This window comes from Mauremys mutica, chromosome 2 (assembly GCF_020497125.1).
Source record: "Mauremys mutica isolate MM-2020 ecotype Southern chromosome 2, ASM2049712v1, whole genome shotgun sequence".
NCBI classification, from domain to species: Eukaryota; Metazoa; Chordata; order Testudines; family Geoemydidae; genus Mauremys; species Mauremys mutica.
In genome coordinates this window covers 168,114,787-168,186,875 of record NC_059073.1, presented here as the reverse complement: position 1 = coordinate 168,186,875, position 72,089 = coordinate 168,114,787, and positions in this window count along the sequence as shown.

Sequence of the window (72,089 nt, the reverse complement as noted above, 5' to 3'; positions counted from 1 at the left end):
ATCACATATTCCCCCTCTGGGCATTTGTAAAACGTATTTAAACCAGTGATTAAATCGCCTCTTAACCTCCAGTCAGTGAATTCAGTTGAGCTTCTTCAGTCTCTCGCTGCAGATATTTCCCTTGTTTTTAAAGGCAAAAATCCTGATCTTTCCAATGGGAGCTGCTGCTTCAATGTTCAGTTTGGGGAGGGATTTGGCTGCACTCAGAGATCTGCCCGCGGGTTACAATCTGCGATCCGAAGGGTCGAACGCAAACAGCGTTTAGATGGGACCGTTAGTGCCGCCCCCCTGTGGCCAAAGATTGGAACTGACCAGCAGAGTTTACAGCTGGAGCCTGGGACGCTCCTGAACAAACTGGGTCCTCCCCGTCTCTCCCAACCCCCACACAGACAGCCCCTACTCCATCACACAGGGTTGCGGGCTCCAGGCCAAGAGAGTGGGGCTGCGGGGCTTCTGCACTTGGGTGGGGGAGCGGGACTGCGGGTTGCTGGGCTCTTGGCGGGGTAGCAGGAGTCTCCGGGCTCCTGCCGGGGGAGCGGGGCTCCATGGTTGCGGGCTCCTGCCAGAAGAGCGGGGGTCTGGGGTTGCCGGCGGGATCGCGATTTTGCGGGGCTCCGGTCCAGCGAGTGGGGCTGCAGGGTTGCGGGGCTGTGAGTGAAGAGAGTGGGGCTGCGGGGTTGCTGCGCTTGGGCGGGAGAGTGGGACCGCGGGCTTCCAGGGCTCCTGCCGGGAGAGCAGGACTGCGGTGTTGCGGGCTCTGTCTGGGGTAGCCGGGCTGAGTCCGGGGTGGCGGGGCTCTGTCCGGGGTGTCGGTGCCCCGGGGCTCCAGCGGCGAGAGTAGGCCTGCGGAGTTGCGGGGCTCCTGCCGGGAGAGCGTGACTGCGGGGCTCTGTTCAGGTGGCCGGTGTCTGTCAGGGGTGGCGAGACGGTGTCGGGGCTCCGGCGGGGAGAGTAGGCTTGCGGAGTTGCGGGGCTCCGGCCGGGAGAGCGGGAACACGGGATGGCGGAGCTCTGGCCTGGGTATAGGGGCCCTGGGGCTCCGGCGGGGAGAGTGGGCCTGCGACGTTTCGTGGTTCAGGCGAGGGAGTGGGACCGCGCGTTACGGAGCTCTGACCGAGAGAGCGTGCCAGCGGGGTTGGGGGCTCTGGCCATGGGAGTGGAACGGCGAGGTTGCTTTGCCCCGCTCGGGGGGAGCAGAGCCGCGGGACTTGCCACACTCGTCTGGGGCAGCGGGATCGCTGACATGCGGGGCACGTGCTGGAAGAGCGAGGCTGCGGGGTTGCCGGGGGGCATCGCGGTTTTGCGGGGCTCCGGTCCGGCCAGTGGGGCTGCAGGGTTGTGGAGCTCTGGCCTGGTCTACACTAGGCGTTTAAATCGGTTTTAGGAGCGTAAAACCGATTTAACGCCACAACCGTCCACACTAGGAGGCACCTTATATCGATTTTAATGGCTCTTTAAATCGGTTTCTGTACTCCTGCCCGACGAGAGGAGTAGCGCTAATATCGGTATTAACATATCGGAATAGGGTTAGTGTGGCCGCAATCGACGGTATTGGCCTCCGGGAGCTATCCCACAGTGCACCACTGACCGCTCTGGACAGCATTCTCAACTCGGATGCACTGGCCAGGTAGACAGGAAAAGCCCCGCGAACTTTTGAAATTCATTTCCTGCTTCGACAGCGTGGAGAGCTCATCATCACAGGTGACCACGCACAGCTCATCAGCACAGTTAACAATGCAGTCTCCTGAGAATCGAAAAAGAGCCCCAGCATGGACCGCTCGGGAGGTAATGGATCTGATCGCTATATGGGGAGAGGATTCAGTGCTAACAGAACTGCGTTCCAAAAGACGAAATGAAAAAGTATTTGAAAGAATTTCTAAGTCTATGACGGATAAAGGCCACAGCAGGGACTCCGTGCAGTGCAGAGTGAAAGTTAAGGAGCTCAGACAAGCCTACCAGAAAACCAAAGAAGCAAACGGAAGGTCCGGGGCAGGTCGAAAAACATGCCGCTTCTATGATGACCTGCATGCAATTTTAGGGGGCTGCGCCACAAGTACCCCACCCCTGACCGTGGATTCCGAGGTGGGGGTTGTAATCTCTGCCATGTCAGACGGGGAAGATGAAGAGGAAGAAGAAGAGGAAGACCTCGCAGAGAGCACACAGCACTCCGTGACCCCCAGCAGCCAGGAGCTTTTTATCACCCTGACGGAATTACCCTGCTCCCAGCCCTCACAAGCAACTATTCCAGAGAATGATGCCATGGAAGGGAGCTCTGGTGAGTGTACCTTTGCAAATAGCAAACAGTGTTTTTTAAGCAAGCCTTTTTTAATGATTGATTTGCCCTGAGGACTTGGGACGCATTCGCAGACAGTATAGTTACTTAGAAAAGTTTGTTAACATGTCCGGGGATTGAGAGGAAATCCTCCAGGGACATCTCGATGAAGCGCTCCTGTAGGTACTCCAGAAGCCTTTGCAGAAGGTTTCTGGGCAAGGCATCCTTGTTCCGCCCACCATGGTAGGACACTTTACCATGCCATGCATGTAGCAAGTAATCAGGTATCATTGCGTGGCAAAGCATAGCGGCGTATGGTCCCGGTGACTGCTGGCATTCAAGAAGCATGCGCTCTTTATCTTGTTCTGTTATCCTCAGCAAAGTGATATCGTTCAGGATAACCTGGTTAGAAATCAGGAATTTAAGTAAGGGGGGGTGGCCATTTTTCTACTGGGTTCGTGGAATGCAGCAGCTTAAAAAAAACACTTTCCTGCACGTAGCGAAGCGGGGGGAGGGGAGGAGTGAAATGCCGATGATCTTTTCTGTTTGGTCACCGGCGAGGCGATCTTCCCCAAGCTACCGGACAAGCAGTGGGTGGTGGGGAGGGGGAAGGTTGTTGATTAGCAGGGAGCTAGCGTGGTATTAGCCATGCGTTGGGGGGGGAGGGGTAAATCACTGAGACAGTGGCTTACCATGGCCGCATGCAAGCTGAATCCTGATGCCTGGACCTGTGTCTGAGATCTGTAACCCAAGAGTTGCAAGCAGGCACTATTAAGATGAAAAATGCGACCTTGTAGGGAAATCACATGTGCTATGTAAGGTGAATAGTGCTTTTCACTGTGAAAGAGTATAACCATTGTTCTGTAAAATGTATCTTTCTAAATATTTATCTCCCTCATGCAGCTGCAAATATTTCAAGCGTCCCTCCTCCATCCCAAAGGCTAGCACAGATAAGGCGGAGGAAAAAGAAGACGCGAGATGAGATGTTCTCGGATATTATGGAAGTTACACGCAATGAAAGAGCTCATCTGAATGAGTGGAAGGACGTGGTTTCAAATTACAGGAAAGAGGCCAGTGAACGTGAGGACAGGAGGGATGAACGTGAGGACAGGAGGGACAACCGAGATGAGAGGTGGCGGCAGGAAGACCGGCAGGAAAATCAGCGGTGGCGGCAGGAAGATCAGCGGTGGCGGGATGCAACTCTGGGGCTGCTGCGTGATCAAACTGACATGCTCCGGCGTCTTGTGGAGCTTCAGGAACGGCAGCAGGATCACAGAGTGCCGCTGCAGCCCCTGTATAACCACCCTCCCCCCTCACCATGTTCCTTAGCCTCCTCACCCAGACGTGTAAGAACGCGTGGGGGGAGGCTCCGTGCACCCGCCCACTCCACCCCCGTGGACAGCCCAACCAGAAGGATGTCGTTACTCTGAATTTTATTTTTTTAATGGCCTTCTCCATCCCTCCTTTCCTCCTCCCAAAGCACACCCTTACTTCTCTCCCTCTTTTTATAATGAATCAATAAAGAATTCATGCTTTTTAAATGAGAGTGACTTTATTTGCATAAGTAAGCTGTACTCGAAGGGGGAGGGGGAGTTGCTTACAGGGACTGAGTCAATCAAGGGGGTTGGGTGTTCATCAACAAACACAGCAGTCACACTGTACCCTGGCCATTGATGAAGCTCGTTTTCAAAGCTTCTCTGATGCGCACCGCTTCCTGGTGTGCTCTTCTAATCTCCCTGGTGTCTGGCTGCGCGTAATCAGCGGCCAGGTGATTTGCCTCAGCCTCCCACCCCGCCATAAAGGTCTCCCCCTTACTCTCACAGAGATTGTGGAGAATACAGCAAGCAGCAATAACATAGGGGACATTGGTTTGGCTGAGGTCTGAGCGAGTCAGTAATGTGCGCCAGCGCGCCTTTAAACGGCCAAATGCACATTCCACCACCATTCTGCACTTGCTCAGCCTGTAATTGAACAGATCCTGACCACTGTCCAGGCTGCCTGTGTATGGCTTCATGAGCCATGGCATCAAGGGGTAGGCTGGGTCCCCCAGGATAACGACAGGCATTTCAACATCCCCAACTGTTATTTTCTGGTCTGGGAAGTAAGTCCCTTGCTGCAGCCGTTTAAACAGAGTAGTGCTTCTGAATACGCGAGCGTCATGAACCCTCCCTGGCCATCCCGCGTGGATGTTTGTGAAACGTCCCTTGTGATCCACCAGTGCTTGCAGCACCATTGAAAAGTACCCCTTCCGGTTTACGTACTGGGTGCCCTGGTGCTGCGGTGCCAAGATAGGGATATGGGTTCCATCTATCGCCCCCCCACAGTTAGGGAATCCCATTGCAGCAAAGCCATCCACTATGGCCTGCACGTTTCCCAGAGTCACAACCTTTCGTAGCAGCAGCTTAGTGATTGCTTTGGCTACTTGCATCACAGCAGCCCCCACAGTAGATTTTCCAACTCCAAATTGATTCCCGACTGACCGGTAGCTGTCTGGCGTTGCAAGCTTCCACAGGGCTATCGCCACTCGCTTCTCTACTGTGAGGGCTGCTCTCATCTTGGTATTATGGCGTTTCAGGGCAGGGGCAAGCAAGTCACAAAGTTCCATGAAAGTGCCCTTACGCATGCGAAAGTTTCGCAGCCACTGGGAATCGTCCCACACCTGCAACACAATGCGGTCCCACCAGTCAGTGCTTGTTTCCCGGGCCCAAAATCGGCGTTCAATGGATAGAATCTGCCCCATTACCATCAGGATCTCCAAAGCGCCGGGGCCCGCGGTTTGAGATAATTCTGTGTCCACGTCCTCATCACTGTCATCGCCGCGCTGCCGTATCCGCCTCTTACTCGCCTCGGTTCGAAGGTCCTGGTTCAGCATATACTGCACGAGAGTGCGCGAGGTGTTTAAAACATCCACGATTGCGGTATGGAGCTGAGCAGGGTCCATGCTTGCTGTGCTATGGCGTCTGCACGGTTCACCAAGCAAAAAAGGCGCGAAACGGTTGTCTGCCGCTGTCAGGGAGGGAGGGAGGGGTGAGTCTGTACCCAGAACCACCCGCGAAAATGATTTTTGCCCCATCAGGCACTGGGATCTCAACCCGGAAATGCCAAGGGGCGGGGGAGGCTGCGGGAACTATGGGATAGCTACGGGATAGCTACCCACAGTGCAACGCTCCAGAAATCGACGCTAGCCTCGGACCATGGACGCACACCACCGATTTAATGTGTTTAGTGTGGCCGCGCACACTCGATTTTATAAAATCTGTTTTACAAAACCGGTTTATGCAAATTCGGAATAGTCCCGTAGTGTAGACGTACCCTCTGAGTGGAGAGAGTGGAGCTGCAGGGTTGCTGCACTTGGTCGGGGGAGTGGGACCGCGGGCTTGCAGGGCTCCTGCCGGAGAGCAGGACCGCGGTGTTGCGGGGCTCTGTCTGGGAGCTCTGAGGTTGCGAGGTTCTGGCCGGGGGAGAGGGCCGCGGGGATGCGGCGCTCCGGCCGGGGGGAGCGGGACCAAGGGGTTGCGGGGCTCTGGACGTGGTGTCTGGGCCCCGGGACTCCGGCGGAGAGATTGGGCCTGCGGGGTTGTGGGTCTCCGGCCGGTGTAGCGGTGCCGCGGGACTTGCCACGCTCGGCTGGCTGAGCGGGACCGCGTGGTTAAAGAGCTCCAGCCGGGGTAGCGGGAGGGCGGGGTTGAGGGGCTCGGCCGGAGCTCAGCGGACACACTGTCCCGGCCAGAGCCCCGCAGCCCCGGTTTCCCATGGTTGACCACGCTCTGCTTAATCAATACCCCAATTCCTTTGTGAACTACTATGTTATACAGATTGCTAATGAATAGTCATTTAATTAGCACCGGAGCATTCAGTTTGAAAGTTGACTATAACGCACAGGGAACATACAAAAAATTAGCAATGACTTTTCAGCTGAAGCCTCGTTTAAAAATGCTATTGCCAACCGTTCTGTCTGAAGTTAGCCGTCTGGCTACATTTGCAGCTCAAATGTTGATACAGCGCTGTCCCATTATTTACGGAACCATTGCTGTAGAAGAATTCATCCTTCTAAAACATAGGAACAAGTTAAGTTTTTGTATGAATGACCTGCATTACTTCATCGAGCTCTGATGCATTCACACAGGAAGGCTCAGCTACAAACGTCTGCTTCTGAATCACAGTGGTGGCTCTTTGGACAGGTTCATGTGGCTGCTCCAGGGCTTTGAAGACAGCAGCTCCGATTATTAAATATACAACTACCGCCAGAAAAATCGTTGAGCCCATCTTCCATTTCATAACAAGAATAGCCCAATCACATTTCTCGCATGACCCGAGCACTGTGGATTTTTCAGAAAATGATAACAGTGGTTCGGAGTTCTGAGTGGCAGATTTGGGATCCAGCAAGTCAGATGCCGCCACTAAGAAGAGAGAAACCTTTTTAACTTCCACGGCGTTGGACAGAAGTTTATTTAGCTGTAGTTCCTCTTGGCCAGAAGGTTGCAGAGATCCTAGTAATTCAAAATAGAGGTCATAGATAGGTGTGGTGTTATAAATGCATTTCACTTGTACGCCATGTTATATTACTACATTGACTGGTTTCAGCTACTGCTAGGACTAATAACAGGCTATTTATATGTACACGCATGCATATACACAGGAGAAAACTTCTTCACCTTAGCCTCTAATAAGGCTATATCGAGAAGCAATGGGCTTAAACTGCAGCAAGGGAGGTTTAGGTTGGACATCAGAAATACCTTCTTAACTGTCCGGGTGGTTAAACAGTAGAATAAACTGCCTAGGGAGGTTGTGGAATCTCCAGCGCTGGAAATATTTAAGAGTAGTTTAGATAAATGTCTATCAGGGATGGTGAAGACAGCATTTGGGCCTGCCACGAGGGCAGGGGACTGGACTGGATGACCTCTGGAAGTCCCTACCAGCCCTAGAATCTATGCAACTATGACTAAATACTCTGCAAGTGTAGTTCTAACATGCAGTGTTTTCCCTAGTTTCTTGTGGTCCTTTGACATGGCACTGCTGCTAGTTCCTGTCGCCTCTCTTTCTCCGGCATCCCAATCTGCTCAGAGCTGTCCACGTTTCTGTGGCACAGCCTCTTCTTCCCAGAGGCCCAGGAGATCCACGATCTCCAGTTTACTCCAAGCTGGAGTGCATGTGGCCAGCATCTTCGGCTAGGCAGTTGCACACAGAAGTGGAGAAATGCTAGGGAGACAGTCGAGAAAAATAGTTGTGGCACTTTAACGAGGCAGGGGGCATTCTGGTCTCTGTGTTCCCTGGACAATGGAGTTTGCATTTTGACTAGAGCTGTCAGTGTCAGGCACTGGGGGACAGCTGCTGGAGGATTGTTAGGGCTGACAAAGGTAATGCAGCAGCTACACTTGTGCTGCATTGACCTGGGTACATTGACCATGGGTCAACGCCGCTTGGGGCGGTGGTGTTACTGTGCTGCTGTAATGGCGTGCTTGCATCAGTGAGAGAGACACTTATGTGTCATCTAGGTCGACAGAAAACAGCTTCATCAGCCTAACTTTTTAGTGTACACCAGACCTAAGTGCTTATTTTAGATGGTAGTAAAACAGCGTCTCACCAAAAAAATTCTACATCTGATTTCCTGGCAATTATTTGCAGTGCTACATAACTAATAGATTTTTTCTCTCTTAATAATCTCAACAATCTGATTACTTTAGTTGACAATACATCAAAATACAGTTCTGCTTGAAGAAACAGGTCATCCTACAACTGCATCAATATATGCAGAAGTTGAATTCATGTTTACATTTGAGTGCTTGCCCCATGCAGACAGAAACAGTGCGCACAAACGCAGCTATTTTGCTTTTCAACAAACTGTAAAACTTGTAAAGAGAAAAAAGCAATGCAGACACCTAAAATGACTTCTTTCCATTGAGTTTAAATAGTTTTCTAAATAGGTGATAAAGATATCAAACACACATGCAATTCTACATCACGATAGGTTGCAAAGTTTAGCCTCCAATCTTGAGGGACATACATTAAATCCGTTCATGTTCTTCTCCCCTTTCTCTCCAGGAGCACTCTCCTTCCCCTTACACCTCCAGAGTACTGGTAGAAACTGTTTGGAACTGTTGGAAGCAAAACTTTCCTTCCCCTTAATTGTTCAGCTCTTCAGCGTTGTGACAATATGGTCAAGGGTGAGGAGACAATACTGTACCTGTCGCCTATGGTGAAGTCTTACTAATGTGGGACAGCCCAAGAAGAGGTTTATTGTGGAGATGCACGAAATAGATGTGGTTCTGAAGAGAGACAACTAAGAGGGTTATGTCACCAAAATAGACTATGGCTGAGAACGTAGCCGGGAAGAGTTCAGAGAGCGCCTGAGGACAAGAAGTCCATGTGTGGCAGTGACTATTTCAATGAGTCGCTATAGTAGTGTTTATAGCCTGCTCTGTTACTTCGGAGAGAATTAGAATGGATCACCTCTTTTGTAAAGTCTTTTCTATGTTCTGGACCCCGCGGACCCACCGAGGGAGCGGGATCCACGCTCCTCCAGCCGGCGCGCTACCGTCCGTACGCGCCCGCTCCGCGGGCAGCTCATTTCATGATGGAGTAGGGGCTCTCTGTGTGGGGTTGGGAGAGCCGGGGAGGACTTTAGGTGAGGGACAGGTATTCAGCCTGTAACCTGAGCTAGGCAGGGGGGAGGGGAGGTCAACACCTTTGCCAGGGGAGCTAGACAAAGAAAAAGAGCCGAGTGGAGAGGGGGAGTCAGTTTCGGTTTGGGGCTGGATGGTGGGAGTTCAGGGAATCCTAGGCAGGGATCCAAGCACCCTGAACCCCAGAAAGGCAAGATTGAGAGGTCCTAGCTCTGAACACGAGCTCTGCTGTAGCCTGTGCTCCTGATGTTCAATAAACCTTGTGTTTTCCTGGCTGTCTGAGAGTCCCTGTGAGTCCCAGGAAGAGGGGTGCAGCCTGGACTGCCCCACACTCCGTGACAGTCTCCAACACCTTCAGTTGGCACCTTTGCAGAGGAGGGGCCCAGGCCATCATTTGCTAGGAGACAGAGTATCAGGTATTTAGATGCACTGGCCTCTTGCTTTGCTAGATACTTAACTGCATAGGGGACATTGAGGCACTAACACAGCATTCACAGACCCAAGTAAGAACAGTCCCCCTTCGTCACATCTCTCCCCCCCTTCGACGGACTCCCCCACACTCCATGACAACTGGTGGTAGTGGTGGGATCTACTGCACCCCGTGGATGGCGCTTCCTGCAGTAAGTGACTGGGGAGCAGTAAAACGAAGGGGCGATTTCAGGAGGCAATTAACCCCTGGGAGCGTGTGACCAGAGCAAAGGACTTTGCAGTAACAGGGTCCCCCGGGGGGATTGCAGGAGGAGTCCCGGGGTGGACGACTCTGCTGCACGACCCTGGAAGAGAGGGGGGGTGACCTGAAGAAGGGCTGGTGCACGAGGGGTCTCCCTGGAACCGGTGGGAAGCTGAGAGCACAGGCCGGCGAGTGGCCCGCAGGAAGATGTATGCTAAGCACCTTAAGAAAGACCTGGTGGAGCTATGCCGGCAGAGGGGGCTGCGCATTGGGAGGTCCACCAAAGACCAGCCAATTGCCCAGCTGGAGGAGAAGGATCGCTTGGGTGAATCGAGCCCTGTCCCAGAGGGAAGCCGCCCAGCAGATGCAGTGTGGGCCCCAGGGCCTGACATGGCTGGGAGGGGCCAGACTGCAGCCGAGGACACCCCGAGACCCTGCCCACCTATACCTAGGGGAGGGGTTGGGGGAAGCCCAGTGAATACTGAGGGCACCCTGAGCCCGGCGGCCAGCAGGGGATCATCCCGGCAGAGCTCCCCGTCCCTGGAACGGATGCGGTTGGAATATGACAGGGAGGCGCTCGAGTTAAGGAGGCAAACACTGAAGGAGCGGGAGAACCAGCGTAAAGACGAGGGGAACCAGCGCCAGCATGAGCTGGAACTGGCCCGGCTGAGGAGCAGCGAGGCCCCGGCTACGGTGAGTGAGGGGGGACCCAAGCCTACAAAAAGCTTTGCTAAGGGCTTCCTGGCCCAACGAGCTGCACAGGGTTGACCCTGCAGACAAGATCCCGTTTCTCACCCCCTTATGGGACTCCACAGCCGTGGACGTGCACAGCCGAATGAAAGGGGCGGTGTCACGGAGTGTGGGGGAGTCCGGCCCTTCACCCCTCTTCCTGGGACTCACAGTGACTCTCAGCCAGCCAGTAAAACAGAGGGTTTATTGGACAACAGGAACACAGGATACAGCGGGGCTCGTGTTCAGAGCCAGGACCCCTCAATCTGGCCTTTCTGGGGGTTCAGGGTGTTTGGATTCCAGCATAAGATCCCCCTGAAATCCCACCCCCCAGCCCCAAACCGAAATCTGACCCAACCCTCTCCACTCAGCTCCTTTTCCTTTGTCTAGCTCCCCAGGCAGCGGTGTTGACCTCCCCTCCCCCCTGCCTAGCTCATGTTACAGGCTGAATACTTGTCCCTCACCTAAAATCCTCCCTGGCTCTCCCATCTCCCACACAGACACCCATCTCCCACACAGACAGCCCCTACTCCATCACAGGCGGAGGCAGGGGACTATGAACTGTTCAAACAGGCCCTGCTGCGCGAGTTTGGGCTGACTCCCGAGATGTACCGGGAGAGGTTCCAGAGTCAGTATAAAACCCCGGAGGTCTGATATCTGCAACTAGCCGTCCGCGGGGCCCAGACGAAGGGAGACGTGATTAAACTGCTGGTACTGGAGCAACTGTATGAGAGGTGCCCATCCGACCTGAGGCTGTGGTTGAGGGACCAAAAGCCAGAGAACCCACGACATGCAGGGCGGCTGGCTGATGACTTTGTGAAGAGCCGGTCGCGGGTGGCAGGGAGGAGTCCCAAAGGAACAGGCTCGCCACGATGCAGCGAGAGAGTCATCCTGGGACCTCCCAAAGGGGGAATAGGGAGAACCCCCTCCCAAGGGGAACGCCCAGCGTCAGGGACAACCACCCGACTCGAGGGGACCAACGGGACATGAGCTGCTATCAATCTGGCCAGAGGGGGCCACATCTGGTCCCAGTGCCCCAGGCTCAAAGACAGACTGAGCAGACCGACCCCACACCGGGTTAACTTGGTAGAGACCGAGTCGGATGAGGGGCAGCGTTCGCAGGAAAGCGGGGGCTGGCCACACGCCACCTGCAAAGGAGGGACGAGGGCCCCAGGTCAGGTCCTCTGAGGGGCTGGATGCTCCAGGCTCCGAGTTTTGGGTTTACAGTGTGGTGTACGGGGCTACCCCTCCGGAAAGAGTACCTTGTTTCCCTGGAGGTAGATGGGAGGAAGGTCACTGGGTACTGGGACACGGGCGCATAGGTGATGCTGGCCCGGCCCGGGGTGGTGGCCCCAGATCGGATGGTGCCCAACACCTACCTGACCGTGAGGGGTGTGAGCGGCACCCCATTCAAGGTGCCTGTGGCAAGGGTACACCTGAAGTGGGGGGCCAAGGAGGGCCCCAAGGACGTGGGGGTACACCCCCATTTGCCCACGGAGGTGTTAATGGGGGGCGACCTCGAGGGCTGTCCAAGCAACGCCCGGGGTGCCCTGGTTCGTGACCCGTAGTCAGAGTCGACGCAGGACACTGCGCTCTGACAACGGGGAAGGTACTCTGCCCGAGGCGCAGGACCCTAACCTGGTAGGGAGGGAACGCCCAGAGACACGGCCCAGAGAGGTTGAGAGAGCAGGTCCCCATCCCTGTCCCAGCTGCTGAGTTCCAGGCCGAGTTGCAGAAAGATCCCTCCTTGCGGAAGCCAGGGGACCTGGCCGACCTCAGTGGGGGACAGACCATGAGGAGAGGTTGCAAGGAGAGGTTCCGGTGGGAGAAGGGGTTTCTGTACCGAGAATGGGCTCCCCCCGGGGAAGTGGAGTCATGGGGGATCAGGAGGCAGCTGGTGGTTCCCCAGAAGTTTTGCCACAAGCTACTGTACCTGGCCCATGACATCCCCCTCGCCGGGCACCAGGGAATCCGGCGTACCAGGCAGAGGCTGCTACAGAACTTTTACTAGCCTGGGTTCTTTACCCATGTTCGACAGTATTGCCAATCCTGTGACCCCTGCCAGCGGGTGGGGAAGGCCCGGGACAAGGGGAAAGCAGCTCTGAGGCCTTTGCCCATCATAGAAGAACCTTTCCAGAAGGTGGCCATGGACCTCTCAGCAAGGCAACCCGGTCAGGGAAGAAATACCTCCTGGTGGTGGTAGATTTCGCCACTCGCTACCCCGAGGCGGTGGCCTTGTCCTCTATTGAAGCAGATACCGTGCCAGAGGCGCTGCTGACCATTTTCAGCCGAGTGGGGTTCCCCAAGGAAGTCTTAACGGACCAGGGCTCCAACTTCATGTAGACCCTGCTCCAGTCCCTGTGGGAGAAATGTGGGGTCCGGCACAACTGGGCCTCAGCGTATCACCCCCAGTCCAATGGGCTGGTGGAAAGGTTCAACGGGACGCTAAAGATGATGCTAAAAACATTTATGAACCAGCACCCACAGGACTGGGACAAGTACCTACCTCACCTGCTGTATGCATACATGGAGGTACCCCAGGAATCTACCGGGTTTTTGCCTTTCGAACTGCTATATGGAAGGCGGGTAAGGAGGCCCCTGGACCTGATGCGAGACGAATGGGAGGGGAAGGCCGCCCCTGACGGGAAAGACTTGCCGAGTTCATGGGCCTGCCCATGGAGAATCTGGTCCGAGCCCAGAGGAAGCAGAAGGTCTGGTACGACCGCACGGCGTGGGCCCGCGCCTTTGCCACTGGGGATCAAGTGATGGTTCTCATCCCCGTGAGGAAAAACAAACTCCAGGCTGCCTGGGAAGGGCCCTTCAAGGTTGTCAAGCAACTAAATGAGGTAAACTATGTGGTGGAGCTGTCTAACCGGGCTCATCACCGCCGGGTGTACCATGTGAATCTGATGAAGCCATACGATGACAGGGGAAATATGGTGTTGGCCGTGTGTGGACATTGGGAGGAGCAGGGAGAGGACCTTTAGTGGATCTGTTCCCGGGGACAAAAGCTGGTTCCCCCCTGGAGGCGATTCCCCTCTCTGATCAGCTGACCCTGGCCCAGCAGGCTGAGATCAGAGGTGTGCTGCATCTGTACCGACAGCTGTTTTCCAACCAGCCTGGATGCACTAATTTGACTGTCCACCGGGTGGAGACCGGGTCACACCCCCCTATAAGATGCCCCCCTTTTCAGGTCACCGGAAAAACTGCCCAGGACCTAGAAAGAGAGGTCAGGGACATGCTGGCCTTGGGCCTTGCCAGTGGTGCTGGTTCCCAAGAAGGACGGGTCGATCCGGTTCTCTGTGGACTATCGAAAGCTCAATGCCATCACTGTATTGGATACCTACCCCATGCCCAGGAGAGCTCGGTACCTCACCACCATGGATCTTACTAAGGGCTACTGGCAAGTGCCGCTGGACGCAGATGCCAGGCTGAAATCGGCCTTTATCACCCCTCTGGGGCTCTACGAGTTTCTGACCCTGCCCTTCGGCCTCAAGGGAGCGCCGGCCACCTTCCAGCACCTGGTGGATCAGCTACTGAGGGGGATGGAAAGTTTTGCCGTGGCATATATTGACGACATCTGCGTCTTCAGCCAGACCCGGGAGGAACACGTGTCCCAGGTTAAACAGGTGCTGGACTGACTCTGAGAGGCTGGGGATGGCAGAAGTATCTTACCTGGGCCATCGGGTGGGGAGCGACTGCCTAGAGCCGGAACCAGCCAAGGTGGAGGTGATCAGAGACTGGCCCGCTCCCCAAACCAAGAAGCAGGTCCAAGCCTTTATCAGGATGGCGGGGTACTATCGAAGGTTCGTGCCCCACTTTAGCGCCATAGCCATCCCCATCACTGAGCTGTGCAAGAAGGGGAAGCCAGACAAGGTGGTCTGGACCGAGGAGTGCCAGCAGGCTCTCCGGGCGCTGAAGGAGGCTCTGGTTAGTGGCCCAATACTGGCAAACCCAGATTTTGACATGCCCTTTATGGTGTTCACTGATGCCTCAGACACGAGACTGGGGGAGGTGTTGATGCAGGAGGAGGAAAAGGGGGAGAGACACCCCTTCGTGTACCTGAGCAAGAAGTTGCTACCCCGGGAGCAGAACTACGCGGCCATCGAGAAGGAATGCCTGGCCATGGTGTGGGCCCTTAAGAAACTGGAGCCATAGCTCTTTGGGCGCCACTTCACCGTGTACACCTACCACTCTCCCCTGACCTGGCCGCACCAGATGAAAGGAGCCAACACCAAGCTCCTGAGGTGGAGCCTGCTCCTGCAGGACTATGACATGGACGTGGTCCATGTGAAGGGAAGTGCCAACCTGATAGCGGACGCGCTGTCCCGGAGAGGGGGCCCTGAACTTCCCCGGGTCACTGGGCAGAGTGACCCCGCTCAGTTCAGTCTCGAAGGGGGGGAGAGATGTGCTGGAGTAGGGGCTGTCTGTGTGGGGGTTGGGAGAGACGGGGAGGACTTTAGGTGAGGGACAGGTATTCGGCCTGTAACCTGAGCTAGGCACGGGTGAGGAGAGGTCAACACCTCTGCCCGGGGAGATAGACAAAGGAGAGAGCCGAGTGGAGAGGGGGAGTCAGTTTCGGTTTGGGGCTGGGTGGTGGGAGTTCAGGGAATCCTACACTGGGATCCAAGCGCCCTGAACCCCAGAAGGGCCAGATTGAGAGGTCCTGGCTCTGAACACTAGCTCTGCTGTAGCCTGTGCTCCTGTTGTTCAATAAACCTTCTGTTTTACAGGCTGGCTGAGAGTCCCTGTGAGTCCCAGGAAGAGGGGTGCAGGGCCGGACTCCCCCACACTCCGTGACAGTCTCCAACACCTTCAGTTGGCACCTTTGCAGAGGAGGGGCCCAGGCCATCAGTTGCTAGGAGACAGAGTGTCAGGCATTTAGGTGCACTGGTCTCTTGCTTTGCTAGATACTTAAGAACTGCATAGGGGACACTGAGGCACCAACACGGCATTCACAGACCCCCAGTAAGAACAGTCCCCCTTCGTCACATCTCTCCCCCCTTCGAGACCGAACTGAGTGGGGTCACTTCAGCCAGTGACCTGGGGAAGTTCGAACCCACCTACATTCCCATGGATGCCCCAGGATCCCCCCAGTTATGGGGGAAGAGTTACCCCAGGCCATTCCAGTTTCCTGCCCCCCTTTAGGTCGGGGGGACTCAAGGGCACTCGCAGTTGGCAGGTGGAAAGGCTTATGCAGCCCAGGGCTTTTCGTCACTCCAATACCCCTGGGGTTCAAGCTGGGCTGGGGTCTTCTCCCCGCGTTCCAGTCTGGGGGGGGCTGTGATTTGGGCTCTCTTGGTTCAGAGCCCTTTCGTAATGCAGAGTTGCACTGTTAAGCCCTTTGTTAGAGCTCCTTCCGTGAAAATAGCAAAACATGACCCTTTTCGCTGCGAGCGAGGAACGTCTAATGGAATCGTCCTCCTTCTGCAATTCTGATACACTGCTGAGTAATTGGCAGTTCTACGTTGTGAAAACAGCGAAACATGAGAAATTCACTGCGGATTATTGGGAAGCACGAATTCCTCCTGCTCCCATCCTAAAATTGCTATTCGGATGCACAGCTAGCAACTTGACCGAGCTACGCTGTGAAAACAGCTATACCTGAGCAATTCATTCGAAATCACTCGTAGGCATGAATTTCTTCTGGAAACACGCTAAAAATGCTATTCGGTTCCACTGCTGGCTATTTGGAAGAGCTCCGTTTGTGAAAATTCCTAAAAAGGAGACGTTCAGTGCAAACCACTGCTAGACAACACTTTCTCCTAGACCCATCTTACAAATGCTATTTAGATGCACTGCTGTCAATTTGACAGATGTACGATCTGTACGAAGGTTTCAAAGCAGCTAAACATGAGAAAGAATTCCACACCACTGGAAAGCAAGTATTCCTCCTGTTCCCATCCTAAACTTGCTATTCGGATGCACAGCAACAACATGACCGAGATACGCTGTGAAAACAGCTACACATGAGCAATTCATTCCAAATCACTCGTAGGCACGAATTGCTCCTGGAACCACCCTAAAAATGCTATTCGATTACACTCCTGCCCATTTGGCAGAGTTCCGTTTGTGAAAATAGCTAAACCTCAGAAATTCAGTCAAAATGTAAGCTAGGCACGTGAAAAGAGCTAATGAAGAATTATTAAGCCAACATCAGTGCTAGACACGACTTTCCCCTTGAACCAACCTCCAATTGCTATTCGAAAACACTGGTGGCTATTTGGCAGGGTTCCTTTCGTGAAAATTGCTAAAAAGGAGACGTTCAGTGCAGAGCACTGCTAGGCAACACTTTCTCCTGGAACCATTTTACAAATGCTATTCGGTTGCATTGCTGGCCATAAGACTAATCTGCGTGTGTGAAAATGGAAAATATGAGAAATTCGAATCATAGTGCAGCTACAGACAAGAGCAATGTCTAGCTACAAGGGGACCCAGTCCATTTGAAATGTACGCTGTTTCAGAAAAGGAAAATAGGAGAATATGAGAAAATATGTGAAATTATGAGAAATTCGTTCAGGATCATTGCTAGGCACCGATTTATCTGAGAATCGTCTTTCACAAGCCAATAGCATCCCCTGCTGGACATTTGGTAGAGATTCCTTTCGTGAACCTTGCTAAACATGAGCCAGTCATTGCAGCTCACTGATAGGTACGAATTTCTCTTTGAAATAGCCACAAAATAGCATTCGGTTGCACTGTTAAGCCCTTTGTTAGAGCTCCTTCCGTGAATATAGCAAAACATGACCCTTTCGAGCCTTATCTCTGCGAGCGAGGAAAGTCTAATGGAATCGTCCTCCTTCTGCAATTCTGATGCACTGCTGAGAATTTGGCAGTGCTACATAACTAATAGATTTTTCTCTCCTAATAATCGTCTGCCTTTTTGAGTTCCCACTTCCTAGCAGAAAACTACGGCTTTCAGGTACTCTCTATACTTGAATTCTTTAAAAACAACCTAATCTGCTAATGTTTACTCTTCAGGGACGTAATCTCAGTCGAGACAGAAGTCTTTGATATAGGTGAGCAAATCTGCTGTGGAAATAAACTGGTAGTCGGCCATTGATTTTAAAGACGCTCGAATCATAGTGCAGCTACAGACAAGAGCAATGTCTAGCTACAAGGGGATCCAGTCCATTTGAAATGTACGCTGTTTCAGAAAAGGAACTAGAAATGGGTTCAAAGCCTACAGCTACCCACAGCTCACAGGTATTTGACTCAGGGGGTTGGTTTTGGGCCGCTCTAGAGACAGCGATTAGCCAACTATCTAAAGTTTAGGGTGTTCAGATGCACGGATCTATCTATCTATCTATCTATCTACCTATCTATCACGAACACTAATAAGCATCTTTAATTTTTCTTGTTTAAGCAATGCCATTGGAACTGCGGCAGTTTTACTGACAACATTACTGAAAAGTTCTACAGTTACCTTATCTATCTACAGATCTAGCTATCCATAAACACTAATGAGCATCTTTAATTTTTCTGGCTTAAGAATTTCCATTTGAACTCCTCCTGGTCTACTTACAACTTTTCTCCACATTGATCTATCTAGCGATCTAGCTAGCTGTCTAGCGACCTAGACAGCTATCTAATCACTAAAACTAATGAGCTTTTATTTTTCTTGTTTACGCATTTCCAGCGGAACTTCCCCTGTTTCACTGACAAGTATCAGAGGGGTAGCCGTGTAAGTCTTAGGTTAATGAGCCTTTTTTATATTTAATAATGTCTTATGTATTCAGGTGCCTGTCTGATCCGATAGCTAGCTAGCTAGATTGCTAGATCGAGTAACTGAATAACGCTTGAGTAAAGCTATCAGGAAAACAGGGACTCTTACAAAGAGAAAAGGTAAAGCTTCTTATCACTGTTCGTGATTAGTTAGCTCCATCGATCGAGCTAGAGCGAGAGACAGACAGTGTAACTGTATAAATCTTGAGAAATGCTGTCAGTGAAACAGGGGAAGTTCCATTTGTAATTGTAAACCGTACACAAGAAAAATAAAAGGTGCTCATTAGTGTTTGTGATTAGATAGATAATTAGATCGCTAGACAGCTAGCTAGATCGCTACGTTGTTAAAAGTGAATAAAGTTGTAAGTAGAACAGAGGGAGCTCAAATGGAAACGCTTAAACAAGAAAAATTAAAGATGCTTATTAGTGTTCGTGATTAGATAGATAGATAGCTATTGCATCTGCACACACTAAACTTTAGGTAGTTGCAGAGGAGCTCTGTCTCCAGAACGGCAAAAACCAAAACCCTGCGCCAATACCTGTGGCTGATGGTATCTGCAGGCCTTGAAACCATTTCTAGGTCCTTTTCTGAAAGAGCGTACATTTCAAATGGTCCCCCGCGTACCTGGACATTGCTCTAGTCTGCAGCTGCCCTATGATTCGAGCGTGGGTGTCTTTCAAATCACTGGCCGACTAACTCTTCATTTCTACAGCAGATTTGCTCAAAGACTCCTGTCCCGACTGAGATTCCATACCTCAAGTTGTTTTTAAAGAATTCGAGAAGCAGAAAGAATGTAATAAGCCGTATTTTGAAACTAGGAAGGGGGAACTCAAAAAGACAGACGACTTTTCCAATAAAGGCATTAAAAAGTCAGGCACGAGAATGAGCCTAGGAAACTTCATTCCAGAGACTAATTCTTTCCAAAGCTCCAAGGGCCTGGATAGAGAGGCTAATATTACAAGCAGCAGCTTAGCCATAGCTAGATTAAAATGGCTCTATAGCTGTGTAGGCATACACATAGATTGCTGTTACAGCTCAAACTCAGACACCTAGGTAGTGGAGACTAAGTGAAATCCTGACTGTTAACCCAATAAACTATACAATTTGGAACTGTATGAAGTAAAATTGGAATGCATGTTTCTCTTAACCTGGGCTAGACAACCTATGGCACATGTGCCGAAGGCTGCACAGAAGCTGATTTTCAGTGGCATTCACACGGCCCGGTCCTCGCCACCAATTCGAGGCAGAGGATTATGGGGAGGGTGGCGCTCTCCATTTTAATTTCAATATAGATGAAGCGTCTTCATCATTTAAGAAACCTTATTTACTATACATACAAACAAAGTTTAGTGTCAGAGGGGTAGCCGTGTTAGTCTGGTTCTGTAAAAGCAGCAAAGAAACCTGTGGCACCTTATAGACTAACAGACATTTTGCAGCATGAGCTTTCGTGGGTGAACACCCACTTCTTCGGATGCAATTAGTTTAGTTATACATTTTAGACCTAAAGAAAGAGACCTTCTGAAAACCTTGATATGTATTTCGGTCACGCGAAACCTCAAAAATAAATGACTAAATGAAGACTAGGCACAGCTCTTCTGAAACGGTGCCGAGCCCTGCTGTAGCCAGTCTTATTGCACGACAGAGAGAGTTTTTCCTAGAAACCAGCAGAGGGTGCTGTTGCCTTGTCAAGGCTCTTTCCTTGAGGCTTTTGAAAAAGCTCCGGTGAAGTAGTTTATTTTTCAAGAGCGCTATGCTAAATGGACTAGAAAAATGCCACGAAATGAGCTGCCCGGGGAGCGGGCGCGTACGGACGGTCGCGCGCCGGCCGGAGGAGCGTGGATCCCGCTCCCTCGGTGGGTCCGCGGGGTCCAGAACATAGAAAAGACTTTACAAAAGAGGTGATCCATTCTAATTCTCTCCGAAGTAACAGAGCAGGCTATATAAACACTACTATAGCGACTCATTGAAATAGTCACTGCCACACATGGACTTCTTGTCCTCAGGCGCTCTCTGAACTCTTCCCGGCTACGTATTCAGCCATACTCTATTTTGGTGACAAAACCCTCTTAGTTGTCTCTCTTCAGAACCACAACTATTTCGTGCATCTCCACAATAAATGTCGCAGGAACCCTCTTCTCGGGCTGTCCCACATTAGTAAGACTTCACCATAGGCGACAGGTACAGTATTGTCTCGCTCTCCGGGACCAAGCTCCGCAACCCCTTTCTCCCTCTCCTCCGGCTGTAGCTCCACATCCCCGCGGCCCTCTCCCCTGGCCAGAACCTCGCAACTTCAGAGCTCCCAGCCGGAGCCCACAACCCCGCGGTCTCCCGCTCCCCCGCCCAAGTACAGAAACGCCGCAGCCACACTCTCTTGTCCCGGAGCCCCGCAACCCTCCACCCCCAGTCGCCGGACCGGAGCCGACAACCCTGCAGCCCCGTTCTCTCCGTCAGAGGCTCGCAACTCCGCACTCTGGCCGGAACCACGGAACCCGGCAGCCCCGCTCTCCCGGCAGGAGCCCCGCAACCTAGCAGACCCGTGCTCCCGGCCGGAGCCCCCAACCCCTTCGTTCCGCATCCCCGGCCGGACCTCCGCATCCCCGCGATCCCGTTGTCCCGGCCAAGCGCGGCAAGTACTGCGGCTCCGTTTCCCCGACCGGAGCACGGCCACCCCTTCGTCCCGCTCCCACCGGCCGGAGCTCCGCGTCCCCGCCAGAACCTCGTAACCGCAGAGCTCCCGGTCAGAGGCTCACAACCCCGCAGCCCCCCCTCTCTGGCTGGAGCCCCGTAACCCCGCAGCCCCGCTCTCCCGACCAGAGCCCCGCAACACCACGTCCCGCTACCCAGGCTGGAGCCCCGCCACCCAGCAGACCCGTTCTCCCGGCCGGATCTCCGCAACCCCTTGGTCCCGCATCTCCGGCCGGACCTCCGCATCCCCGCGATCCCGCTGTCCCGGCCGAGCGCGGCAAGTCCCGCGGCTCCATTTCCCCAGCCCCGCTTTCCTGGGAATGTTGCCCCTCATCTGACTGGGTCTTTACCCTAGCTCCAAGTGCCCTACACATAGGACCCCTAACCCTAGGGTGGGAAGCCCTACCCATAGGAACCCTAACCCTACCTCCAAGTGCCCTACACATAGGAACCCTAACCCTAGCTCCAAGTGCCCTACCCATAGGAACCCTAACCCTAGCTCCAAGTGCCCTACCCATAGGAACCCTAACCCTAGGGCGGGAAGCCCTACACATAGGAAGCCAAACACTAGCTCCATGTGCCCTACCCATAGGAACCCTAACCCTAGCTCCAAGTGCCCTACCCATAGGCACCCTAACCCTAGCTCCAAGTTCCCTACCCATAGGAACCCTAACCCTAGCTCCAAGTGCCCTACCCATAGGCACCCTAACCCTAGGGCGGGAAGCCCTACCAATAGGAACCCTAACCCTAGCTCCAAGTGCCCTACCCATAGGAACCCTAACCCTAGCTCCAAGTGCCCTACCCATAGGAACCCTAACCCTAGCTCCAAGTGCCCTACGCATAGGAACCCTAACCCTAGGGCGGGAAGCCCTACCCATAGGAACCCTAACCCTAGCTCCAAGTGCCCTACCCATAGGAACCCTAACCCTAGGGCGGGAAGCCCTAGCCATAGGAATCCTAACCCTAGCTCCAAGTGCCCTACCCATAGGAACCCTAACCCTAGGGCGGGAAGCCCTACCCATAGGAACCCTAACCCTAGCGCGGGAAACCCTACCCATAGGAACCCTAAACCTAGGGTGGGAAGCCCTACCCATAGGAACCCTAACCCTAGCTCCAAGTGCCCTACCCATAGGAACCCTAACCCTAGAGCGGGAAGCCCTACCCATAGGAACCCTAACCCTAGAGCGGGAAGCCCTACCCATAGGAACCCTAACCCTAGGGCGGGAAGCCCTACCCATAGGAACCCTAACCCTAGCTCCAGGTACCCAGACATAGGAACCCTAACCCTAGGGAGGGAAGCCCTACCCATAGGAACCCTAACCCTAGCTCCAAGTGCCCTACCCATAGGAACCCTAACCCTAGCTCCAAGTGCCATACCCGTAGGAACCCTAACCCTAGCTCCAAGTGCCCTACGCATAGGAACCCTAACCCTAGGGCGGGAAGCCCTACCCATAGGAACCCTAACCCTAGCTCCAAGTGCCCTACCCATAGGAACCCTAACCCTAGCTCCAAGTGCCCTACCCATAGGAACCCTAACCCTAGGGCGGGAAGCCCTACCCATAGGAACCCTAACCCTAGCTCCAAGTGCCCTACCCATAGGAACACTAACCCTAGGGCGGGAAGCCCTACCCATAGGAACCCTAACCCTAGCTCCAAGTGCCCTACACATAGGAACACTAACCCTAGCTCCAAGTGCCCTACACATAGGAACACTAATGCTAAGGCGGGAAGCCCTACCCATAGGAACACTAACCCTAGGACGGGAAGCCCTACCCATAGGAACCCTAACCCTAGGGCGGGAAGCCCTACCCATAGGAACCGTAACCCTAGCTCCAAGTGCCATACCCATAGGAACCCTAACCCTAGGGCGGGAAGCCCTACCCATAGGAACCCTAATCCTAGGGCGGGAAGCCCTACCCATAGGAACCCTAACCCTAGCTCCAAGTGCCCTACCCATAGGAAGCCTAACCCTAGCTCCAAGTGCCCTACACATAGGAACCCTAACCCTAGGGCGGGAAGCCCTACCCATAGGAACCCTAACCCTAGCTCCAATTGCCCTACACATAGGAACCCTAACCCTAGTGCGGGAAGCCCTACCTATAGGAACCCTAACCCTAGCGCGGGAAGCCCTACACATAGGAACCCTAACCCTAGGGCGGGAAGCCCTACCCATAGGAACCCTAACCCTAGCTCCAAGTGCCCTACCCATAGGAACCCTAACCCTAGGGCGGGAAGCCCTACCCATAGGAACCCTAACCCTAGAGCGGGAAGCCCTACCCATAGGAACCCTAACTCTAGCTCCAGGTGCCCTACCCATAGGAACCCTAACCCTAGCTCCAGGTACCCAACACATAGGAACCCTAACCCTAGGGCGGGAAGCCCTACCCATAGGAACCCTAACCCTAGCTCCAAGTGCCCTACACATAGGAACCCTAACCCTAGCTCCAAATGCCATACCCATAGGAACCCTAACCGTAGCTCCAAGTGCCCTACCCATAGGAACCCTAACCCTAGCCTCAAGTGCCCTACCCATAGGAACCCTAACCATAGGGCGGGAAGGCCTACCCATAGGAACCCTAACCCTAGCTCCAAGTGCCCTACCCATAGGAACCCTAACCCTAGGGAGGGAAGCCCTACCCATAGGAACCCTAACCCTAGCTCCAAGTGCCCTACACATAGGAACCCTAACCCTAGGGCGGGAAGCCCTACCCATAGGAACCCTAACCCTAGCTCCAAGTGCCCTACCCATAGGAACCCTAACCCTAGCTCCAAGTGCCCTACACATAGGAACCCTAAACCTAGGGCGGGAAGCCCTACCAATAGGAACCCTAACCCTAGGGCGGGAAGCTCTACCCATAGGAACCCTAACCCTAGCTCCAAGTGCCCTACACATAGGAACCCTAACCCTAGCTCCAAGTGCCCTACCCATAGGAACCCTAACCCTAGCTCCAAGTGCCCTACGCATACGAATCCTAACCCTAGGGCGGGAAGCCCTACCCATAGGAACCCTAACCCTAGGGCGGGAAGCCCTACCCATAGGAACCCTAACCCTAGCTCCAAGTGCCCTACTCATAGGAACCCTAACCCTAGGGCGGGAAGCCCTACCCATAGGAACCCTAACCCTAGCTCCAAGTGCCCTACCCATAGGAACCCTAACCCTAGCTCCAAGTGCCCTACACATAGGAACCCTAACCCTAGGGCGGAAAGCCCTACCCATAGGAACCCTAACACTAGCTCCAAGTGCCCTACCCATAGGAACCCTAACCCTAGGGCGGGAAGCCCTACCCATAGGAATCCGAACCCTAGCTCCAAGTGCCCTACACATAGGAACCCTAACCCTAGGGCGGGAAGCCCTACCCATAGGAACCCTAACCCTAGCTCCAAGTGCCAAACCCATAGGAACCCTAACCCTAGGGCGGGAAGCCCTACCCATAGGAATCCTAACCCTAGCTCCAAGTGCCCTACACATAGGAACTCTAACCCTAGGGCGGGAAACCCTACCCATAGGAACCCTAACCCTAGCTCCAAGTGCCCTACACATAGGAACCCTAACCCTAGCTCCAAGTGCCCTACCCATAGGAACCCTAACCCTAGCTCCAAGTGCCCTACACATAGGAACCCTAACCCTAGGGCGGGAATCCCTATCCATAGGAACCCTAACCCTAGGGCGGGAAGCCCTACTCATAGGAACCCTAACCCTAGCTCCAAGTGCCCTACACATAGGAACCCTAACCCTAGTTCCATGTGCCCTACCCATAGGAACCCTAACCCTAGGGCGGGAAGCCCTACCCAGAGGAACCCTAACCCTTGCTCCAAGTGCCCTACACATAGGACCCCTAACCCTAGGGTGGGAAGCCCTACCCATAGGAACCCTAACCCTAGCTCCAAGTGGCCTACCCATAGGAACCCTAACCCTAGCTCCAAGTGCCCTACACATAGGAACCCTAACCCTAGGGCGGGAAGCCCTACCCATAGGAACCCTAACCCTAAGACGGGAAGCCCTAACCATAGGCACCCTAACCCTAGGGCGGGAAGCCCTACCCATAGGAACCCTAACCCTAGCTCCAAGTGCCATACCCATAGAGAACCTAACCCTAGGGAGGGAAGCCCTACCCATAGGAACCCTAACCCTAGCTCCAAGTGCCCTACACATAGGAACCCTAACCCTAGGGCGGGAAGCCCTACCCATAGGAACCCTAACCCTAGCTCCAAGTGCCCTACCCATAGGAACCCTAACCCTAGCTCCAAGTGCCCTACACATAGGAACCCTAAACCTAGGGCGGGAAGCCCTACCAATAGGAACCCTAACCCTAGGGCGGGAAGCTCTACCCATAGGAACCCTAACCCTAGCTCCAAGTGCCCTACACATAGGAACCCTAACCCTAGCTCCAAGTGCCCTACCCATAGGAACCCTAACCCTAGCTCCAAGTGCCCTACGCATACGAATCCTAACCCTAGGGCGGGAAGCCCTACCCATAGGAACCCTAACCCTAGGGCGGGAAGCCCTACCCATAGGAACCCTAACCCTAGCTCCAAGTGCCCTACTCATAGGAACCCTAACCCTAGGGCGGGAAGCCCTACCCATAGGAACCCTAACCCTAGCTCCAAGTGCCCTACCCATAGGAACCCTAACCCTAGCTCCAAGTGCCCTACACATAGGAACCCTAACCCTAGGGCGGAAAGCCCTACCCATAGGAACCCTAACACTAGCTCCAAGTGCCCTACCCATAGGAACCCTAACCCTAGGGCGGGAAGCCCTACCCATAGGAACCCGAACCCTAGCTCCAAGTGCCCTACACATAGGAACCCTAACCCTAGGGCGGGAAGCCCTACCCATAGGAACCCTAACCCTAGCTCCAAGTGCCAAACCCATAGGAACCCTAACCCTAGGGCGGGAAGCCCTACCCATAGGAATCCTAACCCTAGCTCCAAGTGCCCTACACATAGGAACTCTAACCCTAGGGCGGGAAACCCTACCCATAGGAACCCTAACCCTAGCTCCAAGTGCCCTACACATAGGAACCCTAACCCTAGCTCCAAGTGCCCTACCCATAGGAACCCTAACCCTAGCTCCAAGTGCCCTACACATAGGAACCCTAACCCTAGGGCGGGAATCCCTATCCATAGGAACCCTAACCCTAGGGCGGGAAGCCCTACTCATAGGAACCCTATCCCTAGCTCCAAGTGCCCTACACATAGGAACCCTAACCCTAGTTCCATGTGCCCTACCCATTGGAACCCTAACCCTAGGGCGGGAAGCCCTACCCAGAGGAACCCTAACCCTTGCTCCAAGTGCCCTACACATAGGACCCCTAACCCTAGGGTGGGAAGCCCTACCCATAGGAACCCTAACCCTAGCTCCAAGTGGCCTACCCATAGGAACCCTAACCCTAGCTCCAAGTGCCCTACACATAGGAACCCTAACCCTAGGGCGGGAAGCCCTACCCATAGGAACCCTAACCCTAAGACGGGAAGCCCTAACCATAGGCACCCTAACCCTAGGGCGGGAAGCCCTACCCATAGGAACCCTAACCCTAGCTCCAAGTGCCATACCCATAGAGAACCTAACCCTAGGGCGGGAAGCCCTACCCATAGGAACCCTAACCCTAGCTCCAAGTGCCCTACACATAGGAACCCTAACTCTAGGGCGGGAAGCCCTACCCATAGGAACACTAACCCTAGCTCCAAGTGCCCTACACATAGGAACCCTAACCCTAGGGCGGGAAGCCCTACCCATAGGAACCCTAACCCTAGCGCGGGAAGCCCTACCCATAGGATCCCTAACCCTAGGGCGGGAAGCCCTACCCATAGGAACCCTAACCCTAGCTCCAAGTGCCCTACCCATAGGAACCCTAACCCTACGGCGGGAAGCCCTACCCATAGGAATCCTAACCCTAGAGCGGGAAGCCCTACCCATAGGAACCCTAACCCTAGCTCCAAGTGCCCTACCCATAGGAACCCTAACCCTAGCTCCAGGTACCCTACACATAGGAACCCTAACCCTAGGGCGGGAAGCCCTACCCATAGGAACCCTAACCCTAGCTCCTAGTGCCCTACACATAGGAACCCTAAGCCTAGCTCCAAGTGCCCTACCCATAGGAACCCTAACCCTAACTCCAAGTGCCCTACCCATAGGAACCCTAACCCTAGCCTCAAGTGCCCTACCCATAGGAACCCTAACCCTAGGGCGGGAAGCCCTACCCATAGGAACCCTAACCCTAGCGCGGGAAGCCCTACCCATAGGAACCCTAACCCTAGGGCGGGAAGCCCTACCCATAGGAACCCTAACCCTAGCTCCAAGTGCCCTACCCATAGGAACCCTAACCCTACGGCGGGAAGCCCTACCCATAGGAACCCTAACCCTAGAGCGGGAAGCCCTACCCATAGGAACCCTAACCCTAGCTCCAAGTGCCCTACCCATAGGAACCCTAACCCTAGCTCCAGGTACCCTACACATAGGAACCCTAACCCTAGGGCGGGAAGCCCTACCCATAGGAACCCTAACCCTAGCTCCTAATGCCCTACACATAGCAACCCTAACCCTAGCTCCAATGACCTACCCATAGGAACCCTAACCCTAGCTCCAAGTGCCCTACCCATAGGAACCCTAAACCTAGGGCGGGAAGCCCTACCCATAGGATCCCTAACCCTAGCTCCAAGTGCCCTACGCATAGGAACCCTAACCCTAGGGCGGGAAGCCCTACCCATAGGAACCCTAACCCTAGCTCCAAGTGCCCTACCCATAGGAACCCTAACCCTAGCTCCAAGTGCCCTACGCATACGAATCCTAACCCTAGGGCGGGAAGCCCTACCCATAGGAACCCTAACCCTAGGGCGGGAAGCCCTACCCATAGGAACCCTAACCCTAGCTCCAAGTGCCCTACTCATAGGAACCCTAACCCTAGGGCGGGAAGCCCTACCCATAGGAACCCTAACCCTAGCTCCAAGTGCCCTACCCATAGGAACCCTAACCCTAGCTCCAAGTGCCCTACACATAGGAACCCTAACCCTAGGGCGGAAAGCCCTACCCATAGGAACCCTAACACTAGCTCCAAGTGCCCTACCCATAGGAACCCTAACCCTAGGGCGGGAAGCCCTACCCATAGGAACCCGAACCCTAGCTCCAAGTGCCCTACACATAGGAACCCTAACCCTAGGGCGGGAAGCCCTACCCATAGGAACCCTAACCCTAGCTCCAAGTGCCAAACCCATAGGAACCCTAACCCTAGGGCGGGAAGCCCTACCCATAGGAATCCTAACCCTAGCTCCAAGTGCCCTACACATAGGAACTCTAACCCTAGGGCGGGAAACCCTACCCATAGGAACCCTAACCCTAGCTCCAAGTGCCCTACACATAGGAACCCTAACCCTAGCTCCAAGTGCCCTACCCATAGGAACCCTAACCCTAGCTCCAAGTGCCCTACACATAGGAACCCTAACCCTAGGGCGGGAATCCCTATCCATAGGAACCCTAACCCTAGGGCGGGAAGCCCTACTCATAGGAACCCTAACCCTAGCTCCAAGTGCCCTACACATAGGAACCCTAACCCTAGTTCCAAGTGCCCTACCCATAGGAACCCTAACCCTAGGGCGGGAAGCCCTACCCAGAGGAATCCTAACCCTTGCTCCAAGTGCCCTACACATAGGACCCCTAACCCTAGGGTGGGAAGCCCTTCCCATAGGAACCCTAACCCTAGCTCCAAGTGGCCTACCCATAGGAACCCTAACCGTAGCTCCAAGTGCCCTACACATAGGAACCCTAACCCTAGGGCGGGAAGCCCTACCCATAGGAACCCTAACCCTAAGACGGGAAGCCCTAACCATAGGCACCCTAACCCTAGGGCGGGAAGCCCTACCCATAGGAACCCTAACCCTAGCTCCAAGTGCCATACCCATAGAAAACCTAACCCTAGGGCGGGAAGCCCTACCCATAGGAACCCTAACCCTAGCTCCAAGTGCCCTACACATAGGAACCCTAACTCTAGGGCGGGAAGCCCTACCCATAGGAACACTAACCCTAGCTCCAAGTGCCCTACACATAGGAACCCTAACCCTAGGGCGGGAAGCCCTACCCATAGGAACCCTAACCCTAGCGCGGGAAGCCCTACCCATAGGATCCCTAACCCTAGGGCGGGAAGCCCTACCCATAGGAACCCTAACCCTAGCTCCAAGTGCCCTACCCATAGGAACCCTAACCCTACGGCGGGAAGCCCTACCCATAGGAATCCTAACCCTAGAGCGGGAAGCCCTACCCATAGGAACCCTAACCCTAGCTCCAAGTGCCCTACCCATAGGAACCCTAACCCTAGCTCCAGGTACCCTACACATAGGAACCCTAACCCTAGGGCGGGAAGCCCTACCCATAGGAACCCTAACCCTAGCTCCTAGTGCCCTACACATAGGAACCCTAAGCCTAGCTCCAAGTGCCCTACCCATAGGAACCCTAACCCTAACTCCAAGTGCCCTACCCATAGGAACCCTAACCCTAGCCTCAAGTGCCCTACCCATAGGAACCCTAACCCTAGGGCGGGAAGCCCTACCCATAGGAACCCTAACCCTAGCGCGGGAAGCCCTACCCATAGGAACCCTAACCCTAGCTCCAAGTGCCCTACCCATAGGAACCCTAACCCTACGGCGGGAAGCCCTACCCATAGGAACCCTAACCCTAGAGCGGGAAGCCCTACCCATAGGAACCCTAACCCCAGCTCCAAGTGCCCTACCCATAGGAACCCTAACCCTAGCTCCAGGTACCCTACACATAGGAACCCTAACCTTAGGGCGGGAAGCCCTACCCATAGGAACCCTAACCCTAGCTCCTAATGCCCTACACATAGCAACCCTAACCCTAGCTCCAATGACCTACCCATAGGAACCCTAACCCTAGCTCCAATTGCCCTACCCATAGGAACCCTAAACCTAGGGCGGGAAGCCCTACCCATAGGAACCCTAACCCTAGCTCCAAGTGCCCTACGCATAGGAACCCTAACCCTAGGGCGGGAAGCCCTACCCATAGGAACCCTAACCATAGCTCCAAGTGCCCTACCCATAGGAACCCTAACCCTAGCTCCAAGTGCCCTACCCATAGGAACCCTAACCCTAGGGCGGGAAGCCCTACCCATAGGAACCCTAAACCTAGCTCCAAGTGCCCTACCCATAGGAACCCTAACCCTAGGGCGGGAAGCCCTACCCATAGGAACCCTAACCCTAGCTCCAAGTGCCCTACACATAGGAAACCTAACCCTAGCTCCAAGTGCCCTACACATAGGAACCCTAACCCTAGGGCGGGAAGCCCTACCCATAGGAACCCTAACCCTAGGACGGGAAGCCCTAACCATAGGAACCCTAACCCTAGGGCGGGAAGCCCTACCCATAGGAACCCTAACCCTAGCTCCAAGTGCCCTACCCATAGGAACCCTAACCATAGGGCGGGAAGCCCTACCCATAGGAATCCTAACCCTAGGGTGGGAAGCCCTACCCATAGGAACCCTAACCCTAGCTCCAAGTGCCATACCCATAGGAACCCTAACCCCAGGGCGGGAAGCCCTACCCATAGGAACCCTAACCCTAGGGCGGGAAGCCCTACCCATAGGAACCCTAACCATAGCTCCAAGTGCCCTACCCATAGGAACCCTAACCCTAGGGCGGGAAGCCCTAGCCATAGGAACCCTAACCCTAGCTCCAAGTGCCCTACCCATAGGAACCCTAACCCTAGGGCGGGAAGCCCTACCCATAGGAACCCTAACCCTAGCGCGGGAAGCCCTACCCATAGGAACCCTAAACCTAGGGCGGGAAGCCCTACCCATAGGAACCCTAACCCTAGCTCCAAGTGCCCTACCCATAGGAACCCTAACCCTACAGCGGGAAGCCCTACCCATAGGAACCCTAACCCTAGAGCGGGAAGCCCTACCCATAGGAACCCTAACCCTAGCTGCAAGTGCCCTACCCATAGGAACCCTAACCCTAGCTCCAGGTACCCAGACATAGGAACCCTAACCCTAGGGCGGGAAGCCCTACCCATTGGAACCCTAACCCTAGCTCAAAGTGCCCTACCCATAGGAACCCTAACCCTAGCTCCAAGTGCCCTACCCGTAGGAACCCTAACCCTAGCTCCAAGTGCCCTACGCATAGGAACCCTAACCCTAGGGCGGGAAGCCCTACCCATAGGAACCCTAACCCTAGCTCCAAGTGCCCTACCCATAGGAACCCTAACCCTAGCTCCAAGTGCCCTACCCATAGGAACCCTAACCCTAGGGCGGGAAGCCCTACCCATAGGAAGCCTAACCCTAGCTCCAAGTGCCCTACGCATAGGAACCCTAACCCTAGGGCGGGAAGCCCTACCCATAGGAACCCTAACCATAGCTCCAAGTGCCCTACCCATAGGAACCCTAACCCTAGCTCCAAGTGCCCTACCCATAGGAACCCTAACCCAGGTTGGAAAGCCCTACCCATAGGAACCCTAAACCTAGCTCCAAGTGCCCTACCCATAGGAACCCTAACCCTAGGGCGGGAAGCCCTACCCATAGGAACCCTAACCCTAGCTCCAAGTGCCCTACCCATAGGAACCCTAACCCTAGCTCCAGGTACCCTACACATAGGAACCCTAACCCTAGGGCGGGAAGCCCTACCCATAGGAACCCTAACCCTAGCTCCTAGTGCCCTACACATAGGAACCCTAAGCCTAGCTCCAAGTGCCCTACCCATAGGAACCCTAACCCTAACTCCAAGTGCCCTACCCATAGGAACCCTAACCCTAGCCTCAAGTGCCCTACCCATAGGAACCCTAACCCTAGGGCGGGAAGCCCTACCCATAGGAACCCTAACCCTAGCGCGGGAAGCCCTACCCATAGGAACCCTAACCCTAGGGCGGGAAGCCCTACCCATAGGAACCCTAACCCTAGCTCCAAGTGCCCTACCCATAGGAACCCTAACCCTACGGCGGGAAGCCCTACCCATAGGAACCCTAACCCTAGAGCGGGAAGCCCTACCCATAGGAACCCTAACCCTAGCTCCAAGTGCCCTACCCATAGGAACCCTAACCCTAGCTCCAGGTACCCTACACATAGGAACCCTAACCCTAGGGCGGGAAGCCCTACCCATAGGAACCCTAACCCTAGCTCCTAATGCCCTACACATAGCAACCCTAACCCTAGCTCCAATGACCTACCCATAGGAACCCTAACCCTAGCTCCAAGTGCCCTACCCATAGGAACCCTAAACCTAGGGCGGGAAGCCCTACCCATAGGATCCCTAACCCTAGCTCCAAGTGCCCTACGCATAGGAACCCTAACCCTAGGGCGGGAAGCCCTACCCATAGGAACCCTAACCCTAGCTCCAAGTGCCCTACCCATAGGAACCCTAACCCTAGCTCCAAGTGCCCTACGCATACGAATCCTAACCCTAGGGCGGGAAGCCCTACCCATAGGAACCCTAACCCTAGGGCGGGAAGCCCTACCCATAGGAACCCTAACCCTAGCTCCAAGTGCCCTACTCATAGGAACCCTAACCCTAGGGCGGGAAGCCCTACCCATAGGAACCCTAACCCTAGCTCCAAGTGCCCTACCCATAGGAACCCTAACCCTAGCTCCAAGTGCCCTACACATAGGAACCCTAACCCTAGGGCGGAAAGCCCTACCCATAGGAACCCTAACACTAGCTCCAAGTGCCCTACCCATAGGAACCCTAACCCTAGGGCGGGAAGCCCTACCCATAGGAACCCGAACCCTAGCTCCAAGTGCCCTACACATAGGAACCCTAACCCTAGGGCGGGAAGCCCTACCCATAGGAACCCTAACCCTAGCTCCAAGTGCCAAACCCATAGGAACCCTAACCCTAGGGCGGGAAGCCCTACCCATAGGAATCCTAACCCTAGCTCCAAGTGCCCTACACATAGGAACTCTAACCCTAGGGCGGGAAACCCTACCCATAGGAACCCTAACCCTAGCTCCAAGTGCCCTACACATAGGAACCCTAACCCTAGCTCCAAGTGCCCTACCCATAGGAACCCTAACCCTAGCTCCAAGTGCCCTACACATAGGAACCCTAACCCTAGGGCGGGAATCCCTATCCATAGGAACCCTAACCCTAGGGCGGGAAGCCCTACTCATAGGAACCCTAACCCTAGCTCCAAGTGCCCTACACATAGGAACCCTAACCCTAGTTCCAAGTGCCCTACCCATAGGAACCCTAACCCTAGGGCGGGAAGCCCTACCCAGAGGAACCCTAACCCTTGCTCCAAGTGCCCTACACATAGGACCCCTAACCCTAGGGTGGGAAGCCCTTCCCATAGGAACCCTAACCCTAGCTCCAAGTGGCCTACCCATAGGAACCCTAACCGTAGCTCCAAGTGCCCTACCCATAGGAACCCTAACCCTAGGGCGGGAAGCCCTACCCATAGGAACCCTAACCCTAAGACGGGAAGCCCTAACCATAGGCACCCTAACCCTAGGGCGGGAAGCCCTACCCATAGGAACCCTAACCCTAGCTCCAAGTGCCATACCCATAGAAAACCTAACCCTAGGGCGGGAAGCCCTACCCATAGGAACCCTAACCCTAGCTCCAAGTGCCCTACACATAGGAACCCTAACTCTAGGGCGGGAAGCCCTACCCATAGGAACACTAACCCTAGCTCCAAGTGCCCTACACATAGGAACCCTAACCCTAGGGCGGGAAGCCCTACCCATAGGAACCCTAACCCTAGCGCGGGAAGCCCTACCCATAGGATCCCTAACCCTAGGGCGGGAAGCCCTACCCATAGGAACCCTAACCCTAGCTCCAAGTGCCCTACCCATAGGAACCCTAACCCTACGGCGGGAAGCCCTACCCATAGGAATCCTAACCCTAGAGCGGGAAGCCCTACCCATAGGAACCCTAACCCTAGCTCCAAGTGCCCTACCCATAGGAACCCTAACCCTAGCTCCAGGTACCCTACACATAGGAACCCTAACCCTAGGGCGGGAAGCCCTACCCATAGGAACCCTAACCCTAGCTCCTAGTGCCCTACACATAGGAACCCTAAGCCTAGCTCCAAGTGCCCTACCCATAGGAACCCTAACCCTAACTCCAAGTGCCCTACCCATAGGAACCCTAACCCTAGCCTCAAGTGCCCTACCCATAGGAACCCTAACCCTAGGGCGGGAAGCCCTACCCATAGGAACCCTAACCCTAGCGCGGGAAGCCCTACCCATAGGAACCCTAACCCTAGCTCCAAGTGCCCTACCCATAGGAACCCTAACCCTACGGCGGGAAGCCCTACCCATAGGAACCCTAACCCTAGAGCGGGAAGCCCTACCCATAGGAACCCTAACCCCAGCTCCAAGTGCCCTACCCATAGGAACCCTAACCCTAGCTCCAGGTACCCTACACATAGGAACCCTAACCTTAGGGCGGGAAGCCCTACCCATAGGAACCCTAACCCTAGCTCCTAATGCCCTACACATAGCAACCCTAACCCTAGCTCCAATGACCTACCCATAGGAACCCTAACCCTAGCTCCAATTGCCCTACCCATAGGAACCCTAAACCTAGGGCGGGAAGCCCTACCCATAGGAACCCTAACCCTAGCTCCAAGTGCCCTACGCATAGGAACCCTAACCCTAGGGCGGGAAGCCCTACCCATAGGAACCCTAACCATAGCTCCAAGTGCCCTACCCATAGGAACCCTAACCCTAGCTCCAAGTGCCCTACCCATAGGAACCCTAACCCTAGGGCGGGAAGCCCTACCCATAGGAACCCTAAACCTAGCTCCAAGTGCCCTACCCATAGGAACCCTAACCCTAGGGCGGGAAGCCCTACCCATAGGAACCCTAACCCTAGCTCCAAGTGCCCTACACATAGGAAACCTAACCCTAGCTCCAAGTGCCCTACACATAGGAACCCTAACCCTAGGGCGGGAAGCCCTACCCATAGGAACCCTAACCCTAGGACGGGAAGCCCTAACCATAGGAACCCTAACCCTAGGGCGGGAAGCCCTACCCATAGGAACCCTAACCCTAGCTCCAAGTGCCCTACCCATAGGAACCCTAACCATAGGGCGGGAAGCCCTACCCATAGGAATCCTAACCCTAGGGTGGGAAGCCCTACCCATAGGAACCCTAACCCTAGCTCCAAGTGCCATACCCATAGGAACCCTAACCCCAGGGCGGGAAGCCCTACCCATAGGAACCCTAACCCTAGGGCGGGAAGCCCTACCCATAGGAACCCTAACCATAGCTCCAAGTGCCCTACCCATAGGAACCCTAACCCTAGGGCGGGAAGCCCTAGCCATAGGAACCCTAACCCTAGCTCCAAGTGCCCTACCCATAGGAACCCTAACCCTAGGGCGGGAAGCCCTACCCATAGGAACCCTAACCCTAGCGCGGGAAGCCCTACCCATAGGAACCCTAAACCTAGGGCGGGAAGCCCTACCCATAGGAACCCTAACCCTAGCTCCAAGTGCCCTACCCATAGGAACCCTAACCCTACAGCGGGAAGCCCTACCCATAGGAACCCTAACCCTAGAGCGGGAAGCCCTACCCATAGGAACCCTAACCCTAGCTGCAAGTGCCCTACCCATAGGAACCCTAACCCTAGCTCCAGGTACCCAGACATAGGAACCCTAACCCTAGGGCGGGAAGCCCTACCCATTGGAACCCTAACCCTAGCTCAAAGTGCCCTACCCATAGGAACCCTAACCCTAGCTCCAAGTGCCCTACCCGTAGGAACCCTAACCCTAGCTCCAAGTGCCCTACGCATAGGAACCCTAACCCTAGGGCGGGAAGCCCTACCCATAGGAACCCTAACCCTAGCTCCAAGTGCCCTACCCATAGGAACCCTAACCCTAGCTCCAAGTGCCCTACCCATAGGAACCCTAACCCTAGGGCGGGAAGCCCTACCCATAGGAAGCCTAACCCTAGCTCCAAGTGCCCTACCCATAGGAACCCTAACCCTAAGGCGGGAAGCCCTACCCATAGGAACCCTAACCCTAGCTGCAAGTGCCCTACACATAGGAACACTAACCCTAGCTCCAAGTGCCCTACACATAGGAACACTAATGCTAAGGCGGGAAGCCCTACCCATAGGAACCCTAACCCTAGGACGGGAAGCCCTAACCATAGGAACCCTAACCCTAGGGCGGGAAGCCCTACCCATAGGAACCCTAACCCTAGCTCCAAGTGCCCTACCCATAGGAACCCTAACCATAGGGCGGGAAGCCCTACCCATAGGAATCCTAACCCTAGGGTGGGAAGCCCTACCCATAGGAACCCTAACCCTAGGGCGGGAAGCCCTACCCATAGGAACCCTAACCCTAGCTCCAGGTACCCAACAAATAGGAACCCTAACCCTAGGGCGGGAAGCCCTACCCATAGGAACCCTAACCCTAGCTCCAAGTGCCCTACACATAGGAACCCTAACCCTAGCTCCAAATGCCATACCCATAGGAACCCTAACCGTAGCTCCAAGTGCCCTACCCATAGGAACCCTAACCCTAGCCTCAAGTGCCCTACCCATAGGAACCCTAACCATAGGGCGGGAAGCCCTACCCATAGGAACCCTAACCCTAGCTCCAAGTGCCCTACCCATAGGAACCCTAACCCTAGAGCGGGAATCCCTACCCATAGGAACCCTAACCCTAGCTCCAAGTGCCCTACACATAGGAACCCTAACCCTAGGGCGGGAAGCCCTACCCATAGGAACCCTAACCCTAGCTCCAAGTGCCCTACCCATAGAAACCCTAACCCTAGGGCGGGAAGCCCTACCCATAGGAACCCTAACCCTAGCTCCAAGTGCCCTACCCATAGGAACCCTAACCCTAGGGCGGGAAGCCCTACCCATAGGAACCCTAACCCTAGCTCCAAGTGCCCTACCTATAGGAACCCTAACCCTACGTCGGGAAGCCCTACCCATAGGAACCCTAACCCTAGCTCCAAGTGCCCTACCCATAGGAACCCTAACCCTACGTCGGGAAGCCCTACCCATAGGAACCCTAACCCTAGAGCGGGAAGCCCTACCCATAGGAACCCTAACCCTAGCTCCAAGTGCCCTACCCATAGGAACCCTAACCCTAGCTCCAGGTACCCTACACATAGGAACCCGAACCCTAGTGCGGGAATCCCTACCCATAGGAACCCTAACCCTAGCTCCTAGTGCCCTACACATAGGAACCCGAACCCTAGTGCGGGAATCCCTACCCATAGGAACCCTAACCCTAGCTCCTAGTGCCCTACACATAGGAACCCTAACCCTAGCTCCAAGTGCCCTACCCATAGGAACCCAAACCCTAGGGCGGAAAGCCCTACCCATAGGAACCCTAACCCTAGCTCCAAGTGCCCTACACATAGGAACCCTAACCCTAGGGCGGGAAGCCCTACCCATAGGAACCCTAACCCTAGGGCGGGAAGCCCTACCCATAGGAACCCTAACCCTAGCTCCAAGTGCCCTACACATAGGAACCCTAACCCTACGGCGGGAAGCCCTACCCATAGGAACCCTAACCCTAGCTCCAAGTGCCCTACCCATAGGAACCCTAACCCTAGCTCCAAGTGCCCTAGACATAGGAACCCTAACCCTAGGGTGGAAAGCCCTACCCATAGGATCCCTAACCCTAGGGCGGGAAGCCCTACCCATGGGAACCCTACCCCTAGCTCCAAGTGCCCTACACATAGGAACCCTAACCCTAGCTCCAAGTGCTCTACCCATAGGAACCCTAACCCTAGCTCCAAGTGCCCTATGCATAGGAACCCTAACCCTAGAGCGGGAAGCCCTACCCATAGGATCCCTAACCCTAGGGCGGGGAGCCCTACCCATAGGAACCCTAACCCTAGCTCCAAGTGCCCTACCCATAGGAACCCTAACCCTAGGGCGGGAAGCCCTACCCATAGGAACCCTACCCCTAGCTCCAAATGCCCTACCCATAGGAACCCTAACCCTAGCTCCAAGTGCCCTACACATAGGAACCCTAACCCTAGGGCTGGAAGCCCTACCCATAGGAACCCTAACCCTAGCTCCAAGTGCCCTACCCATAGGAACCCTTACCCTAGGGCGGGAAGCCCTACCCATAGGAACCCTAACCCTAGCTCCAAGTACCCTACCCATAGGAACCCTAACCCTTCGTCGGGAAGCCCTACCCATAGGAACCCTAATCCTAGAGCGGGAAGCCCTACCCATAGGAACCCTAACCCTAGCTCGAAGTGCCCTACCCATAGGAACCCTAACCCTAGCTCCAGGTACCCTACACATTGGAACCCTAACCCTAGGGCGGGAATCCCTACCCATAGGAACCCTAACCCTAGCTCCATGTGCCCTACCCATAGGAATCCTAACCCTAGCTCCAAGTGCCCTACCCATAGGATCCCTAACCCTAGCCTCAAGTGCCCTACCCATAGGAACCCTAACCCTAGGGCGGGAAGCCCTAACCATAGGAACCCTAACCCTAGCTCCAAGTGCCCTACCCATAGGAACCCAAACCCTAGGGCGGGAAGCCCTACCCATAGGAACCCTAACCCTAGCTCCAAGTGCCCTAGACATAGGAACCCTAACCCTAGGGCGGGAAGCCCTACCCATAGGAACCCTAACCCTAGGGCGGGAAGCCCTACCCATAGGAACCCTAACCCTAGCTCCAAGTGCCCTACACATAGGAACCCTAACCCTACGGCGGGAAGCCCTACCCATAGGAACCCTAACCCTAGCTCCAAGTGCCCTACCAATAGAACCCTAACCCTAGCTCCAAGTGCCCTACACATAGGAACCCTAACCCTAGGGCGGAAAGCCCTACCCATAAGAACCCTAACCCTAGGGCGGGAAGCCCTACCCATAGGAACCCTAACCGTAGGGCGGGAAGCCCTACCCATAGGAACCCTAACCCTACCCCCAAGTTCCCTACACATAGGAACCATAACCCTAGCTCCAAGTGCCCTACCCATAGGAACCCTAACCCTAGGGCGGGAAGCCCTACCCATAGGAACCCTAACCCTAGTTCCAAGTGCCCTACCCATAGGAACCCTAACCTTAGCTCCAAGTGCCCTACCCATAGGAACCCTAACCCTAGGGCGGGAAGCCCTACCCATAGGAACCCTAACCCTAGTGCGGAAAGCCCTACCCATAGGAACCCTAACCCTAGGGCGGGAAGCCCTACCCATAGGAACCCTAACCCTAGCTCCAAGTGCCCTACACATAGGAACCCTAACCCTAGGGCGGGAAGCCCTACCCATAGGAACCCTAACCCTAGGGCGGGAAGCCCTAGCCATAGGAACCCTAACCCTAGCTCCAAGTGCCCTACACATAGGAAATCTAACCCTAGGGCGGGAAGCCCTATACATAGGAACCCTAACAATAGGGCGGGAAGCCCTAACGATAGGAACCCTAACCCTAGCTCCAAGTGCCCTACCCATAGGAACCCTAACCTTAGCTCCAAGTGCCCTACACATAGGAACCCTAACCCTAGGGCGGGAAGCCCTACCCATAGGAACCCTAACCCTAGCTCCAAGTGCCCTACCCATAGGAACCCTAACCCTAGGGCGGGAAGCCCTACCCATAGGAACCCTAACCCTAGCTCCAAGTGCCCTACCTATAGGAACCCTAACCCTACGTCGGGAAGCCCTACCCATAGGAACCCTAACCCTAGCTCCAAGTGCCCTACCCATAGGAACCCTAACCCTACGTCGGGAAGCCCTACCCATAGGAACCCTAACCCTAGAGCGGGAAGCCCTACCCATAGGAACCCTAACCCTAGCTCCAAGTGCCCTACCCATAGGAACCCTAACCCTAGCTCCAGGTACCCTACACATAGGAACCCGAACCCTAGTGCGGGAATCCCTACCCATAGGAACCCTAACCCTAGCTCCTAGTGCCCTACACATAGGAACCCGAACCCTAGTGCGGGAATCCCTACCCATAGGAACCCTAACCCTAGCTCCTAGTGCCCTACACATAGGAACCCTAACCCTAGCTCCAAGTGCCCTACCCATAGGAACCCAAACCCTAGGGCGGAAAGCCCTACCCATAGGAACCCTAACCCTAGCTCCAAGTGCCCTACACATAGGAACCCTAACCCTAGGGCGGGAAGCCCTACCCATAGGAACCCTAACCCTAGGGCGGGAAGCCCTACCCATAGGAACCCTAACCCTAGCTCCAAGTGCCCTACACATAGGAACCCTAACCCTACGGCGGGAAGCCCTACCCATAGGAACCCTAACCCTAGCTCCAAGTGCCCTACCCATAGGAACCCTAACCCTAGCTCCAAGTGCCCTAGACATAGGAACCCTAACCCTAGGGTGGAAAGCCCTACCCATAGGATCCCTAACCCTAGGGCGGGAAGCCCTACCCATGGGAACCCTAACCCCTAGCTCCAAGTGCCCTACACATAGGAACCCTAACCCTAGCTCCAAGTGCTCTACCCATAGGAACCCTAACCCTAGCTCCAAGTGCCCTATGCATAGGAACCCTAACCCTAGAGCGGGAAGCCCTACCCATAGGATCCCTAACCCTAGGGCGGGGAGCCCTACCCATAGGAACCCTAACCCTAGCTCCAAGTGCCCTACCCATAGGAACCCTAACCCTAGGGCGGGAAGCCCTACCCATAGGAACCCTACCCCTAGCTCCAAATGCCCTACCCATAGGAACCCTAACCCTAGCTCCAAGTGCCCTACACATAGGAACCCTAACCCTAGGGCTGGAAGCCCTACCCATAGGAACCCTAACCCTAGCTCCAAGTGCCCTACCCATAGGAACCCTTACCCTAGGGCGGGAAGCCCTACCCATAGGAACCCTAACCCTAGCTCCAAGTACCCTACCCATAGGAACCCTAACCCTTCGTCGGGAAGCCCTACCCATAGGAACCCTAATCCTAGAGCGGGAAGCCCTACCCATAGGAACCCTAACCCTAGCTCGAAGTCTCCTACCCATAGGAACCCTAACCCTAGCTCCAGGTACCCTACACATTGGAACCCTAACCCTAGGGCGGGAATCCCTACCCATAGGAACCCTAACCCTAGCTCCATGTGCCCTACCCATAGGAATCCTAACCCTAGCTCCAAGTGCCCTACCCATAGGATCCCTAACCCTAGCCTCAAGTGCCCTACCCATAGGAACCCTAACCCTAGGGCGGGAAGCCCTAACCATAGGAACCCTAACCCTAGCTCCAAGTGCCCTACCCATAGGAACCCAAACCCTAGGGCGGGAAGCCCTACCCATAGGAACCCTAACCCTAGCTCCAAGTGCCCTAGACATAGGAACCCTAACCCTAGGGCGGGAAGCCCTACCCATAGGAACCCTAACCCTAGGGCGGAAGCCCTACCCATAGGAACCCTAACCCTAGCTCCAAGTGCCCTACACATAGGAACCCTAACCCTACGGCGGGAAGCCCTACCCATAGGAACCCTAACCCTAGCTCCAAGTGCCCTACCAATAGAACCCTAACCCTAGCTCCAAGTGCCCTACACATAGGAACCCTAACCCTAGGGCGGAAAGCCCTACCCATAGGAACCCTAACCCTAGGGCGGGAAGCCCTACCCATAGGAACCCTAACCGTAGGGCGGGAAGCCCTACCCATAGGAACCCTAACCCTACCCCCAAGTTCCCTACACATAGGAACCATAACCCTAGCTCCAAGTGCCCTACCCATAGGAACCCTAACCCTAGGGCGGGAAGCCCTACCCATAGGCACCCTAACCCTAGTTCCAAGTGCCCTACCCATAGGAACCCTAACCTTAGCTCCAAGTGCCCTACCCATAGGAACCCTAACCCTAGGGCGGGAAGCCCTACCCATAGGAACCCTAACCCTAGTGCGGAAAGCCCTACCCATAGGAACCCTAACCCTAGGGCGGGAAGCCCTACCCATAGGAACCCTAACCCTAGCTCCAAGTGCCCTACACATAGGAACCCTAACCCTAGGGCGGGAAGCCCTACCCATAGGAACCCTAACCCTAGGGCGGGAAGCCCTAGCCATAGGAACCCTAACCCTAGCTCCAAGTGCCCTACACATAGGAAATCTAACCCTAGGGCGGGAAGCCCTATACATAGGAACCCTAACAATAGGGCGGGAAGCCCTAACGATAGGAACCCTAACCCTAGCTCCAAGTGCCCTACCCATAGGAACCCTAACCTTAGCTCCAAGTGCCCTACACATAGGAACCCTAACCCTAGGGCGGGAAGCCCTACCCATAGGAACCCTAACCCTAGTGCGGGAAGCCCTACCCATAGGAATCCTAACCCTAGGGAGGGAAGCCCTACCCATAGGAAACCTAACCCTAGCTCCAAGTGCCCTACCCATAGGAACCCTAAACCTAGGGCGGGAAGCCCTACCCATAGGAACCCTAACCCTAGGGCGGGAAGCCCTACCCATAGGAACCCTAACCCTAGCTCCAAGTGCCCTACCCATAGGAACCCTAACCCTAGCTCCAAGTGCCCTACACATAGGAACCCTAACCCTAGGGTGGGAAGCCCTACCCATAGGAACCCTAACCCTAGCTCCAAGTGCCCTACCCATAGGAACCCTAACCCTAGCTACAAGTGCCCTACACATAGGAACCCTAACCCTACGGCGGGAAGCCCTACCCATAGGAACCCTAACCCTAGGGCGGGAAGGCCTACCCATAGGAACCCTAACCCTAGCTCCAAGTGCCCTAACCATAGGAACCCTAACCCTAGCTCCAAGTGCCCTACCCATAGGAACCCTAACCCTACGGCGGGAAGCCCTACCCATAGGAACCCTAACCCGAGGACGGGAAGCCCTAACCATAGGAACCCTAACCCTAGGGCGGGAAGCCCTACACATAAGAACCCTAACCCAAGCTCCAAGTGCCATACCCATAGGAACCCTAACCCTAGGACGGAAGCCCTAGCTCCAAGTGCCCTACACATAGGAACCCTAACCCTAGGGCGGGAAGCCCTACCCATAGGAACCCTAACCCTAGGGCGGGAAGCCCTACCCATAGGAACCCTAACACTAGCTCCAAGTGCCCTACCCATAGGAAACCTAAACCTAGGGCGGTAAGCCCTACCCATAGGAACCCTAACCCTAGCTCCAAGTGCCCTACACATAGGAACCCTAACCCTAGGGCGGGAAGCCCTACCCATAGGAACCCTAACCCTACCGCGGGAAGCCCTACCCATAGGAACCCTAACCCTAGCTCCAAGTGCCCTACCCATAGGAACGCTAACCCTAGAGCGGGAAGCCCTACCCATAGGAACCCTAACCCTAGCTCCAGGTACCCTACACATAGGAACCCTAACCCTAGGGCGGGAAGCCCTACCCATAGGAACCACTAACCCTATCTCCTAGTGCCCTACACATAGGAACCCTAACCCTAGCTCCAAGTGCCCTACCCATAGGAACCCTAACCCTAGCTCCAAGTGCCCTACCCATAGGAACCCTAACCCTAGCCTCAAGTGCCCTACCCATTGGAACCCTAACCCTAGGGCGGGAAGCCCTACCCATAAGAACCCTAACCCTAGCTCCAAGTGCCCTACCCATAGGAACCCAAACCCTAGGGCGGGAAGCCCTACCCATAGGAACCCTAACCCTAGCTCCAAGTGCCCTACACATAGGAACCCTAACCCTAGGGCGGGAAGCCCTACCCATAGGAACCCTAACCCTAGGGCGGGAAGCCCTACCCATAGGAACCCTAACCCTAGCTCCAAGTGCCCTACACATAGGAACCCTAACCCTAAAGCGGGAAGCCCTACCCATAGGAACCCTAACCCTAGCTCCAAGTGCCCTACACATAGGAACCCTAACCCTAGCTCCAAGTGCCCTACCCATAGGAACCCTAAGCCTAGCTCCAAGTGCCCTACACATAGGAACCCTAACCCTAGGGCGGGAATCCCTACCTATAGGAACCCTAACCCTAGGGCGGGAAGCCCTACTCATAGGAACCCTAACCCTAGCTCCAAGTGCCCTACACATAGGAACCCTAACCCTAGGGCGGGAAGCCCTACCCATAGGAACCCTAACCCTAGCTCCAAGTGGCCTACCCATAGGAACCCTAACCCTAGCTCCAAGTGCCCTACACATAGGAACCATAACCCTAGGGCGGGAAGCCCTACCCATAGGAACCCTAACCCTAGGACGGGAAGCCCTAACCATAGGAACCCTAACCGTAGGGCGTGAAGCCCTACCCATAGGAACCCTAACCCTAGCTCCAAGTGCCCTACACATAGGAACCCTAACCCTAGGGCGGGAAGCCCTACCCATAGGAAGCCTAACCCTAGCTCCAGGTGCCCTACACATAGGAACCCTAACCCTAGGGCGGGAAGCCCTACCCATAGGAACCCTAACCCTAGGGCGGGAAGCCCTACCCATAGGAACCCTAACCCTAGCTCCAAGTGCCATACCCATAGGAACTCTAACCCTAGGATGGGAAGCCCTACCCATAGGAACGCTAACCCTAGGGCGGGAAGCCCTACCCATAGGAACCCTAACCCTAGCTCCAAGTGCCCTACACGTAGGAACCCTAACCCTAGCTCCAAGTGCCCTACCCATAGGAACCCTAACCCTAGCTCCAAGTGCCCTACACATAGGAACCCTAACCCTACGGCGGGAAGCCCTACCCATAGGAACCCTAACCCGAGGACGGGAAGCCCTACCAATAGGAACCCTAACCCTAGCTCCAAGTGCCCTAACCATAGGAACCCTAACCCTAGCTCCAAGTGCCCTACCCATAGGAACCCTAACCCTACGGCGGGAAGCCCTACCCATAGGAACCCTAACCCGAGGACGGGAAGCCCTAACCATAGGAACCCTAACCCTAGGGCGGGAAGCCCTACACATAGGAACCCTAACCCTAGCTCCAAGTGCCATACCCATAGGAACCCTAACCCTAGGACGGAAGCCCTAGCTCCAAGTGCCCTACACATAGGAACCCTAACCCTAGGGCGGGAAGCCCTACCCATAGGAACCCTAACCCTAGGGCGGGAAGCCCTACCCATAGGAACCCTAACACTAGCTCCAAGTGCCCTTACCCATAGGAAACCTAAACCTAGGGCGGTAAGCCCTACCCATAGGAACCCTAACCCTAGCTCCAAGTGCCCTACACATAGGAACCCTAACCCTAGGGCGGGAAGCCCTACCCATAGGAACCCTAACCCTAGCTCCAAGTGCCCTACACATAGGAACCCTAACCCTAGGGCGGGAAGCCCTACCCATAGGAACCCTAACCCTACCGCGGGAAGCCCTACCCATAGGAACCCTAACCCTAGCTCCAAGTGCCCGACCCATAGGAACGCTAACCCTAGAGCGGGAAGCCCTACCCATAGGAACCCTAACCCTAGCTCCAAGTGCCCTACCCATAGGAACCCTAACCCTAGCTCCAGGTACCCTACACATAGGAACCCTAACCCTAGGGTTGGGAAGCCCTACCCATAGGAACCACTAACCCTATCTCCTAGTGCCCTACACATAGGAACCCTAACCCTAGCTCCAAGTGGCCTACCCATAGGAACCCTAACCCTAGCTCCAAGTGCCCTACCCATAGGATCCCTAACCCTAGCCTCAAGTGCCCTACCCATAGGAACCCTAACCCTAGGGCGGGAAGCCCTACCCATAGGAACCCTAACCCTAGCTCCAAGTGCCCTACCCATAGGAACCCAAACCCTAGGGCGGGAAGCCCTACCCATAGGAACCCTAACCCTAGCTCCAAGTGCCCTACACATAGGAACCCTAACCCTAGGGCGGGAAGCCCTACATATAGGAACCCTAACCCTAGGGCGGGAAGCCCTACCCATAGGAACCCTAACCCTAGCTCCAAGTGCCCTACACATAGGAACCCTAACCCTACGGCGGGAAGCCCTACCCATAGGAACCCTAACCCTAGCTCCAAGTGCCCTACCAATAGAACCCTAACCCTAGCTCCAAGTGCCCTACACATAGGAACCCTATCCCTAGGGCGGAAAGCCCTACCCATAGGAACCCTAACCCTAGGGCGGGAAGCCCTACCCATAGGAACCCTACCCCTAGCTCCAAGTGCCCTACACTTAGGAACCCTAACCCTAGCTCCAAGTGCTCTACCCATAGGAACCCTCACCCTAGCTCCAAGTGCCCTACGCATAGGAACCCTATCCCTAGAGAGGGAAGCCCTATCCATAGGATCCCTAACCCTAGGGCGGGGAGCCCTACCCATAGGAACCTTAACCCTAGCTCCAAGTGCCCTACCCATAGGAACCCTAACCCTAGGGCGGGAAGCCCTACCCATAGGAACCCTAACCCTAGCTCCAAGTGCCCTACCCATAGGAACCCTAACCCTAGCTCCAAGTGCCCTACACATAGGAACCCTAACCCTAGGGCGGGAAGCCCTACCCATAGGAACCCTAACCCTAGCTCCAAGTGCCCTACCCATAGGAACCCTAACCCTAGGGCGGGAAGCCCTACCCATAGGAACCCTAACCCTAGCTCCAAGTGCCCTACACATAGGAACCCTAACTGTAGGGCGGGAAGCCCTACCCATAGGAACCCTAACCCTAGCTCCAAGTGCCCTACCCATAGGAACCCTAACCCTAGGGCGGGAAGCCCTACCCATAGGAACCCTAACCCTAGCTCCAAGAGCCCTACACATAGGAACCCTAACCCTAGGGCGGGAAGCCCTACCCATAGGAACCCTAACCCTAGCTCCAAGTGCCCTACACATAGGAACCGTAACCCTAGCACCAAGTGCCCTACCCATAGAAACCCTAACCCTAGCTCCAAGTGCCCTACACATAGGAACCTTAACCCTAGGGCGGGAAGCCCTACCCATAGGAACCCTAACCCTAGATCCAAGGGCCCTACATATAGGAACCCTAACCCTAGCTCTAAGTGCCCTAACCATAGGAACCCTAACCCTAGGGCGGGAAGCCCTACACATAGGAACCCTAACCCTAGCTCCAAGTGCCATACCCATAGGAACCCTAACCCTAGGACGGAAGCCCTAGCTCCAAGTGCCCTACACATAGGAACCCTAACCCTAGGGCGGGAAGCCCTACCCATAGGAACCCTAACCCTAGGGCGGGAAGCCCTAACATAGGAACCCTAACACTAGCTCCAAGTGCCCTTACCCATAGGAAACCTAAACCTAGGGCGGTAAGCCCTACCCATAGGAACCCTAACCCTAGCTCCAAGTGCCCTACACATAGGAACCCTAACCCTAGGGCGGGAAGCCCTACCCATAGGAACCCTAACCCTAGCTCCAAGTGCCCTACACATAGGAACCCTAACCCTAGGGCGGGAAGCCCTACCCATAGGAACCCTAACCCTACCGCGGGAAGCCCTACCCATAGGAACCCTAACCCTAGCTCCAAGTGCCCGACCCATAGGAACGCTAACCCTAGAGCGGGAAGCCCTACCCATAGGAACCCTAACCCTAGCTCCAAGTGCCCTACCCATAGGAACCCTAACCCTAGCTCCAGGTACCCTACACATAGGAACCCTAACCCTAGGGTTGGGAAGCCCTACCCATAGGAACCACTAACCCTATCTCCTAGTGCCCTACACATAGGAACCCTAACCCTAGCTCCAAGTGGCCTACCCATAGGAACCCTAACCCTAGCTCCAAGTGCCCTACCCATAGGATCCCTAACCCTAGCCTCAAGTGCCCTACCCATAGGAACCCTAACCCTAGGGCGGGAAGCCCTACCCATAGGAACCCTAACCCTAGCTCCAAGTGCCCTACCCATAGGAACCCAAACCCTAGGGCGGGAAGCCCTACCCATAGGAACCCTAACCCTAGCTCCAAGTGCCCTACCCATAGGAACCCTAACCCTAGGGCGGGAAGCCCTACATATAGGAACCCTAACCCTAGGGCGGGAAGCCCTACCCATAGGAACCCTAACCCTAGCTCCAAGTGCCCTACACATAGGAACCCTAACCCTACGGCGGGAAGCCCTACCCATAGGAACCCTAACCCTAGCTCCAAGTGCCCTACCAATAGAACCCTAACCCTAGCTCCAAGTGCCCTACACATAGGAACCCTATCCCTAGGGCGGAAAGCCCTACCCATAGGAACCCTAACCCTAGGGCGGGAAGCCCTACCCATAGGAACCCTACCCCTAGCTCCAAGTGCCCTACACTTAGGAACCCTAACCCTAGCTCCAAGTGCTCTACCCATAGGAACCCTCACCCTAGCTCCAAGTGCCCTACGCATAGGAACCCTATCCCTAGAGAGGGAAGCCCTATCCATAGGATCCCTAACCCTAGGGCGGGGAGCCCTACCCATAGGAACCCTAACCCTAGCTCCAAGTGCCCTACCCATAGGAACCCTAACCCTAGGGCGGGAAGCCCTACCCATAGGAACCCTAACCCTAGCTCCAAGTGCCCTACCCATAGGAACCCTAACCCTAGCTCCAAGTGCCCTACACATAGGAACCCTAACCCTAGGGCGGGAAGCCCTACCCATAGGAACCCTAACCCTAGCTCCAAGTGCCCTACCCATAGGAACCCTAACCCTAGGGCGGGAAGCCCTACCCATAGGAACCCTAACCCTAGCTCCAAGTGCCCTACACATAGGAACCCTAACCCTAGGGCGGGAAGCCCTACCCATAGGAACCCTAACCCTAGCTCCAAGTGCCCTACCCATAGGAACCCTAACCCTAGGGCGGGAAGCCCTACCCATAGGAACCCTAACCCTAGCTCCAAGAGCCCTACACATAGGAACCCTAACCCTAGGGCGGGAAGCCCTACCCATAGGAACCCTAACCCTAGCTCCAAGTGCCCTACACATAGGAACCATAACCCTAGCACCAAGTGCCCTACCCATAGGAACCCTAACCCTAGCTCCAAGTGCCCTACACATAGGAACCTTAACCCTAGGGCGGGAAGCCCTACCCATAGGAACCCTAACCCTAGATCCAAGGGCCCTACATATAGGAACCCTAACCCTAGCTCTAAGTGCCCTACCCATAGGAACCCTAACCCTAGGGCGGGAAGCCCTACCCATAGGAACCCTAACCCACGCTCCAAGTGCCCTACACATAGGACCCCTAACCCTAGGACGGGAAGCCCTACCCATAGGAACCCTAACCCTAGCTCCAAGTGCCCTACCCATAGGAACCCTAACCCTAGCTCCAAGTGCCCTACACATAGGAACCCTAACCCTAGGGCGGGAATCCCTACCCATAGGAACCCTAACCCTAGGGCGGGAAGCCCTACCCATAGGAACCCTAACCGTAGGGCGGGAAGCCCTACCCATAGGAACCCTAACCCTACCCCCAAGTTCACTACACATAGGAACCATAACCCTAGCTCCAAGTGCCCTACCCATAGGAACCCTAACCCTAGGGCGGGAAGCCCTACCCATAGGAACCCTAACCCTAGTTCCAAGTGCCCTACCCATAGGAACCCTAACCTTAGCTCCAAGTGCCCTACCCATAGGAACCCTAACCCTAGGGCGGGAAGCCCTACCCATAGGAACCCTAACCCTAGTGCGGAAAGCCCTACCCATAGGAACCCTAACCCTAGGGCGGGAAGCCCTACCCATAGGAACCCTAACCCTAGATCCAAGTGCCCTACACATAGGAACCCTAACCCTAGGGCGGGAAGCCCTACCCATAGGAACCCTAACCCTAGGGCGGGAAGCCCTAGCCATAGGAACCCTAACCCTAGCTCCAAGTGCCCTACACATAGGAAATCTAACCCTAGGGCGGGAAGCCCTATACATAGGAACCCTAACAATAGGGCGGGAAGCCCTAACGATAGGAACCCTAACCCTAGCTCCAAGTGCCCTACCCATAGGAACCCTAACCTTAGCTCCAAGTGCCCTACACATAGGAACCCTAACCCTAGGGCGGGAAGCCCTACCCATAGGAACCATAACCCTAGTGCGGGAAGCCCTACCCATAGGAATCCTAACCCTAGGGCGGGAAGCCCAACCCATAGGAAACCTAACCCTAGCTCCAAGTGCCCTACCCATAGGAACCCTAAACCTAGGGCGGGAAGCCCTACCCATAGGAACCCTAACCCTAGGGCGGGAAGCCCTACCCATAGGAACCCTAACCCTAGCTCCAAGTGCCCTACCCATAGGAACCCTAACCCTAGCTCCAAGTGCCCTACACATAGGAACCCTAACCCTAGGGTTGGAAGCCCTACCCATAGGAACCCTAACCCTAGCTCCAACTGCCCTACCCATAGGAAACCTAACCCTAGCTACAAGTGCCCTACACATAGGAACCCTAACCCTACGGCGGGAAGCCCTACCCATAGGAACCCTAACCCTAGGGCGGGAAGCCCTACCCATAGGAACCCTAACCCTAGCTCCAAGTGCCCTACACATAGGAACCCTAACCCTAGCTCCAAGTGCCCTACCCATAGGAACCCTAACCCTAGCTCCAAGTGCCCTACACATAGGAACCCTAACCCTAGGGCGGGAAGCCCTACCCATAGGAACCCTAACCCTAGCTCCAAGTGCCCTAACCATAGGAACCCTAACCCTAGCTCCAAGTGCCCTACCCATAGGAACCCTAACCCTACGGCGGGAAGCCCTACCCATAGGAACCCTAACCCGAGGACGGGAAGCCCTAACCATAGGAACCCTAACCCTAGGGCGGGAAGCCCTACACATAGGAACCCTAACCCAAGCTCCAAGTGCCATACCCATAGGAACCCTAACCCTAGGACGGAAGCCCTAGCTCCAAGTGCCCTACACATAGGAACCCTAACCCTAGGGCGGGAAGCCCTACCCATAGGAACCCTAACCCTAGGGCGGGAAGCCCTACCCATAGGAACCCTAACACTAGCTCCAAGTGCCCTACCCATAGGAAACCTAAACCTAGGGCGGTAAGCCCTACCCATAGGAACCCTAACCCTAGCTCCAAGTGCCCTACACATAGGAACCCTAACCCTAGGGCGGGAAGCCCTACCCATAGGAACCCTAACCCTACCGCGGGAAGCCCTACCCATAGGAACCCTAACCCTAGCTCCAAGTGCCCTACCCATAGGAACGCTAACCCTAGAGCGGGAAGCCCTACCCATAGGAACCCTAACCCTAGCTCCAAGTGCCCTACCCATAGGAACCCTAACCCTAGCTCCAGGTACCCTACACATAGGAACCCTAACCCTAGGGCGGGAAGCCCTACCCATAGGAACCACTAACCCTATCTCCTAGTGCCCTACACATAGGAACCCTAACCCTAGCTCCAAGTGCCCTACCCATAGGAACCCTAACCCTAGCTCCAAGTGCCCTACCCATAGGAACCCTAACCCTAGCCTCAAGTGCCCTACCCATAGGAACCCTAACCCTAGGGCGGGAAGCCCTACCCATAAGAACCCTAACCCTAGCTCCAAGTGCCCTACCCATAGGAACCCAAACCCTAGGGCGGGAAGCCCTACCCATAGGAACCCTAACCCTAGCTCCAAGTTCCCTACACATAGGAACCCTAACCCTAGGGCGGGAAGCCCTACCCATAGGAACCCTAACCCTAGGGCGGGAAGCCCTACCCATAGGAACCCTAACCCTAGCTCCAAGTGCCCTACACATAGGAACCCTAACCCTAAAGCGGGAAGCCCTACCCATAGGAACCCTAACCCTAGCTCCAAGTGCCCTACACATAGGAACCCTAACCCTAGCTCCAAGTGCCCTACACATAGGAACCCTAACCCTAGGGCGGGAATCCCTACCTATAGGAACCCTAACCCTAGGGCGGGAAGCCCTACTCATAGGAACCCTAACCCTAGCTCCAAGTGCCCTACACATAGGAACCCTAACCCTAGCTCCAAGTGCCCTACCCATAGGAACCCTAACCCTAGGGCGGGAAGCCCTACCCATAGGAAACCTAACCCTAGCTCCAAGTGGCCTACCCATAGGAACCCTAACCCTAGCTCCAAGTGCCCTACACATAGGAACCATAACCCTAGGGCGGGAAGCCCTACCCATAGGAACCCTAACCCTAGGACGGGAAGCCCTAACCATAGGAACCCTAACCGTAGGGCGTGAAGCCCTACCCATAGGAACCCTAACCCTAGCTCCAAGTGCCCTACACATAGGAACCCTAACCCTAGGGCGGGAAGCCCTACCCATAGGAAGCCTAACCCTAGCTCCAGGTGCCCTACACATAGGAACCCTAACCCTAGGGCGGGAAGCCCTACCCATAGGAACCCTAACCCTAGGGCGGGAAGCCCTACCCATAGGAACCCTAACCCTAGCTCCAAGTGCCATACCCATAGGAACCCTAACCCTAGGATGGGAAGCCCTACCCATAGGAACCCTAACCCTAGGGCGGGAAGCCCTACCCATAGGAACCCTAACCCTAGCTCCAAGTGCCCTACACGTAGGAACCCTAACCCTAGCTCCAAGTGCCCTACCCATAGGAACCCTAACCCTAGCTCCAAGTGCCCTACACATAGGAACCCTAACCCTAGGGCGGGAAGCCCTACCAATAGGAACCCTAACCCTAGCTCCAAGTGCCCTAACCATAGGAACCCTAACCCTAGCTCCAAGTGCCCTACCCATAGGAACCCTAACCCTACGGCGGGAAGCCCTACCCATAGGAACCCTAACCCGAGGACGGGAAGCCCTAACCATAGGAACCCTAACCCTAGGGTGGGAAGCCCTACACATAGGAACCCTAACACTAGCTCCAAGTGCCCTACCCATAGGAAACCTAAACCTAGGGCGGTAAGCCCTACCCATAGGAACCCTAACCCTAGCTCCAAGTGCCCTACACATAGGAACCCTAACCCTAGGGCGGGAAGCCCTACCCATAGGAACCCTAACCCTAGGGCGGGAAGCCCTACCCATAGGAACCCTAACCCTAGCTCCAAGTGCCCTACACATAGGAACCCTAACCCTAGGGCGGGAAGCCCTACCCATAGGAACCCTAACCCTACCGCGGGAAGCCCTACCCATAGGAACCCTAACCCTAGCTCCAAGTGCCCGACCCATAGGAACGCTAACCCTAGAGCGGGAAGCCCTACCCATAGGAACCCTAACCCTAGCTCCAAGTGCCCTACCCATAGGAACCCTAACCCTAGCTCCAGGTACCCTACACATAGGAACCCTAACCCTAGGGCGGGAAGCCCTACCCATAGGAACCACTAACCCTATCTCCTAGTGCCCTACACATAGGAACCCTAACCCTAGCTCCAAGTGGCCTACCCATAGGAACCCTAACCCTAGCTCCAAGTGCCCTACCCATAGGAACCCTAACCCTAGCCTCAAGTGCCCTACCCATAGGAACCCTAACCCTAGGGCGGGAAGCCCTACCCATAAGAACCCTAACCCTAGCTCCAAGTGCCCTACCCATAGGAACCCTAACCCTAGCCTCAAGTGCCCTACCCATAGGAACCCTAACCCTAGGGCGGGAAGCCCTACCCATAAGAACCCTAACCCTAGCTCCAAGTGCCCTACCCATAGGAACCCAAACCCTAGGGCGGGAAGCCCTACCCATAGGAACCCTAACCCTAGCTCCAAGTGCCCTACACATAGGAACCCTAACCCTAGGGCGGGAAGCCCTACCCATAGGAACCCTAACCCTAGGGCGGGAAACCCTACCCATAGGAACCCTAACCCTAGCTCCAAGTGCCCTACACATAGGAACCCTAACCCTAAAGCGGGAAGCCCTACCCATAGGAACCCTAACCCTAGGTCCAAGTGCCCTACACATAGGAACCCTAACCCTAGCTCCAAGTGCCCTACACATAGGAACCCTAACCCTAAAGCGGGAAGCCCTACCCATAGGAACCCTAACCCTAGCTCCAAGTGACCTACACATAGGAACCCTAACCCTAGCTCCAAGTGCCCTACCCATAGGAACCCTAAGCCTAGCTCCAAGTGCCCTACACATAGGAACCCTAACCCTAGGGCGGGAATCCCTACCCATAGGAACCCTAACCCTAGGGCGGGAAGCCCTACTCATAGGAACCCTAACCCTAGCTCCAAGTGCCCTACACATAGGAACCCTAACCCTAGCTCCAAGTGCCCTACCCATAGGAACCCTAACCCTAGGGCGGGAAGCCCTACCCATAGGAACCCTAACCCTAGCTCCAAGTGGCCTACACATAGGAACCCTAACCCTAGCTCCAAGTGCCCTACACATAGGAACCATAACCCTAGGGCGGGAAGCCCTACCCATAGGAACCCTAACCCTAGGACGGGAAGCCCTAACCATAGGAACCCTAACTGTAGGGCGTGAAGCCCTACCCATAGGAACCCTAACCCTAGCTCCAAGTGCCCTACACATAGGAACCCTAACCCTAGGGCGGGAAGCCCTACCCATAGGAAGCCTAACCCTAGCTCCAGGTGCCCTACACATAGGAACCCTAACCCTAGGGCGGGAAGCCCTACCCATAGGAACCCTAACCCTAGGGCGGGAAGCCCTACCCATAGGAACCCTAACCCTAGCTCCAAGTGCCCTACACATAGGAACCCTAACCCTAGGGCGGGAAGCCCTACCCATAGGAACCCTAACCCTAGCTCCAGGTGCCCTACACATAGGAACCCTAACCCTAGAGCGGGAAGCCCTACCCAGATGAACCCTAATCCTAGGGCGGGAAGCCCTACCCATAGGAACCCTAACCCTAGCTCCAAGTGCCCTACACATAGGAACCCTAACCCTAGCTCCAAGTTCCCTACCCATAGGTACCCTAACCCTAGCTCCAAGTGCCCTACACATAGGAACCCTAACCCTAGGGCGGGAAGCCCTACCCATAGGAATCCTAACCCTAGGGCGGGAAGCCCTACCCATAGGTGCCCTAACACTAGCTCCAAGTGCCCTACACATAGGAACCCTAACCTTAGGGCGGGAAGCCCTACCCATAGGAACCCTAACCCTAGCTCCAAGTGCCCTACACATAGGAACCCTAACCCTAGGGCGGGAAGCCCTACCCATAGGAACCCTAACACTAGCTCCAAGTGCCCTACCCATAGGAACCCTAACCCTAGCTCCAACTGCCCTACCCATAGGAACCCTAACCCTAGCTCCAAGTGCCCTACACATAGGAACCCTAACCCTAGGGCGGGAAGCCCTACCCATAAGAACCCTAACCCTAGCTCCAAGTGCCCTACCCATAGGAACCCAAACCCTAGGGCGGGAAGCCCTACCCATAGGAACCCTAACCCTAGCTCCAAGTGCCCTACACATAGGAACCCTAACCCTAGGGCGGGAAGCCCTACCCATAGGAACCCTAACCCTAGGGCGGGAAGCCCTACCCATAGGAACCCTAACCCTAGCTCCAAGTGCCCTACACATAGGAACCCTAACCCTAAAGCGGGAAGCCCTACCCATAGGAACCCTAACCCTAGCTCCAAGTGCCCTACACATAGGAACCCTAACCCTAGCTCCAAGTGCCCTACACATAGGAACCCTAACCCTAAAGCGGGAAGCCCTACCCATAGGAACCCTAACCCTAGCTCCAAGTGCCCTACACATAGGAACCCTAACCCTAGCTCCAAGTGCCCTACCCATAGCAACCCTAAGCCTAGCTCCAAGTGCCCTACACATAGGAACCCTAACCCTAGGGCGGGAATCCCTACCCATAGGAACCCTAACCCTAGGGCGGGAAGCCCTACTCATAGGAACCCTAACCCTAGCTCCAAGTGCCCTACACATAGGAACCCTAACCCTAGCTCCAAGTGCCCTACCCATAGGAACCCTAACCCTAGGGCGGGAAGCCCTACCCATAGGAACCCTAACCCTAGCTCCAAGTGGCCTACACATAGGAACCCTAACCCTAGCTCCAAGTGCCCTACACATAGGAACCATAACCCTAGGGCGGGAAGCCCTACCCATAGGAACCCTAACCCTAGGACGGGAAGCCCTAACCATAGGAACCCTAACCGTAGGGCGTGAAGCCCTACCCATAGGAACCCTAACCCTAGCTCCAAGTGCCCTACACATAGGAACACTAACCCTAGGGCGGGAAGCCCTACCCATAGGAAGCCTAACCCTAGCTCCAGGTGCCCTACACATAGGAACCCTAACCCTAGGGCGGGAAGCCCTACCCATAGGAACCCTAACCCTAGGGCGGGAAGCCCTACCCATAGGAACCCTAACCCTAGCTCCAAGTGCCCTACACATAGGAACCCTAACCCTAGGGCGGGAAGCCCTACCCATAGGAACCCTAACCCTAGCTCCAGGTGCCGTACACATAGGAACCCTAACCCTAGAGCGGGAAGCCCTACCCAGATGAACCCTAACCCTAGGGCGGGAAGCCCTACCCATAGGAACCCTAACCCTAGCTCCAAGTGCCCTACACATAGGAACCCTAACCCTAGCTCCAAGTTCCCTACCCATAGGTACCCTAACCCTAGCTCCAAGTGCCCTACACATAGGAACCCTAACCCTAGGGCGGGAAGCCCTTCCCATAGGAATCCTAACCCTAGGGCGGGAAGCCCTACCCATAGGTGCCCTAACACTAGCTCCAAGTGCCCTACACATAGGAACCCTAACCTTAGGGCGGGAAGCCCTACCCATAGGAACCCTAACCCTAGCTCCAAGTGCCCTACACATAGGAACCCTAACCCTAGGGCGGGAAGCCCTACCCATAGGAACCCTAACACTAGCTCCAAGTGCCCTACCCATAGGAACCCTAACCCTAGCTCCAACTGCCCTACCCATAGGAACCCTAACCCTAGCTCCAAGTGCCCTACACATAGGAACCCTAACCCTAGGGCGGGAAGCCCTACCCATAGGAACCCTAACCCTAGCTCCAAGTGCCTTACCCATAGGAACCCTAACCCTAGGGCGGGAAGCCCTACCCATAGGAACCCTTACCCTAGCTCAAAGTGCCCTACACATAGGAACCCTAACTCTAGGGCGGGAAGCCCTACCCATAGGAACCCTAACCCTAGCTCCAAGTGCCCTACCCATAGGAACCCTAACCCTAGCTCCAAGTGCCCTACACATAGCAACCCTAACCCTAGGGCGGGAAGCCCTACCCATAGGAACCCTAACCCTAGGGCGGGAAGCCCTACCCATAGGAACCCTAACCCTAGCTCCAAGTGCCCTACACATAGGAACCCTAACCCTAGCTCCAAGTGTCCTACCCATAGGAACCCTAACCCTAGCTCCAAGTGCCCTACCCATAGGAACCCTAACCCTAGGGCGGGAAGCCCTACCCATAGGAACCCTAACCCTAGCTCCAAGTGCCCTACACATAGGAACCCTAACCCTAGGGCGGGAAGCCCTACCCATAGGAACCCTAACCCTAGCTCCAAGTGCCCTACACATAGGAACCCTAACCCTAGGGCGGGAAGCCCTACCCATAGGAACCCTAGCCCTAGGGCGGGAAGCCCTACCCATAGGAACCCTAACCCTAGGGCGGGAAGCCCTACCCATAGGAACCCTAACCCTAACTCCAAGTGCCCTACCCATAGGAACCCTAACCCTAGGGCGGGAAGCCCTACCCATAGGAACCCTAACCCTAGCTCCAAGTGCCCTACACATAGGAACCCTAACCCTAGCTCCAAGTGCCCTACCCATAGGAACCCTAACCCTAGGGCGGGAAGCCCTACCCATAGGAACCCTAACCCTAGCTCCAAGTGCCCTACCCATAGGAACCCTAACCCTAGGGCAGGAAGCCCTACCCATAGGAACCCTAATCCTAGCTCCAAGTGCCCTACACATAGGAACCCTAACACTAGGGCGGGAATCCCTACCCATAGGAACCCTAACCCTAGCTCCAAGTGCCCTACCCATAGGAACCCTAACCCTAGCTCCAAGTGCCCTACCCATAGGAACCCTAACCCTAGCTCCAAGTGCCCTACACATAGGAACCCTAACCCTAGCTCCAAGTGCCCTACACATAGGAACCCTAACCCTAGGGTGGGAAGCCCTACCCATAGGAACCCTAACCCTAGCTCCAAATGCCCTACACATAGGAACCCTAACCCTAGGGCGGGAAGCCCTACCCATAGGAACCCTATCCCTAGCTCCAAGTGCCCTACACATAGGAACCCTAACGCTAGGGCGAGAAGCCCTACCCATAGGAACCCTAACCCTAGCTCCAAGTGCCCTACCCATAGGAACCCAACCCTAGCTCCAAGTGCCCTACACATAGTAACCCTAACCCAAGGGAGGGAAGCCCTACCCATAGGAATCCTAACCCTAGGGCGGGAAGCCGTACCCATAGGATCCCTAACCCTAGCTCCAAGTGCCCTACACATAGGAACCCTAACCCTAGTTCCAAGTGCCCTACACATAGGAACCCTAACCCTAGGGCGGGAAGCCCTACCCATAGGAACCCTAACCATAGGGCGGGAAGCCCTACCCATAGGAACCCTAACCCTAGCTCCAAGTGCCCTACCCATAGGATCCCTAACCCTAGGGCGGGAAGCCCTACCCATAGGAAACCTAACCCTAGCTCCAAGTGCCATACACATAGGAACCCTAACCCTAGGGCGGGAAGCCCAACCCATAGGAACCCTAACCCTAGCTTCAAGTGGCCTACACATAGGAACCCTAACCCTAGGGCGGGAAGCCCTACCCATAGGAACCCTAACCCTAGCTCCAAGTGCCCTACCCATAGGAACCCTAACCCTAGGGCGGGAAGCCCTACGCATAGGAACCCTAACCCTAGCTCCAAGTGCCATACCCGTAGGAACCCTAACCCTAGCTCCAAGTGCCCTTCCCATAGGAACCCTAACCCTAGCTCCAACTGCCCTACCCATAGGAACCCTAACCCTAGCTCCAAGTGCCCTACCCATAGGAACCCTAACCCTAGCTCCAAGTGCCCTACCCATAGGAACCTTAACCCTAGGGCGGGAAGCCCTACCCATAGGAACCCTAATCCTAGCTCCAAGTGCGCTACCCATAGGAACCGTAACCCTAGGGCGGGAAGCCCTACCCATAGGAACCCTAACCCTAGCTCCAAGTGCCCTACACATAGGAACCCTAACCCTAGGGCGGGAAGCCCTACCCATAGGAACCCTAACCCTAGCTCCAGGTGCCCTACACATATGAACCCTAACCCTAGAGCGGGAAGCCCTACCCAGAGGAACCCTAACCCTAGGGCGGGAAGCCCTACCCATAGGAACCCTAACCCTAGCTCCAAGTGCCCTACACATAGGAACCCTAACCCTAGCTCCAAGTTCCCTACCCATAGGTACCCTAACCCTAGGGCGGGAAGCCCTACCCATTTCAACCTTAACCCTAGCTCCAAGTGCCCTACACATAGGAACCCTAACCCTAACCCTAGGGCGGGAAGACCTACCTATAGGAACCCTAACCCTAATCCTAACCCTAGCACAACCCTAGCTCCAAGTGCCCTACCCATAGGAACCCATAGGAACCCTAACCCTAGCTCCAACTGCCCTACCCATAGGAACCCTAACCCTAGCTCCAAGTGCCCTACCCATAGGAAGCCTAACCCTAGCTCCAAGTGCCCTACCCATAGGAACCCTAACCCTAGGGCGGGAAGCCCTACCCATAGGAACCCTAACCCTAGCTCCAAGTGCCCTACCCATACGAACCGTAACCCTAGGGCGGGAAGCCCTACCCATAGGAACCCTAACCCAGCTCCAAGTGCCCTACACATAGGAACCCTAACCGTGGGGCCGGAAGCCCTACCCATAGGAACCCTAACACTAGCTCCAAGTGCCCTACCCATAGGAACCCTAACCCTAGCTCCAACTGCCCTACCCATAGGAACCCTAACCCTAGCTCCAGGTGCCCTACACATAGGAACCCTAACCCTAGGGCGGGAAGCCCTACCCATAGGAACCCTAACCCTAGCTCCAAGTGCCTTACCCATAGGAACCCTAACCCTAGGGCGGAAAGCCCTACCCATAGGAACCCTTACCGTAGCTCAAAGTGCCCTACACATAGGAACCCTAATTGTAGGGCGGGAAGCCCTACCCATAGGAACCCTAACCCTAGCTTCAAGTGCCCTACCCATAGGAACCCTAACCCTAGCTCCAAGTGCCCTACACATAGCAACCCTAACCCTAGGGCGGGAAGCCCTACCCATAGGAACCCTAACCCTAGGGCGGGAAGCCCTACCCATAGGAACCCTAACCCTAGCTCCAAGTGCCCTACACATAGGAACCCTAACCCTAGCTCCAAGTGTCCTACCCATAAGAACCCTAACCCTAGCTCCAACTGCCCTACACATAGGAACCCTAACCCTAGGGCGGGAAGCCCTACCCATAGGAACCCTAACCCTAGGGCGGGAAGCCCTACCCATAGGAACCCTAACCCTAGCTCCAAGTGCCCTACACATAGGAACCCTAACCCTAGCTCCAAGTGCCCTACACATAGGAACCCTAACCCTAACGCTAGGGCGGGAAGCCCTACCCATAGGAACCCTAACCCTAACCCTAACCCTAGCCCAACCCTAGCTCCAAGTGCCCTACCCATAGGAACCCATAGGAACCCTAACCCTAGCTCCAACTGCCCTACCCATAGGAACCCTAACCCTAGCTCCAAGTGCCCTACACATAGGAACCCTAACCCTAGGGCGGGAAGCCCTACCCATAGGAACCCTAACCCTAGCTCCAAGTGCCTTACCCATAGGAACCCTAACCCTAGGGCGGGAAGCCCTTCCCATAGTAACCCTAACCCTAGCTCCAAGTGCCTTACCCATAGGAAGCCTAACCCTAGGGCGGGAAGCCCTACCCATAGGAACCCTTACCTTAGCTCCAAGTGCCCTACACATAGGAACCCAAACTCTAGGGCGGGAAGCCCTACCCTTAGGAACCCTAACCCTAGCTCCAAGTGCCCTACCCATAGGAACCCTAACCTTAGCTCCAAGTGCCCTACACATAGGAACCCTAACCCTAGGGCGGGAAGCCCTACGCATTGGAACCCTAACCCTAGGGCGGGAAGCCCTACCCATAGGAACCCTAACCCTAGCTCCAAGTGCCCTACACATAGGAACCCTAACCCTAGCTCCAAGTGTCCTACCCATAGGAACCCTAACCCTAGCTCCAAGTGCCCTACACATAGGAACCCTAACCCTAGCTCCAAGTGCCCTACCCATAGGAACCTTAACGCTAGGGCGGGAAGCCCTACCCATGGGAACCCTAACCCTAGCTCCAAGTGCCCTACCCATAGGAATCCTAACCTAACCCTAGCTCCAAGTGCCCTACACATAGCAACCCTAACCCTAACCCTAGGGCGGGAAGCCCTACCCATAGGAACCCTAACCCTAACCCTAACCCTAGCCCAACCCTAGCTCCAAGTGCCCTACCCATAGGAACCCATAGGAACCCTAACCCTAGCTCCAACTGCCCTACCCATAGGAACCCTAACCCTAGCTCCAAGTGCCCTACACATAGGAACCCTAACCCTAGGGCGGGAAGCCCTACCCATAGGAACCCTAACCCTAGCTCCAAGTGCCTTACCCATAGGAACCCTAACCCTAGGGCGGGAAGCCCTACCCATAGGAACCCTAACCCTAGCTCCAAGTGCCCTACAATAGGAACCCTAACCCTAGCTCCAAGTGCCCTACACATAGGAACCCTAACCCTAGCTCCAAGTGCCCTACCCATAGGAACCCTAACACTAGCTCCAAGTGCCCTACCCATAGGAACCCTAACCCTAGCTCCAACTGCCCTACCCATAGGAACCCTAACCCTAGCTCCAAGTGCCCTACACATAGGAACCCTAACCCTAGGGCGGGAAGCCCTACCCATAGGAACCCTTACCCTAGCTCCAACTGCCCTACCCATAGGAACCCTAACCCTGGCTCCAAGTGCCCTACACATAGGAACCCTAACCCTAGGGCGGGAAGCCCTACCCATAGGAACCCTAACCCTAGCTCCAAGTGCCTTACCCATAGGAACCCTAACCCTAGGGCGGGAAGCCCTACCCATAGGAACCCTAACCCTAGCTCCAAGTGCCCTACACATAGGAACCCTAACCCTAGCTCCAAGTGGCCCTACCCATAGGAAGCCTAACCCTAGCTCCAAGTGCCCTACACATAGGAACCCTAACCCTAGGGCGGGAAGCCCTACCCATAGGAACCCTAACCCTAGGGCGGGAAGCCCTACCCATAGGAACCCTAACCCTAGCTCCAAGTGCCCTACCCATAGGAACCCTAACCCTAGGGCGGGAAGCCCTACCCATAGGAACCCTAACCCTAGCTCCAAGTGCCCTACACATAGGAACCCTAACCCTAGCTCCAAGTGGCCCTACCCATAGGAAGCCTAACCCTAGCTCCAAGTGCCCTACACATAGGAACCCTAACCCTAGGGCGGGAAGTCCTACCCATATGAACCCTAACCCTAGGCGGGAAGTCCTTCCCATAGTAACCCTAACCCTAGCTCCAAGTGCCCGACACATAGGAACCCTAACCCTAGGGCGGGAAGCCCTACCCATAGGAACCCTAACCCTAGCTCCAAATGCCCTACCCATAGGAACCCTAACCCTAGCTCCAACTGCCCTAACCATAGGAACCCTAACCCTAACTCCAAGTGCCCTACACATAGGAACCCTAACCCTAGGGCGGGAAGCCCTACCCATAGTAACCCTAACCCTAGCTCCAAGTGCATTACCCATAGGAACCCTAACCCTAGGGCGGAAGCCCTACCCATAGGAACCCTTACCCTAGCTCCAAGTGCCCTACACATAGGAACCCTAACTCTAGGGCGGGAAGCCCTACCCATAGGAACCCTAACCCTAGCTCCAAGTGCCCTACCCATAGGAACCCTAACCTTAGCTCCAAGTGCCCTACACATAGGAACCCTAACCCTAGGACGGGAAGCCCTACCCATAGGAACCCTAACCCTAGGGCGGGAATCCCTACCCATAGGAACCCTAACCCTAGCTCCAAGTGCCCTACACATAGGAACCCTAACCCTAGCTCCAAGTGTCCTACCCATAGGAACCCTAACCCTAGCTCCAAGTGCCCTACACATAGGAACCCTAACCCTAGGGCGGGAAGCCCTACCCATAGGAACCCTAACCCTAGCTCCAAGTGCCCTACACATAGGAACCCTAACTCTAGCTCCAAGTGCCCTACCCATAGGAACCTTAACGCTAGGGCGGGAAGCCCTACCCATGGGAACCCTAACCCTAGCTCCAAGTGCCCTACCCATAGGAATCCGAACCTAACCCTAGCTCCAAGTGCCCTACTCATAGCAACCCTAACCCTAACCCTAGGGCGGGAAGCCCTACCCATAGGAACCCTAACCCTAACCCTAGCCCAACCCTAGCTCCAAGTGCCCTACCCATAGGAACCCATAGGAACCCTAACCCTAGCTCCAACTGCCCTACCCATAGGAACCCTAACCCTAGCTCCAAGTGCCCTACCCATAGGAACCCTAACCCTAGCTCCAAGTGCCCTACCCATAGGAACCTTAACCCTAGGGCGGGAAGCCCTACCCATAGGAACCCTAACCCTAGCTCCAAGTGCGCTACCCATAGGAACCGTAACCCTAGGGCGGGAAGCCCTACCCATAGGAACCCTAACCCTAGCTCCAAGTGCCCTACACATAGGAACCCTAACCCTAGGGCGGGAAGCCCTACCCATAGGAACCCTAACCCTAGCTCCAGGTGCCCTACACATATGAACCCTAACCCTAGAGCGGGAAGCCCTACCCAGAGGAACCCTAACCCTAGGGCGGGAAGCCCTACCCATAGGAACCCTAACCCTAGCTCCAAGTGCCCTACACATAGGAACCTTAACCCTAGCTCCAAGTTCCCTACCCATAGGTACCCTAACCCTAGCTCCAAGTGCCCTACACATAGGAACCCTAACCCTAGGGCGGGAAGCCCTACCCATAGGAATCCTAACCCTAGGGCGGGAAGCCCTACCCATAGGTGCCCTAACCCTAGCTCCAAGTGCCCTACACATAGGAACCCTAACACTAGCTCCAAGTGCCCTACCCATAGGAACCCTAACCCTAGCTCCAACTGCCCTACCCATAGGAACCCTAACCCTAGCTCCAAGTGCCCTACACATAGGAACCCTAACCCTAGGGCGGGAAGCCCTACCCATAGGAACCCTAACCCTAGCTCCAAGTGCCTTACCCATAGGAACCCTAACCCTAGGGCGGGAAGCCCTACCCATAGGAACCCTTACCCTAGCTCAAAGTGCCCTACACATAGGAACCCTAACTCTAGGGCGGGAAGCCCTACCCATAGGAACCCTAACCCTAGCTCCAAGTGCCCTACCCATAGGAACCCTAACCCTAGCTCCAAGTGCCCTACACATAGCAACCCTAACCCTAGGGCGGGAAGCCCTACCCATAGGAACCCTAACCCTAGGGCGGGAAGCCCTACCCATAGGAACCCTAACCCTAGCTCCAAGTGCCCTACACATAGGAACCCTAACCCTAGCTCCAAGTGTCCTACCCATAGGAACCCTAACCCTAGCTCCAAGTGCCCTACACATAGGAACCCTAACCCTAGGGCGGGAAGCCCGAACCATTGGAACCCTAACCCTAGGGCGGTAAGCCCTACCCATAGGAACCTTAACCCTAGCTCCAAGTGCCCTACACATAGGAACCCTAACCCTAACCCTAGGGCGGGAAGACCTACCCATAGTAACCCTAACCCTAATCCTAACCCTAGCCCAACCCTAGCTCCAAGTGCCCTACCCATAGGAACCCATAGGAACCCTAACCCTAGCTCCAACTGCCCTACCCATAGGAACCCTAACCCTAGCTCCAAGTGCCCTACCCATAGGAACCCTAACCCTAGCTCCAAGTGCCCTACCCATAGGAACCCTAACCCTAGGGCGGGAAGCCCTACCCATAGGAACCCTAACCCTAGCTCCAAGTGCCCTACCCATACGAACCGTAACCCTAGGGCGGGAAGCCCTACCCATAGGAACCCTAACCCAGCTCCAAGTGCCCTACACATAGGAACCCTAACCGTGGGGCGGGAAGCCCTACCCATAGGAACCCTAACACTAGCTCCAAGTGCCCTACCCATAGGAACCCTAACCCTAGCTCCAACTGCCCTACCCATAGGAACCCTAACCCTAGCTCCAAGTGCCCTACACATAGGAACCCTAACCCTAGGGCGGGAAGCCCTACCCATAGGAACCCTAACCCTAGCTCCAAGTGCCTTACCCATAGGAACCCTAACCCTAGGGCGGAAAACCCTACCCATAGGAACCCTTACCGTAGCTCAAAGTGCCCTACACATAGGAACCCTAACTGTAGGGCGGGAAGCCCTACCCATAGGAACCCTAACCCTAGCTCCAAGTGCCCTACCCATAGGAACCCTAACCCTAGCTCCAAGTGCCCTACACATAGCAACCCTAACCCTAGGGCGGGAAGCCCTACCCATAGGAACCCTTAACCCTAGGGCGGGAAGCCCTACCCATAGGAACCCTAACCCTAGCTCCAAGTGCCCTACACATAGGAACCCTAACCCTACCTCCAAGTGTCCTACCCATAAGAACCCTAACCCTAGCTCCAACTGCCCTACACATAGGAACCCTAACCCTAGGGCGGGAAGCCCTACCCATAGGAACCCTAACCCTAGGGCGGGAAGCCCTACCCATAGGAACCCTAACCCTAGCTCCAAGTGCCCAACCCATAGGAACCCTAACCCTAGCTCCAAGTGCCCTACCCATAGGAACCCTAACCCTAGGGCGGGAAGCCCTACCCATAGGAACCCTAACCCTAGCTCCAAGTGCCCTACACGTACGAACCCTGACCCTAGCTCCAAGTGGCCCTACCCATAGGAAGCCTAACCCTAGCTCCAAGTGCCCTACACATAGGAACCCTAACCCTAGGGCGGGAAGCACTACCCATATGAACCCTAACCCTAGGGCGGGAAGCCCTACCCATATGAACCCTAACCCTAGGGCGGGAAGTCCTTCCCATAGTAACCCTAACCCTAGCTCCAAGTGCCCTACACATAGGAACCCTAACCCTAGGGCGGGAAGCCGTACCCATAGGAACCCTAACCCTAGCTCCAAGTGCCCTACTCATAGGAACCCTAACCCTAGGGCGGGAAGCCCTACCCATAGGAACCCTAACCCTAGGGCGGGAAGCCGTACCCAGAGGAACCCTAACCCTAGCTCCAAGTGCCCTACACATAGGAACCCTAACCCTAGGGCGGGAAGCCCTACCCATAGGAACCCTAACCCTAGCTCCAAGTGCCCTACCCATAGGAACCCTAACCCTAGCTCCAAGTCCCCTACACATAGGAACCCTAACCCTAGGGCGGGAAGCCCTACCCATAGGAACCCTAACCCTAGGGCGGGAAGCCCTACCCATAGGAACCCTAACCCTAGCTCCAAGTGCCCTACACATAGGAACCCTAACCCTAGCTCCAAGTGCCCTATCCATACGAACCCAAACCCTAGCTCTAAGTGCCCTACCCATAGGAACAATAACCCTAGCTCCAAGTGCCCTACCCATAGGAACCCTAACCGTAGGGCGGGAAGCCCTACCCATAGGAACCCTAACCCTAGGGCGGGAAGCCCTACCCATAGGAACCCTAACCCTAGCTCCAAGTGCCCTACACATAGGAACCCTAACCCTAGCTCCAAGTGGCCCTACCCATAGGAAGCCTAACCCTAGCTCCAAGTGCCCTACCCATAGGAACCCTAAACCTAGGGCGGGAAGCCCTACCCATAGGAACCCTAACCCTAGGGCGGGAAGCCCTACCCATAGGAACCCTAACCCTAGCTCCAAGTGCCCTACCCATAGGAACCCTAACCCTAGGGCGGGAAGCCCTACCCATAGGAACCCTAACCCTAGGGCGGGAAGCCCTACCCATAGGAACCCTAACCCTAGCTCCAAGTGCCCTACACATAGGAACCCTAACCCTAGCTCCAAGTGCCCTACCCATACGAACCCTAACCCTAGCTCTAAGTGCCCTACCCATAGGAACAATAACCCTAGCTCCAAGTGCCCTACCCATAGGAACCCTAACCCTAGGGCGGGAAGCCCTACCCATAGGAACACTAACCCTAGGGCGGGAAGCCCTACCCATAGGAACCCTAACCCTAGCTCCAAGTGCCCTACACATAGGAACCCTAACCCTAGCTCCAAGTGGCCCTACCCATAGGAAGCCTAACCCTAGCTCCAAGTGCCCTACCCATAGGAACCCTAACCCTAGGGCGGGAAGCCCTACCCATAGGAACCCTAACCCTAGGGCGGGAAGCCCTACCCATAGGAACCCTAACCCTAGCTCCAAGTGCCCTACCCATAGGAACCCTAACCCTAGGGCGGGAAGCCCTACCCATAGGAACCCTAACCCTAGGGCGGGAAGCCCTACCCATAGGAACCCTAACCCTAGCTCCAAGTGCCCTACACATAGGAACCCTAACCCTAGCTCCAAGTGCCCTACCCATACGAACCGTAACCCTAGGGCGGGAAGCCCTACCCATAGGAACCCTAACCCAGCTCCAAGTGCCCTACACATAGGAACCCTAACCGTGGGGTGGGAAGCCCTACCCATAGGAACCCTAACACTAGCTCCAAGTGCCCTACCCATAGGAACCCTAACCCTAGCTCCAACTGCCCTACCCATAGGAACCCTAACCCTAGCTCCAAGTGCCCTACACACAGGAACCCTAACCCTAGCTCCAAGTGGCCCTACCCATAGGAAGCCTAACCCTAGCTCCAAGTGCCCTACCCATAGGAACCCTAAACCTAGGGCGGGAAGCCCTACCCATAGGAACCCTAACCCTAGGGCGGGAAGCCCTACCCATAGGAACCCTAACCCTAGCTCCAAGTGCCCTACCCATAGGAACCCTAACCCTAGGGCGGGAAGCCCTACCCATAGGAACCCTAACCCTAGGGCGGGAAGCCCTACCCATAGGAACCCTAACCCTAGCTCCAAGTGCCCTACACATAGGAACCCTAACCCTAGCTCCAAGTGGCCCTACCCATAGGAAGCCTAACCCTAGCTCCAAGTGCCCTACACATAGGAACCCTAACCCTAGGGCGGGAAGCCCTACCCATATGAACCCTAAACCTAGGCGGGAAGTCCTTCCCATAGTAACCCTAACCCTAGCTCCAAGTGCCCTACACATAGAAACCCTAACCCTAGGGCGGGAAGCCCTACCCATAGGAACCCTAACCCTAGCTCCAAATGCCCTACCCATAGGAACCCTAACCCTAGCTCCAACTGCCCTAACCATAGGAACCCTAACCCTAGCTCCAAGTGCCCTACACATAGGAACCCTAACCCTAAGGCGGGAAGCCCTACCCATAGGAACCCTAACCCTAGCTCCAAGTGCCTTACCCATAGGAACCCTAACCCTAGGGCGGGAAGCCCTACCCATAGGAACCCTTACCCTAGCTCCAAGTGCCCTACCCATAGGAACCCTAACCCTAGGGCGGGAAGCCGTACCCAGAGGAACCCTAACCCTAGCTCCAAGTGCCCTACACATAGGAACCCTAACCCTAGCTCCAAGTGCCCTACACATAGGAACCCTAACCCTAGGGCGGGAAGCGCTACCCATAGGAACCCTAACCCTAGCTCCAAGTGCCCTACCCATAGGAACCCTAACCCTAGCTCCAAGTCCCCTACACATAGGAACCCTAACCCTAGGGCGGGAAGCCCTACCCATAGGAACCCTAACCCTAGGGCGGGAAGCCCTACCCATAGGAACCCTAACCCTAGCTCCAAGTGCCCTACACATAGGAACCCTTACCCTAGCTCCAAGTGCCCTATCCATACGAACCCAAACCCTAGCTCTAAGTGCCCTACCCATAGGAACAATAACCCTAGCTCCAAGTGCCCTACCCATAGGAACCCTAACCGTAGGGCGGGAAGCCCTACCCATAGGAACCCTAACCCTAGGGCGGGAAGCCCTACCCATAGGAACCCTAACCCTAGCTCCAAGTGCCCTACACATAGGAACCCTAACCCTAGCTCCAAGTGGCCCTATCCATAGGAAGCCTAACCCTAGCTCCAAGTGCCCTACACATAGGAACCCTAACCCTAGTGCGGGAAGCCCTACCCATAGGAACCCTAACCCTAGGGCGGGAAGCCCTACCCATAGGAACCCTAACCCTAGCTCCAAGTGCCCTACCCATAGGAACCCTAACCCTAGGGCGGGAAGCCCTACCCATAGGAACCCTAACCCTAGGGCGGGAAGCCCTACCCATAGGAACCCTAACCCTAGCTCCAAGTGCCCTACACATAGGAACCCTAACCCTAGCTCCAAGTGCCCTACCCATACGAACCCTAACCCTAGCTCTAAGTGCCCTACCCATAGGAACAATAACCCTAGCTCCAAGTGCCCTACACATAGGAACCCTAACCCTAGGGCGGGAAGCAATACCCATAGGAACACTAACCCTAGGGCGGGAAGCCCTACCCATAGGAACCCTAACCCTAGCTCCAAGTGCCCTACACATAGGAACCCTAACCCTAGCTCCAAGTGGCCCTAACCATAGGAAGCCTAACCCTAGCTCCAAGTGCCCTACACATAGGAACCCTAAACCTAGGGCGGGAAGCCCTACCCATAGGAACCCTAACCCTAGGGCGGGAAGCCCTACCCATAGGAACCCTAACCCTAGCTCCAAGTGCCCTACCCATAGGAACCCTAACCCTAGGGCGGGAAGCCCTACCCATAGGAACCCTAACCCTAGGGCGGGAAGCCCTACCCATAGGAACCCTAACCCTAGCTCCAAGTGCCCTACACATAGGAACCCTAACCCTAGCTCCAAATGGCCCTACCCATAGGAAGCCTAACCCTAGCTCCAAGTGCCCTACACATAGGAACCCTAACCCTAGGGCGGGAAGCCCTACCCATATGAATCCTAAACCTAGGCGGGAAGTCCTTCCCATAGTAACCCTAACCCTAGCTCCAAGTGCCCTACACATAGGAACCCTAACCCTAGGGCGGGAAGCCCTACCCATAGGAACCCTAACCCTAGCTCCAAATGCCCTACCCATAGGAACCCTAACCCTAGCTCCAACTGCCCTAACCATAGGAACCCTAACCCTAGCTCCAAGTGCCCTACACATAGGAACCCTAACCCTAAGGCGGGAAGCCCTACCCATAGGAACCCTAACCCTAGCTCCAAGTGCCTTACCCATAGGAACCCTAACCCTAGGGCGGGAAGCCCTACCCATAGGAACCCTTACCCTAGCTCCATGTGCCCTACACATAGGAACCATAACTCTAGGGCGGGAAGCCCTACCCATAGGAACCCTAACCCTAGCTCCAAGTGCCCTACCCATAGGAACCCTAACCTTAGCTCCAAGTGCCCTACACATAGGAACCCTAACCCTAGGACGGGAAGCCCTACCCATAGGAACCTTAAAGCTAGGGCGGGAAGCCTTACCCATGGGAACCCTAACCCTAGCTCCAAGTGCCCTACCCATAGGAATCCTAACCTAACCCTAGCTCCAAGTGCCCTACACATAGCAACCCTAACCCTAACCCTAGGGCGGGAAGCCCTACCCATAGGAACCCTAACCCTAACCCTAACCCTAGCCCAACCCTAGCTCCAAGTGCCCTACCCATAGGAACCCATAGGAACCCTAACCCTAGCTCCAACTGCCCTACACATAGCAACCCTAACCCTAGCTCCAAGTGCCCTACCCATAGGAACCCTAACCCTAGCTCCAAGTGCCCTACCCATAGGAACCTTAACCCTAGGGCGGGAAGCCCTACCCATAGGAACCCTAACCCTAGCTCCAAGTGCCCTACCCATAGGAACCCTAACCCTAGCTCCAGGTGCCCTACACATAGGAACCCTAACCCTAGAGCGGGAAGCCCTACCCAGAGGAACCCTAACCTAGGGCGGGAAGCCCTACCCATAGGAACCCTAACCCTAGCTCCAAGTGCCCTACACATAGGAACCCTAACCCTAGCTCCAAGTGCCCTACCCATAGGAACCCTAACCCTAGCTCCAAGTGCCCTACCCATAGGAACCCTAACCCTAGGGCGGGAAGCCCTACCCATAGGAATCCTAACCCTAGGGCGGGAAGCCCTACCCATATGTGCCCTAACCCTAGCTCCAAGTGCCCTACACATAGGAACCCTAACCTTAGGGCGGGAAGCCCTACCCATAGGAACCCTAACCCTAGCTCCAAGTGTCCTACACATAGGAACCCTAACCCTAGGGCGGGAAGCCCTACCCATAGGAACCCTAACACTAGCTCCAAGTGCCCTACCCATAGGAACCCTAACCCTAGCTCCAACTGCCCTACCCATAGGAACCCTAACCCTAGCTCCAAGTGCCCTACACATAGGAACCCTAACCCTAGGGCGGGAAGCCCTACCCATAGGAACCCTAACCCTAGCTCCAAGTGCCTTACCCATAGGAACCCTGACCCTAGGGCGGGAAGCCCTACCCATAGGAACCCTTACCCTAGCTCAAAGTGCCCTACACATAGGAACCCTAACTCTAGGGCAGGAAGCCCTACCCATAGGAACCCTAACCCTAGCTCCAAGTGCCCTACCCATAGGAACCCTAACCCTAGCTCCAAGTGCCCTACACATAGCAACCCTAACCCTAGGGCGGGAAGCCCTACCCATAGGAACCCTAACCCTAGCTCCAAGTGCCCTACACATAGGAACCCTAACCCTAGCTCCAAGTGTCCTACCCATAGGAACCCTAACCCTAGCTCCAAGTGCCCTACACATAGGAACCCTAACCCTAGGGCGGGAAGCCCTACCCTTAGGAACCCTAACCCTAGGGCGGGAAGCCCTACCCATAGGAACCTTAACCCTAGCTCCAAGTGCCCTACACATAGGAACCCTAACCCTAACCCTAGGGCAGGAAGACCTACCCATAGGAACCCTAACCCTAATCCTAACCCTAGCCCAACCCTAGATCCAAGTGCCCTACCCATAGGAACCCATAGGAACACTAATCCTAGCTCCAACTGCCCTACCCATAGGAACCCTAACCCTAGCTCCAAGTGCCCTACCCATAGGAACCCTAACCCTAGCTCCAAGTTCCCTACCCATAGGAACCCTAACCCTAGGGCGGGAAGCCCTACCCATAGGAACCCTAACCCTAGCTCCAAGTGCCCTACCCATAGGAACCGTAACCCTAGGGCGGGAAGCCCTACCCATAGGAACCCTAACCCAGCTCCAAGTGCCCTACACATAGGAACCCTAACCGTGGGGCGGGAAGCCCTACCCATAGGAACCCTAACACTAGCTCCAAGTGCCCTACCCATAGGAACCCTAACCCTAGCTCCAACTGCCCTACCCATACGAACCCTAACCCTAGCTCCAAGTGCCCTACACATAGGAACCCTAACCCTAGGGCGGGAAGCCCTACCCATAGGAACCCTAACCCTAGCTCCAAGTGCCTTACCCATAGGAACCCTAACCCTAGGGCTGGAAACCCTACCCATAGGAACCCTTACCCTAGCTCAAACTGCCCTACACATAGGAACCCTAACTGTAGGGCGGGAAGCCCTACCCATAGGAACCCTAACCCTAGCTCCAAGTGCCCTACCCATAGGAACCCTAACCCTAGCTCCAAGTGCCCTACACATAGCAACCCTAACCCTAGGGCGGGAAGCCCTACCCATAGGAACCCTAACCCTAGGGCGGGAAGCCCTACCCATAGGAACCCTAACCCTAGCTCCAAGTGCCCTACACATAGGAACCCTAACCCTAGCTCCAAG